This window comes from Lissotriton helveticus, chromosome 4_1, assembly GCF_964261635.1.
Source record: "Lissotriton helveticus chromosome 4_1, aLisHel1.1, whole genome shotgun sequence".
Classification (NCBI taxonomy): Eukaryota; Metazoa; Chordata; class Amphibia; order Caudata; family Salamandridae; genus Lissotriton; species Lissotriton helveticus.
The window spans coordinates 2,052,144,256-2,052,216,344 of record NC_136063.1 but is presented as its reverse complement, the minus strand read 5'-3'; positions in this window follow the sequence as shown (position 1 = coordinate 2,052,216,344).

Sequence of the window (72,089 nt, the reverse complement as noted above, 5' to 3'; positions counted from 1 at the left end):
GGTAGTTATAGGTAGGACCTAAACTGAAGAATGGGTGTTTAGAGGGATTGAGAGCGCTCATGTATAATTTACACAAAGTTTAACACGTACTCACAGTATCCTCCCATTCACTATGTATCGCCGTGCCTTCAGAAAAGGAGAGTATACACCCAATCCCTCCTAAAAGATCAATCTAAAAAGATTGAATACAAATTATAACAATTTTCGGAAGCACAGGCCACAAATAAACTGACAGTACAGAAAAATGTACACGTTGATCTTCAAATTATTATGCTTTCTCTTGTTTCTTTATTCCGTTTCACTTGATCAGCGTTCTTCCACTCCCTTATGCCAACGCGTTTCGTCGTTATGGGGTGTGAACCCACGACTTCCTCAGGGCTGGAAGTAATACATAAAATCACTCATTTGTATTTATAGATATTTATAACGCATGAATTGGGGTCAATCAAATACCATTGTGTGTTGCAAGTATTTGTTCGCAAGGGATTTCTCCATTTCTTACTACTTTATCAAATAGTATACAGTACATTATCTCTAGTTTTTCAACAATTCCTGTATACGATATGTTTTTCAGTGTGTTTTAAAAAAACTTAGATAATGTTCACAGGAGGTTAATTGACAGCAATGGTGCACTGATAAATTAATATGTGATGACACTTATTCACTTGGTGTACAATTGACTTGTAAACGCAATTATCAGAACGCAATTGATACTTAATATCGTATACAGGAATTGTTGAAAAACTAGAGATAATGTACTGTATACTATTTGATAAATGCTGTACATGTATGTATACTCCCCTTACGCACATAGAGGGTGCTTTGTATGGTATTGGTGATGGATGTTATCAATATCCTTAAATACAAATGAGTGATTTTATGTATTTCGCGGGTTCATACCCCATAACGACAAAACGTGTTGGCATAAGGGAGTGGAAGAACGCTGATCAAGTGAAACGGAATGAAGAAACAAGAGAAAGCATAATAATTTGAAGATCAACGTGTACATTTTTCTGTACTGTCAGTTTATTTGTGGCCTGTGCTTCGGAAAATTGTCATATATTATAGGTAGGACCTAGTTTCCATAGGAAATCCGCAACATTCTATTTGGAATAACTTTGGCGCCGGTTGACGAATCTTCGCAAAATTCTCCGAGAAGATGGGGCGCTTCGCTCCTATCCTGAAAGTTTCTGGGTGATTCGTCAAGCGGGGGCTGAGAAAAAAGGGGGATCCCAAAACGTGTTTTCGCAATGCTATTTTCCATAGGGACCTTTAGAAACGGCTACAGCCCGAACTGCTGAACGGAAGTACACCAAATTTGGCAAAAATGTAGAGTTTGGTTCACAGATCACGCGTCTTGTTAAATGGTGTAAATCCGTGCAGTAGTTCCTAAGAAAATCAAAACTAAAATCATAGATATATCTATGGACAAGTAGGGTACTTGTATCCTCCGAGGAGCATGCGCGTAGCTTTACGAGCTGCATGCTAATGGGCTGTCAACTGTCTGTCAACACTCCAAACCAGGAAGTGTTGGCAGCCATCTTGTGTCTCGGTAGAACCGAGGCACAAGAAAACTGAAAAACAAGTGCGCAAAAGACGCAAAGGGGGCAGGGTAGAAACACCCTGACCCCCTAGGCCTGCTCAGGGGGTCCCAGAAGGACCCCCAAGGCCCCAAAAATGTTTAAATCACGGTATGCGTGTAGAATACGCGTATCCCATGGGAAAAAAAAATGAAGCCAACTTATTTGTAATTAGCCCCTGGGGGGCCAAATCCCGGGGGCTTTGTAGTTCATTATAATGGAGGGCCCCCCAGCCCCGGGAACCGCCACCCTGGGGCTTTAACATTGCGTATGTGGGGGCTCACGGCCCCGGGGACCGCCACCCCCCAGGGCTTCTTTTTTTTCATAAAAATGGGGGGCCCAGAGGGGCTTTAACATTATGTATGCGGGAGGCTCAAAGACCCCCCGCGGCCCCCAGGGCTTCTTTTTTTTAAAAAAACCTGTGCGGAGGGGCTCAAGCACCCCCACACGCCCCGGGGACCGCCACATCCCCGGGGCACTAAATTTTTAAATTGGGTGGTCCGTGACGGACGACCCGCCCCGGGGACCACAACCCCCCGGGGCTTTTAAATGTTGGGAGGGGGAGCCACGCAGGCCCCCTCCTCGAGCCTTGTGGTGGCCCTGGGGACCGCCAGCCCCTACAGCCGGCTCCTGCAGTGTCCCGGGGTGCCCACCCCTGGGACACTGTAGTTTGCTATGGTAGGGCGAGAGGCGCCATAGCAAACTGCTTTTGTTTTTTGCTCTCTCTTCCAAAAACCAAAGACTATTGCTTTTCTACATGGGAATCAGCATGTTAGCTGCTCCCCATGTAGAAAAGTAATGTTGGCCCCCTGGCGCATACTAGAGGTACCTGGTGGGCTAGTTGTCAACCAGGGGACCTCAGGATTCAAGGGTGCCGAACTGCGAATTCCGATTTACTCACCTGTTATCAGGAGAGAACCCAGTGCAGCATCTTTTAGCCTAGCACTGATCCTGAAAAGTAATTCTAAGCATACTTACAGTAACTTGTATTCCCTTCCATAGGAATCCATTGTCTGTTTTTCACCAGAAAAGTTTCTAACACCCACATGCATCATCCCGGCCGTTTGCGAATTCTAAATTGCGAAAAATAGCGAATCGCAATTTAGAATTCGCAAAACGGGATGCATGAATATTTTCTAATAATATTAGCGATTCGGTAAAATTCGCATTTTTTACCGAATCGCTAATTTTATGCTAATTCTAATTTGCTAATTCGCATTTCCCATTGATTCCTATGGGCCAAAAGGCCCATAGGAATCAATGGGAATTGCGAATTCGCAAATTAGAATTCGCATAATCTTCATGCATTCCATGGGTGCAGGGGGGGGTCCAAAGGACCCCCCCCTGCACCCCTGAAATGTATTTTTAAGTGGATGTTTCACACACACATGTCCTATGGACATGTGTGTCTGTAACATGCAAGTTTTAAAAATGCATTTTTTTGCTTTTTTAACAATTTTCGCAAATTAACACGAGGGTCAACCTCGTGTTAATTTGCACTTCCAATTTTCAATTTCGCAATTTTAAAAAAAAATGATACATTGCATTTAGGAATCGCACAAATGCGATTCCTTAAATGCATTCGCATTTTTTAGAAATGCTAAAAATAGCGAATTATGCACAAAAGTTTGATGCATCCCAAAAACGGATTTTGCATTCGCAAACGGCCGATTTTTCCGATTCGCACCGTTTGCGAATGCAAAAAACGTTGATGCATGTGGGGGTAAGTGTCTATTTTTACTATCTAAAAATATTCCTTAAAAATCGCCTGTATGACTTAAACGCATTCTTTCAACTGTTTACAGGAGATGCACCAGCTCTGGATCCAGGATCCACCACTGAGTAAGAAAAAGTAACGATAACACTACTTACCTGCTAAGTGAATTTCCCTCCATAGGGTAACATTGAGTGGTTTCACTTGGAAATTCTTCTAAGTGTGGAGTTTTGGAACTTTAAAATATTCACCTAAAATCAGCCGAACAACGAATTCCGATTTACTCACCTGTTATCAGGAGAGACCTCAGTGCTGCATCTTTGAGCACAGTAATTCTAACAATACTTACTTACCAGTAACTTGAATTTCCTTCCATAGGCTACCATTGACTGGTTTCACTTGGAACTTCTTCTAAGTGTGGAGTTTTTTAACTTTATAACATTTCTATAAAATCAGCAGAAGTAAAAAATTCCCATTTACTCACCTGTTATCAGGAGTGACCTCAGTGCTGATTCTTTGAGCCCAGTACTGATCCTGAAAAGTAATTCTAACCCTACTTACCAGTAACTTGTACTTCCTTCCATAGGAATCTATTGTCTGGTTTTCCCCAGAAAAGTTTCTAAGTGTCTATTTCAGGAGTGACCTCAGTGCTGCTTCTTTGAGCCCAGTACTGATCCTGAAAAGTAATTCTAACAATACTTACCAGTAACTTGAATTTCCTTCCATAGGCTAACATTTACTGGTTTCACTTGGAAATTCTCATAAGTGTGGAGTTTTTGAACTTTATAAAAGTCCTATAAAATCAGCAGAAGTACGAATTCCGATTTAGTCACGTCTTATCAGGAGAGACCTCAGTGTTGCATCTTTGAGCCCAGTACTGATCCTGAAAGGTAATTCTAAGAATACTTACCAGTAACTTGAATTTCCTTCCATAATCTAACATTGACTGGTTTCACTTGGAAATTCTTCTAAGTGTGGAGTTTTTTAACTTTATAAAATTCCTATAAAATTAGCAGAAGTACAAATTCCGATTTACTCACCTGTTATCAGGAGTGACCTCAGTGCTGCTTCTTTGAGCCCAGTACTGATCCTGAAAAGTAATTCTAACCGTACTTATCAGTAACTTGTATTTCCTTCCATAGGAATCTATTGTCTGGTTTTCACCAGAAAAGTTTCTAAGTGTATATTTTCACAAACTAAAAATATTCTTTAAAAATCGCCTGTTTGACTTAAACACACTCTTTCAACTGTTTACAGGAGATGCACCCGTGCTGGATCCAGGAGCCACCACTGAGTAAGAAAAAGTAATGTTAACACTACTTACCTGCTAAGTGAATTTCCTCACATAGGCTAACATTGGTGATTCTATGTGAAAAGGTTTCCAAGTGTCAATTTTTAAAATACAATAATATTCCTTAAAAATCACTACTGTAACCAAAACACTTTTACTCAACTGTTTACAGGAGATGTCCCAGGACTGAATCTAGGATCCAGTCCTGTGGTTAGAAAAGTAATCGAAAAAGTAACTAATTGCCTTTAACTAGAAATTCACATTGACCTCAATGTTGCATTGTGTCTGAAATTGTGTTGCGCATTACAACAACTGTATATACTGTACTTAGAAGACTATTGCCTATTTGCAAAGTATTATGACTAAAGTAATTCATTCTGAGAAAGTATATTTTGTCATGTAATGTATAATGTAATTATAATGTAATTTAAAAAATAAAATATCTAAAACTAAATTGTAGAAAAACAGTATAAAAAAATAAAAATAACAATTCATACATTTAAAAATTGTCATTTACAAAACCTTTGAAATTCACTGAAAAAAACATAGGTTTCAGACATGTTATAGTTAGGAATTAGCATTTAAAAAACCTGGGAAATTCACTGAAAAAACTATAGGTTTCAGCCACTGTCTAGTTAGGAATTAGCATTTAAAAAACCTTAGAAATTCACTGAAAAAACCAAAGGTTTCAGGGGCATTATAGTTAGCTGGACATTTCACTCATACAAAACCATTGAAATTCCCCCGTTATAGTTAGTTCAGCTAACTATAACTCGCGCGCCCGCAATCCACTGCTGATGACGTCACATATTAAATTACTCATGACATGGTCAGTGACATCACTCATGACATCACTGATGACATCTCAAATGACATCACTGATGACATCATACAGTGAATATGTGTCTTTCTGAAAAACCAATATTTTTTATATATGTATATCTAAAGGTCGATGGAAGAATAAATGGGTAAATAAGTGTCTAAATGGATGGTTTTTTTGTAAAGAGGAAGATATGAAATTTAAAGATTGGTCTATCTTTTTGTGAAGACATAAACCTCCAGTTCCAGATATATGTTGTCACTTCATTTTAAAGGCATCAATATTAAAGGATATATGTCTATAAGCATTTCTACTTTATCGGTGAAGTACCCTAAGTATCCCAAGTACAGTCAGAGGATCAATATTGCACAATCTCGGTAAAGTACCTATTGCCTTTGTCCTCTAAGGATATTGCATTCTTTAAACTAGCTAGTGATACACATTCCAAATACCTCATGATAACAGAGCTTAAATCAATCATTATCCTCTTGATCTAAATGGTAGGCAGGTTGTAGAACAACTATAGGTTTTATAGTATACTCTTGCTGTGCCCCTTCATATTTGTTTGGATTGCGATCTAAAGTTATATGCATTTCCGTGATGTGGAAACAAACTGTCTTCCTAAAGTGCAGGTCTTGGCTAAAGACCACTCAAATACATTATGAACCAAAGTATATACAGTAGAAAATATCATTAACTAAGCATTTGTCAACAACATTTGTCCTGTTTTCCAAGTTTGTACGAAATGAACGGGGTTGTTCCTAAGAATGTTGATTTACAGACAATTATGCAGTTCTGCATCAGCATTGAGTCCCCATGATATTTCCGCTCCTTTCATGATAATCAATTAGGATTCGGCTTTCCTTAACAGCAATTCTCGATCTCCTCCTCTGATATTTAGGGGGGTGTGTTCTACTCCATAAAATCTGAGGTTTTCACAGTTTCCTTCATGTTCTTTCCAAACATGTTTAGCAATTGCATATGCAAAGTCTTTGTTCTTAATTGCCCTTAGATTGTGTAAAATGTGTAGCTTCAGTTTGCTCACAGTACTTCCTATATATTCATTTCTGCATTTGCATTTAAGGGCATAGACCACATGTGTGGTTTCACAGTTGATCCTCTCTCTGATGTTAATTTTCTCCATCAAAATGGTGTATGTTTCCTGTTGGTTTAAACCATATTTACATGCTTTGCATTTCGGACGTTTAAAAAACCCCATTGCTCTTAACCATTGGGTTTTGCTACCACTACAATCTGCTCTCTGATAGTGGCTGTGTGTGAGGATGTCTCCCAATAAAGGCGTTTTTTTATATGTTATGTTAAGGTGGTCAGGGGTGACTTTCTGTAAGTCGTCGTCCCTCCTCAGGATCTTCCAGTGATCTTGGAGCGTATCCCTTATTATTTTGCTCAAAGGAATTGAACTGTGTTATGTATCTTATTTTGTTTACCTCAGAGTTGTCATTCTGTCCAAAGTTGGTGCTTTTGAGATGTAGTAAGGATTCTCTCTTTTTTTTCAAAGCTCTTGTTTTTGCATTTTCCAATACTGTGGTGGGAAATCCTCTAATCAAGAACCTGCAGTACATTTGATCCAATTGTAATAAGAATTCCGATTCTTCTGAGCAATTCCTTCGCGCTAGTAGGAATTCTCCATACAGAACACTCCATTTCAGACATCTGGGGTGAGCGCTATTTGCTTAAAGGATGCTGTTACAAGCAGTAGACATTCGAAAAAGTGTTGTACACAATCTTTGTTCTTTTATATAGATGTGTATGTCCAGGTAGTCTATCTCTGTCTTATTGATCTTACATGTGAATTGAAGTTGGAAACTGTTGTTGTTTAGATTCTTTAGGAGGGTGTTTAGATCTTCTGTATTTCCCTCCCAAATTAAAAACAGATTGTCTATATAACGTACCCAGAGTACAATGTTCTCCATCATTTGCTTGTTTTTGTCAGAACAAATTTGATCTCCCTCCCACATGCCCATCGTGAGGTTGCCGTATGTGGGCACAAAGGAGGTCCCCATTGCAGTACCTTTGCTCTGCTTGTAAAATTACTTGTCAAAAATAAAGATGTTATTCGTGAGGCAGAAATACATAATTTCCAATATCATATTGGTCTGTTGGAGAACATTTATTGATCTTGACCGGAGATAACATTCACAGGCTTTAATCCCATCTTTATGCCTGATAGAAGTATACAATGATACCACATCAATGGTTACCATTGTGTATTACTCTTTCCAGGGTATGTAGTTGATTCTGTTTAAAAAATCCATTGGATCCCGGATGTACGATGGTAAATCTTGTACATACGGGAATAAAAAAAATCCAAGAATCTCAAAGTGTTTTCTAGTAGTGAACCACAGGAACTGACGATTGGGCGCCCAGGTGGATTGTCTAAATTTGTATGTACCTTTGGTAGGACATAAATTGGTGGTGTGATGGGATGTTTATTAAAAGATAATCTAGTTCATTCTCATCCAGTAGCTCGTCTTGGTGCCAATCTTGAAGCATTTTGTGGAACTTATGCATGATCGTAGGTGTTGGATCTTCCTTTAGTCTTTCATAATTAGTTATGTCGTTAAGTTGTCTTTTGATTTCCAAATAATATTTCTGAGCGTCCATAATCACAATATTTCCCCCTTTATCGGAGGGCTTTATGACAATCCTGTCATCTTTTCTTAAGTCATTCAAGGCAAATCTATCATCATTGGTCATGTTTTCAAATTTATGATGGTTCTTTTTCTTTTCTTTGATGTAGATGGTACACAGTTCCACTGCCATGTTAACCTGAAAAATGTGCACTCTATTCCCAGCCGGTAGTTGTGGACAGAATCTGGATCAAGTCTTACAGTGACTACTAACGGACATACTAGTTGTAATAGCCATTTCTTCACAGATTTGAGTGTTTGTCCTAGTCTCAGTTGCAGGGAGTATGTCCATGTTATTTTCAGATTCTAGGCTGTGTAGTATTGTCAATGGCGGGATATCATTGAGGGTGAGCGGGGTCAAAGTCTGTCGATTTTGAAGTCCCGTCATTCTTGTTGGCATTGTGGCAAAGCACTTTTGAAATTTTAGTTTACGACAGAATAGGTATAGGTCTACCCTCGACATTGTTAGATTCATATTGTTGTAGGGGCAAAATGTTAGAGCTTTATTTAATAGTTTCAGATGTTTTGTTGTTAATGTTTTTGGGGAGAGATTAATGACCAAGTTGTTTTCTTTCCGTTGGATATTTGGTCTGATGACGTGCTCTTAATTTTTTTGGGATGTCTAGCTGTTTGGGCTTGTTTTTTTGTGCCCCTGTTTGGTTCTTGTTGTTGGTGTTCCGTTTTATGGGGGACACCTCATCCTCTGCCTCGTGTTGTCATTCTCACGAGACACATCTCCCCGGAAAAATCAAATCCCGGTCTACCAGATAGTCCTTTGTCTCCTGAGCTCACTTCAGAGCTCTCGGCACTGGACATCCTAGCTGCCTCCATCCTTGTTGTGCCCGAGCCCAATGCCCGGTCCATTGATTGTTTTTTGTAGTTGGCATCGTATTTCCTTGTGAATGCCTATACTCTTCCTGTAGTGTAAACTATTTTATCACGCTGGAATTTTCGTACTTTTTTATTTTGTACTTCTTCATGTGTATCCAGTTTTTTCTCCAGATCCTCAAGCGCTTTGTTGCCCTCGGGTGTTTCACTGAATTTTTCTAATGATTTTTCCAGTTCTTTCACTTTCCCAATTGTTTGAGTTAATCTCCTTTCTGCATGTATAATCAGCGTGGAGGTCTGGGTCTAGATCGCACAGGGTGGGCAAAACAAAAATTCGTGGACCCCTGGTTACCCTTTTGCATTCAATGTTTTTATTTAGAGTGACGCTTTCCCACCATTTATTTATTTCAACTATCCTCGCCTGTTCCAATTCTTTCATCAGTTGTTTAGGTGTATTCATTGCGCCAGTTTTTTAAAGTACTTGATTGGCTGTGCGCCGCAGTAAGTTCTCCCTCGTCGTCAAACATATCTTTTAATAGCTGTTCACGTTTAGTCCAGCGTTCTGCCATGTTGTTCTGCAGATTTCTTGTTTTTTGTTAATATTAGTTTTATGCTTGTTTCAATATTTAGAGTTGTATTGAGTATTTCGATTTCGCACACAAATGTCCCATTATTTTTTTTAATTAATTTAGAGTTGTTCCTTAAATCCACAATTTGTCTCTGATGCGGTATTTGTTTGGAAATTGTGAGCGCTAAAACTATTTTGCCGTGTTACTGCAGTTACTCCAATGGTGAAGCACAACTAGTATTTCGGTCGGAAACCGCTTAACCTCTCAGCGGTTCCTCCGTGATTTCCCTGGAGACCGAACTACAAAACCCATCGGCCCATTCACTATTCTGTGCTGCTGGCGTACTCGATTGGAATCTCAGCACATACGTGTTTGGCAGTCAAACAGAAATTGCTGAGGTATAAGCTACTGGTGACCAACCCTACGGAGAAACCACCACATTACTAACAGCCCTCTCCTCTAACGCCTCCCACCTAGACGAACGCCAATGTTTCCAGTTACCTTACTCAAAGTCAGTTCTGTGGATTGCGGGTCTCGGAAGCAGGCACCATTTCAGGAGTCCACCACTTGTCCACCACTTGTATGTTGGATGACAGGTTCGCCGCTCCGTGCTCTGGTGCTCGTCCTTCGTCGTCCGACACCACATTTTACTGGAAAAGCGATTTCCTGCGTCTCCCCTTGATATATAGATATATATATATATATATATATTACCTACTGGCGGTCGCCAGTAGGTATATATAGTTAGAAATTCTTTGAATAGGGATTTCTGAAAATTCTATGTTGAATAACTTTGGCGTTGATGGACGGAATTGGCTGAAAGTTTCAGGAAAATGGCACATTTTGATTCTGAGCGTCCCCTGAAAGTTTGGGGGGGTTTCGTCAAGCGGGGCCGAGAAAAAAGGGGGGTCCCAAAACGTGTTTTTAACATTGAGTTTTCCATAGGGCGGTTGGACTCACTTTTAGCTCGAACGGCTGAATGGATTTCCACAAAACTTGGCAAAATTGTAGAGACTGGTAGCCCAATGTGCCTTTGCTATGTCTCAAGATATATGCTCCAGTGGTTTTTACGAAAATTAACTTTGAAAAATATATATTGGGCTACATTGGGCTATATATATGTTAGAGCCCAAATGTAGCCCAATGTAGCCCAATGTAGCCCAATGTGACTGTCAACATTCTAAACATTCAGACAACATCCAGTGACTGTATGTTTCTGTAAAGTTAAAATATGTCTTACATATTGAAGAATGAGTGGATGTATAAGTGTCTGGATGAAGGATTTAGTAGGTGCATGACTGACTGTATAGGTGAGTGATTAAATGTGTCTCACTGAGTGCATGGGTTAGTGACTAAACTGTCTTAATTTGTGCATCATTATGTCTGTTGTTCTGTAAACTGCTGCATGTGTTGATCAGTAGCTATATGAGTAACTATATGGGTTATTGATTGGTTGCCCAAGTATTTTTATGGGAGACTGAGTGAGTGTGTGGGTGGCTGGGAGGTGTATGGCTCTGTGCATAGATGTGTGAGCAGTTGATTCACTAGATGTATGGGTTCAAAAGTGCATGTGGAAACAGCTGTATGGGCGGTTGACTGTGTGCATGAGTGTATTGGTGAGTGAATGGATATCTCAGTGCTACATGTCAAAGTAAGTACATATGTAAAACACAGTACATGTGAGAATTGACATATATAAATAACTGTGCATAAGAGCCAGTGAATGTGTGAGTGGCTGTATGGATCATTGTGAACTTGTATCAGGGATTGTATAAGAGAGTAAATATGTGTTAGTATATGTTTGAATAAGTAAGGTGTGTATAACTGTATAGTTGAGGAAATGGAGGTGTGATTGATTCTTTGCATGACTGACTAGATGTGTGACCTTTGCACCTCACACCGGCTTAAATAAATTCGACCTATTTAGGGACTTACAGATTTTCCTCAGAAAGATAAGACTTAAGTTCTTTTTCTCAGGCCAAGAGAATGACACTGAAGAGTTAAATCGTTCTGGACTAAGACCGAAATCAGTCTTCACCCCCACACTTGACCAAATCCCACCACAGGTGGCAATTTTTGAACAAGTCATAAATGATAAGTTTACCAACCTCACAGCTTTTGTACCTAGAAACCCTTTTAACTTATCATCAAACCAATATAAGGCACTTGAGACCATCAAAACAAATAAAAATATCACAGTAAAAACATGTGATAAGGGGGGAGGTATTGTGGTGTATGATACACCTAAATATGTGAAGAAAATGGAGGAGATGTTGAGTGACTCCCGTTTTTATACTCGCATGACTAAAGATTCTACTTCTCAAACCCGAACAAAAATAAAAAAATTAACAGACAAAGCACTTAGAGAGGGGGAAATCTGCAATAAGGAATGGCAATATCTAAATATAGACAACCCCAAATTGGCAAGCATTTATGGTATACCAAAGGTGCACAAAGATATAAATGATCCACCATTGAGGCCAATAGTTACCACTATTGGCTCAATAACTGAACCTTTAGCTAAGTACATCAATGCCATTTTATGCCCTCACATTGCCCGAATCCCAGGATATGTGCAAGATACCAGACAAATCATCAATCTGGTTGAAAATGTTAAATTCTGCAATACCTCGCAAATACTAGTCACCATGGACATAGAGGCGCTTTATAGCAACATCCCTATTCAAGGTGCATTAGAAGCGACCTATTGGTTTATACAGAAGTACCAAATCCTTTGTCCAGCTATATTCATTTAGAATGTCTTAAGATCGTACTCACAGAAAACATCTTTGAATTTAATGGTAACATCTATAAACAACAGCAAGGGGTCAGTATGGGCGCATCTTGTGCCCCTACTATAGCTAATATATATATGTCCCGGTTCGAGGATAGATATATATTTAATGAAATAGCGCCATTCTTTGAGTCTGTGACTTCTTGGTCTAGGTACATAGACAACGTCTTTTTCATTTGGATAGAGAACGAAGATACTCTAGAGGACTTTTTCTCATGGATTAATGAATGCGATAAGAACATCAAATTCACCAAACATGCAGATAGGGCACAAGTGGAATATTTGGATGTAGTAATCAAACATCAGGCAGGGGCCCTTGCGGTTGACTTATACGTCAAGCCAACGGCAAGGAATACCCTTTTGCACTACGACAGTTACCATCCCACCGTGCAAAAAAACAGCGTACCTTTTGGGGAATTTTTGCGTCTGAGACGCAATTGTACAAACATCCTAGATTACGATGAAAAATCCATAATGATGAAGGCTAATTTTTTGTCACGTGGGTATCCAAGGAAAATCATAAGAGATTGGTACAAGCGGGCCCGCTTTTACGATCGACAATGTCTCCTTGAACACAAAACAACAAAATCGGTTCCAAATTTGATCTTTATAACCAAGCATTCAGTTTTAAACAACAGAATAAGACAAGCAATATATGCAAATTGGCATATATTAAATGTGAACCTCTCCAAAACAGATCAATTGCCTAAACCAATCTTTGCATATAAGAGAAATAAGTCCCTGAAAGACCACATTGTAAGATCAAGAATGTTAACTCCTAAGCCAAATATACAACAACCATCCTTGAATATGCAACCATTGACAGGAACTTACAGCTGTAGTAACTGTAAGTCTTGTGAAACAGTGATGCAAGGTTCCAGTATAAAATTCAATAAACAGGTGGTAAAGCCCAGAGACCTTAACAATTGCAGGACCACTAATGTGATTTACCTTATAATCTGCCCTTGCCAACTGGGCTATGTGGGACAAACGGGGAGAGCCCTGAATGTTAGACTGACAGAACACAGATCCGCGATACGTACAAGGAAACTCACAGCACCCATGGTCAGTCACTACATAGAATATAACCATACTCCAGATAATATGTCATGGTACATTCTAGAAAGGGTTCAAGTGAAAATTGGTTTGGATTTGGATAAAGTTCGCAAGATGCGAGAAGTATACTGGATGTTTTTGCTTGGAACAGCAACTAAGGGGTTAAATTCAGAAATCCCATGGGAACAAGCATTACTATAAAGGTGCGCATATTACACATTGTAGAGTCTATTTTATAAAAAGCACAATATGATTGTTTTGTGAAATTGTATATATGTCCCTTTTATGCATTTAAAGAAAAGTTTAATATGCAATGTTAGTAAAAATGTTTGAATTATATTTTCATTTCAGTCATGTTAACCCTTAAAACTGCTGGATTATACATCCATCCTATACGATCGCTCATGAATACCTGCAGATTATAGCTTAAGTCATACATTTAATAAGACTGTGATATATTGTCCCAGGTTACATGCAAGTTAACCTGGCTTGATAAGTTAATCACCATTCTAAGATGGCGGTGCCCTTAGGTCAAGAATTAGGGCTGTCTTACTCCATACAACAGGTCACATGGTTGGTGTGCTACTGGTTGGTAGCGTTCCAGGAACTAATAATATACCCTTATATAGAGGCATTTATACACTTGTAAGAACACTCGGATGACGTAGTATATATTAGAAAACACCTTAACAGTAATATAACACCTTCATTCCACGATATGTCATATACACACAAACCGGATAATTATTATCCTCATTCCGGAATGGTTATCCTCTGTTTTAAAAGACACACACTGCTCGTGTTTACTGCCTGAGATACGTACCTTTTTTCAGTAAATCTATAGCCATAACATCTCTCCAAGATGTCGTTTACTTTATATTCAGGATCACTATTTTCGATCCTGTTTTCTGTTGCACTAATTATCGCGAGACACGTCAATTAATCATTAGTTGCAGCGCGCCAAATCATGTTTAAATACTTGGTGCACACACAAGTTCAGTTACGGCGGTATTGGCCAGACGGGACCTCGCAGCGATGATATTTTAAGTAAGTAATGATAGCTCCAGCCAGAATCCTTTGATATGGGTCTTTGTAACTCTGCTTTCTTGCACCGATGTCGGGAATCACATCAGTCTGTAACCGGCAATCCACAGGTGCTTATTTAAACGTGCGCTTTTTGCATTTTTGACCCATCCATCACCTTCGCTATCAGTACTTGCGCAAATATAGACGTGGGCTACATTTCATGAGGAGGCTGGCTTTGCATTGTGACACATCGTCTATTTCTTTTTCTCTCTCTTTTTTTCCTTGTTATACAAACAGGAATTCATCATTCCTATCCACTACTGCATTTACAGCCAGAAAAACTACAGACATCTCGCCCAGCATCTAAAAAAGTGACAACTACTGGTTGCCGATTTTTTTCAGGTATAAATGGTCATATGTTTATGATAAATTAGAACGCTGGCCTCTTACATAAGTTGTTTAGTTTTGCAACAATATTTAATTTTTCTTTTGTTGCAGCAACCCCTGCAGCGCCAACGACCTATATATAGCCGCCATATTTTTAGCCTTGACCACGATCACCATATACACAGGTACACGTTATTTAAAATCAACCCATTGAAGAAATTAACAAGGTTTACAGCAACCTATCTTAATAGGAATTTTGCAATTCGATCTTTTGACAGCAACTACATCATTTTACAGAACCTAGCGTCAAGGGGGCACCTTCTCCACATTGAATCTACTGCTATGTGAATCTGAGCCACATAATCCATGGCAGACTATATAAACAGGTACCATAGTTTATTTTAGGATTTATAACCACAGTTAGCATATAGACAGATATATATAGTTACTGATATAAGTCCCATATTCCCTCACTACAGATTTTAACGTTATCCAGGACTTATTCACTGTTTATAGCCTGATATGGTGTCCACATTTTCATCAGACACTCAGGTATGACTTATAAAAATCTATATCATTTAGACAAGTGATCATAACTTTTCACCTTAAATCTGGCATCTATCTACAGACGTCTAAACCTATATTAAATAGGAATTAAGATAGGGAATGTTGACTGAAATGAAAATAAAGTGGAGATGTTGTAAATATATGTAATGTAGATTGTAAATATGTAGATAATGATATGTAAAAATTTGTATAGAGGAAGTCTGTGAGTTGCTGGGGTACAGAACTATCGGCACTAGGAGAGGGTGTTCATGAATAATGTAATTGTTTAGCTAAAAAATATAGATACAATAATTGTCACATGTTATTCAGTATAGATTGAGTTATGTATAAGAAGTATTAATTAAGTATTTTCTACCATTATAGTATTCAATCATCAATTGAAAATACAGAACTCCTGATGAAGGCCACTCGCCGAAACGCGCAGGATTCAGATTCGGTTTTGTATTTGGAGATAAAAATCAATTGTTGATATATGCATCAGGATATATATTATAAACTATTGTAATTAGGTGTATATTTATGTTTACAATTTTTTATGAATTACTGTTAAAAAAGAGTGTACAAATCGTCAAAAAAAGAAAAAAACAATACAATAATTGTGAGAAAAAAGAAAAAAAGACAATTAAAAAGAAGTTTTATAAATTCACATATCACTGTATTCTCCAATCTTTTGAACAACAATATGTGATAGTATTTGGGAAACACACACATAACCCGGTGTTTAGGCCAGTTTTCACAGAAATGTTATATCCCTACTAGGGTTTATCCGTTTAGGTAGGGGCCTCTTTCTTCCAAAATAATTATTCTCGCGGCAGGTCCGTGAGGGGTATATTTGTATCAAAATTAGTTGCACTATAGGGCATTTATTAGTATCAGTTTATAATATTGAGCCTCTCCCCTATTCACACCGATGGTTCAAGCCCTGGGAACCTCAAGCTTCAAATTAGATTTTAACCCTTGTTTCACTTCTTTTTGTAACCACTGTGACTCTTATTCAGATTTAGTGTGATAACGATTTCTTCCTTCAAATGGCCAAAATACCCACTTTTGGCTTTACAGATGAACAATATGCGAATATGGTGGGGAGCTCAGTCTCCTTCGGTGACTCATCGTCACACGCACAAGAAAAAAATGATGATGTGAATACTCTACTTGGCTTGAGAAAAAAACTTAAGAGAATAGAACAGCATGGCCAATTCATGCTTAAATACTTGAAAGCGGGAGTAATACCACAAGGTTTATGCGTACGTAACATACCTGGACTTTTTGTCCACATCAAGGAATTCCTGGAGCGCTGGGCACTTATTTCTAACCGGTGCTCCAGGGATTACATGATGTTAATCGTGGAAACCTCTAAAAATATATTACAAGACTTGGCGAAAGAAATAGCTGACCTAGAGGAAAAGATAAAAAATGCAGGAATAGTAGAAGACATTAAGAAAACCCTGGACGATATAGAAAAAGATCTTAACTCTTATTCAGATTATCTTATAAAAAAGAAAAACTGACAAACTTCAAAAGGATATTAAGTTCTTTACTAAGGATATGACATATCCCTATCTTTCTGAAAACTACTATAAGGAGAGTGAGGAATCCTTTGAGAATTGGGGCAATAAATCAAACAGAAATAACAGAGTGAAAACTTTCTCCCAATCATCTGGTTCTGACGATGAGGGCATGCATTATGATGGAGGTTATCAAGGAGGAAGACCAAATACCAGATACCAAAATAGGAGGCCTTTTTTAGGGCGACGTCCTTCAGGGAGAGGGAACTGGAGACCGCGATATCAGCCGCACTTCCAGAGTGCCCCACCCCAGAACTATCAATTCCAAACACATCAACCCATGATGCACGAACAATACCTAGAAACAAGGAACAATTGTTACTGGAGGAATTAGAGCAGTTACCTATTTTCAACTTATCTGACCAGAATCTATCGGATGATACCATCTCAGTCCTGTCTAAGGGCCTGACCTTTGCACCTCACACCGGCTTAAATAAATTCGACTTATTTAGGGACTTACAGATTTTCCTCAGAAAGATAAGACTTAAGTTCTTTTTCTCAGGTCAAGAGAATGACACTGAAGAGTTAAATCGTTCTGGACTAAGACCGAAATCAGTCTTCACCCCCACACTTGACCAAATCCCACCACAGGTGGCAATTTTTGAACAAGTCATAAATGATAAGTTTACCAACCTCACAGCTTTTGTACCTAGAACCCCTTTTAACTTATCATCAAACCAATATAAGGCACTTGAGACCATCAAAACAAATAAAAATATCACAGTAAAAACATGTGATAAGGGGGGAGGTATTGTGGTGTATGATACACCTAGATATGTGAAGAAAATGGAGGAGATGTTGAGTGACTCCCGTTTTTATACTCGCATAACTAAAGATTCTACTTCTCAAACCCGAACAAAAATAAAAAAATTAACAGACAAAGCACTTAGAGAGGGGGACATCTGCAATAAGGAATGGCAATATCTAAATATAGACAACCCCAAATTGGCAAGCATTTATGGTATACCATAGGTGCACAAAGATATAAATGATCCACCATTGAGGCCAATAGTTACCACTATTGGCTCAATAACTGAACCTTTAGCTAAGTACATCGATGCCATTTTATGCCCTCACATTGCCCGAATCCCAGGATATGTGCAAGATACCAGACAAATCATCAATCTGGTTGAAAATGTTAGATTCTGCAATACCTCGCAAATACTAGTCACCATGGACATAGAGGCGCTTTATAGCAACATCCCTATTCAAGGTGCATTAGAAGCGACCTATTGGTTTATACAGAAGTACCAAATCCTTTGTCCAGCTATATTCATTCTAAGAATGTCTTAAGATCGTACTCACAGAAAACATCTTTGAATTTAATGGTAACATCTATAAACAACAGCAAGGAGTCAGTATGGGCGCATCTTGCGCCCTACTATAGCTAATATATATATGTCACGGTTCGAGGATAGATATATATTTAATGAAATAGCGCCATTCTTTGAGTCTGTGACTTCTTGGTCTAGGTACATAGACGACGTCTTTTTCATTTGGATAGAGAACGAAGATACTCTAGAGGACTTTTTCTCATGGATTAATGAATGCGATAAGAACATCAAATTCACCAAACATGCAGATAGGGCACAAGTGGAATATTTGGATGTAGTAATCAAACATCAGGCAGGGGCCCTTGTGGTTGACTTATACGTCAAGCCAACGGCAAGGAATACCCTTTTGCACTACGACAGTTACCATGCCACCGTGCAAAAAAACAGCGTACCTTTTGGTGAATTTTTGCGTCTGAGACGCAATTTTACAAACATCCTAGATTACGATGAAAAATCCATAATGATGAAGGCTAATTTTTTGTCACGTGGGTATCCAAGGAAAATCATAAGAGATTCGTACAAGCGGGCCCGCTTTTACGATCGACAATGTCTCCTTGAACCCAAAACAACAAAATCGGTTCCAAATTTGATCTTTATAACCAAGCATTCAGTTTTAAACAACAGAATAAGACAAGCAATATATGCAAATTGGCATATATTAAATGTGAACCTCTCCAAAACAGATCAATTGCCTAAACCAATCTTTGCATATAAGAGAAATAAGTCCCTGAAAGACCACATTGTAAGATCAAGAATGTTAACTCCTAAGCCAAATATACAACAACCATCCTTGAATATGCAACCATTGACAGGAACTTACAGCTGTAGTAACTGTAAGTCTTGTGAAACAGTGATGCAAGGTTCCAGTATAACATTCAATAAACAGGTGGTAAAGCCCAGAGACCTTAACAATTGCAGGACCACTAATGTGATTTACCTTATAATCTGCCCTTGCCAACTGGGCTATGTGGGACAAACGGGGAGAGCCCTGAATGTTAGACTGACAGAACACAGATCCGCGATACGTACAAGGAAACTCACAGCACCCATGGTCAGTCACTACATGGAATATAACCATACTCCAGATAATATGTCATGGTACATTCTAGAAAGGGTTCAAGTGAAAATTGGTTTGGATTTGGATAAAGTTCGCAAGATGCGAGAAGTATACTGGATGTTTTTGCTTGGAACAGCAACTAAGGGGTTAAATTCAGAAATCCCATGGGAACAAGCATTACTATAAAGGTGCGCATATTACACATTGTAGAGTCTATTTTATAAAAAGCACAATATGATTGTTTTGTGAAATTGTATATATGTCCCTTTTATGCATTTAAAGAAAAGTTTAGTATGCAATGTTAGTAAAAATGTTTGAATTATATTTTCATTTCAGTCATGTTAACCCTTAAAACTGCTGAATTATACATCCATCTTATACGATCGCTCATGAATACCTGCAGATTATAGTTTAAGTCATACATTTAATAAGACTGTGATATATTGTCCCAGGTTACATGCAAGTTAACCTGGCTTGATAAGTTAATCACCATTCTAAGATGGCGGTGCCCTTAGGTCAAGAATTAGAGCTGTCTTACTCCATACAACAGGTCACATGGTTGGTGTGCTACTAGTTGGTAGCGTTCCAGGAACTAATAATATACCCTTATATAGAGGCATTTATACACTTGTAAGAAGACTCGGATGACGTAGTATATATTAGAAAACACCTTAACAGTAATATAACACCTTCATTCCACGATATGTCATATACACACAAACCGGATAATTATTATCCTCATTCCGGAATGGTTATCCTCTGTTTTAAAAGACACACACAGCTCGTGTTTACTGCCTGAGATACGTACCTTTTTTCAGTAAATCTATAGCCATAACATCTCTCCAAGATGTCGTTTACTTTATATTCAGGATCACTATTTTCGATCCTGTTTTCTGTTGCACTAATTATCGCGAGACACGTCAATTAATCATTAGTTGCAGCGCGCCAAATCATGTTTAAATACTTGGTGCACACACAAGTTCAGTTACGGCGGTATTGGCCAGACGGGACCTCGCAGCGATGATATTTTAAGTAAGTAATGATAGCTCCAGCCAGAATCCTTTGATATGGGTCTTTGTAACTCTGCTTTCTTGCACCGATGTCGGGAATCACATCAGTCTGTAACCGGCAATCCACAGGTGCTTATTTAAACGTGCGCTTTTTGCATTTTTGACCCATCCATCACCTTCGCTATCAGTACTTGCGCAAATATAGACGTGGGCTACATTTCATGAGGAGGCTGGCTTTGCATTGTGACACATCGTCTATTTCTTTTTCTCTCTCTTTTTTTCCTTTTTATACAAACAGGAATTCATCATTCCTATCCACTACTGCATTTACAGCCAGAAAAACTACAGACATCTCGCCCAGCATCTAAAAAAGTGACAACTACTGGTTGCCGATTTTTTTCAGGTATAAATGGTCATATGTTTATGATAAATTAGAACGCTGGCCTCTTACATAAGTTGTTTAGTTTTGCAACAATATTTAATTTTTCTTTTGTTGCAGCAACCCCTGCAGCGCCAACGACCTATATATAGCCGCCATATTTTTAGCCTTGACCACGATCACCATATACACAGGTACATGTTATTTAAAATCAACCCATTGAAGAAATTAACAAGGTTTACAGCAACCTATCTTAATAGGAATTTTGCAATTCGATCTTTTGACAGCAACTACATCATTTTACAGAACCTAGCGTCAAGGGGGCACCTTCTCCACATTGAATCTACTGCTATGTGAATCTGAGCCACATAATCCATGGCAGACTATATAAACAGGTACCGTAGTTTATTTTAGGATTTATAACCACAGTTAGCATATAGACAGATATATATAGTTACTGATATTAGTCCCATATTCCCTCACTACAGATTTTAACGTTATCCAGGACTTATTCACTGTTTATAGCCTGATATGGTGGCCACATTTTCACCAGACACTCAGGTATGACTTATAAAAATCTATATCATTTAGACAAGTGATCATAACTTTTCACCTTAAATCTGGCATCTATCTACAGACGTCTAAACCTATATTAAATAGGAATTAAGATAGGGAATGTTGACTGAAATGAAAATAAAGTGGAGATGTTGTAAATATATGTAATGTAGATTGTAAATATGTAGATAATGATATATAAAAATTTGTATAGAGGAAGTCTGTGAGTTGCTGGGGTACAGAACTTTCGGCACTAGGAGAGGGTGTTCATGAATAATGTAATTGTTTAGCTAAAAAATATAGATACAATAATTGTCACATGTTGTTCAGTATAGATTGAGTTATGTATAAGAAGTATTAATTAAGTATTTTCCTCCATTATAGTATTCAATCATCAATTGAAAATACAGAACTCCTGATGAAGGCCACTCGCCGAAACGCGTAGGATTCAGATTCGGTTTTGTATTGTATGATATATGCATCAGGATATATATTATAAACTATTGTAATTAGGTGTATATTTATGTTTACAATTTTTTATGAATTACTGTTAAAAAAGAGGGTACAAATTGTCAAAAAAAAGAAAAAAACAATACAATAATTGTGAGAAAAAGGAAAAAAAGACAATTAAAAAGAAGTTTTATAAATTCACATATCACTGTATTCTCCAATCTTTTGAACAACAATATGTGATAGTATTTGGGAAACACACACATAACCCGGTGTTTAGGCCAGTTTTCACAGAAATAGGTGTGTGTGTAACTCCATGGATGAGTGACAGTCTGTGAGTGTCTGTTTACACTGAGTGTATCTAAGGTTATATTAGAGTCTGAAGAGGTTCATCGTATTATCACATGAATGATGTCAACAGTGATGTGATCAGTAATGTCAAATGAGATGTCATCAGTGATGTGATCAGTAATGTCAAATGAGATGTCATCAGTGATGTCATCAGTGATGTCATTTGAGATGTCATCAGTGATGTCATCAGTGATGTCATTTGAGATGTCATCAGTGATGTCACTGACCATGTCATGAATGATGTAATATGTGACATGATCAGCAGTGGATTGCGGGTGCGCGATGTATAGTTAGTGCAACTAACTATATATGCGAATTTCAATGGTTTTGTGTGAGTAAAATAAGGTTTTGTAAATGCTAATTCCTAACTATATATGGTCTATAACCTATGGTTTTTTCAATGAGAATATATATATATATATGTATATATATATATAATTATTTGTGTTGCACAACCGACCTGTGTATTGGATATATGACTTTTGTGTTTCCTCACAATGTATGAATGTTAATATACCGTGCACAGTACAGCATTTGTGTCAGTTTCATTTATTTGTGATATTGTAGATGTTGTACACTTGGCTTGCATGTCCTAATTTATCAGGATCCAAATATTTCAGTTTAATAGAAATTGTATTTCCCTACATGACCAATTGTTGTCATATACTGTCAATTCCCCATGTTCTGCAGGACACGGGGACACCACATTAGTATTAATAATGCTATTTCACAGCATACCAAATAATGTTTAATTGAAATCTTTCACTATTAAGTTATCCACTTATTACTGTGCACACAATTAAGTGTAATTATACCTATCTATTCCATTTTAATTCAAAAACCTAAAGAGTCAATATTATGGGATGTGAATTCATAAATTAACAATTCTGCTGAACATGTTTATCCTTGACCTAGAAACTTTGCCCAGGAAGGAAATAGGGATTTATCATGTTTAATTTGTAACACAGTTGTAACACTTATATTCAAGCATAGGTGGGGTATAATTTAGGTTTTAGTATCCAATATTTAATATTGTGACCCTTAGAAAGGAACAGAAAAGCGTGTGCTTCAGTATCTGAAAATGGAATTATAGTTATTTTAATACTGTAGTAAGAAAGACCGGTTACACTATAACCACAAATTCTTTGGAAGCTGTTGAGATAATTTATTTACAGTGTATTTTATACACATTCATGTACCATGTAGACGGATCAATACAGTGGAATCAGTGATACCTTTGTGAGCAGCTGAGATAACTCAGTGGGTTGATTCAGAGTAAGAATCCTGCTCTGGAATGCAACCTTTGTTTCTTGCATTTATCTATCTTTATTTAATCTTTCCTACCTTTCTTCTTTCTTTCTTTAGACCCTCTATTCTTTTTGCTTATTTCTTTCTTTACTTTTTTCCTTCTTTCATTTTTTCATTTTTTCTTTCTCCCACTCTTTCTCCCCAGCCTTTTTTCTTTCCTACTTTCCTTCTTTCTTTCTTGCCTTCTTTTGTGCGTTTGTTCTTTCTTCTTCTTTTTTTCTCTTTCCTTCCTTTTTTCCTTCTTTTTCTTGCCTTCTTTCTTGCTTTTTTCTTTCTTTCTTCTTTTCTTATATTTCTTTCTTATTTGGCATCTTTCTTTCTTTCTTTTCTTTCTTTCTTTCTTCCCTTCCTTCCAAATTCTGGCCTTTTTTTCTTCCTTCCTTTTTCGTACCTTCTCACTTGCCTTCTTTTTTGACTTCTATATTTCTTGCCTTACTTTCCTTTGTTCCTTGTTTCGTTGTTACTTATTTCTTTCTTTTTTCTTTCTTTCTTTCTTTCTTTCTTCCTTTCTTTCTTTCTTTCTTTCTACCTTTCTATGTTTCTTTCTTTCTTTCTTTCTTTCTGTCCTTCTTTCTTTCTTTCTTTCTTTCCTTCTATCCATCTGTCTTGTCTACTTTATTTTGATCTTTTATTCCTACCTTTCTCTATTCCATCCTTCATTTTTCATTCTTTCTTTTTGCGTACTGACTTGACTTAATATATTAATTGCCTTCATTCTTGCCTTGTTTCTTGATTTCTTACTTTCTATCTTTTTTCTTTCCTTCATTATTTCCTTCTTTAAATTGTTCTTTCTTTCTTTCATTTCCTTTTGTCTTTCATGCCTTCTTTCTCAAAGGCAAGAGGTTGACAGCCAGTGCTAGACCTATTTTCTATTAAGGTCTGTGTTATCCAAGACCGTTTGATTTTACTACACTTATGTGTATACTATAGTACATTTTTGGCATTTTAAGCCAGACTTCATCCTTTAGTCTGTGGTTGTGTAATTCACATTTTTCTTCTGCCCACTCCAGCAAGCAAAAGGGATAATGTGTCAGCTCACTCAACTATTTTCTAACTTCACTTCGAGTCATGACATGCTTCCCTTTCACATCCACATAAAAAGTAGTTGCCTTTAGTGCCAGGGAGTAATATATGTAAACGTCTGTTTTTTTGTGACAAAAAATGATATTTGCCCATAGCCATATTTTTTTAGATTGACTAGGGAATTAAATCTTCCCAAACCATAAAGTTTTACAAAAACCATGACAAAGCAAAACAAGAATTGATAAATGTGTGATGCCTAAACCTATTGGCTTTCCCAATACTTGTTAAACATTAGTTCTTATATCATTTTAACACCGAACCACAATGTCACTCTAAAACACATGCACAGAAACACAAATATACACATACACACACATATTTACAAAGCAGCAGTACCCTTTGTCATAGCTGCCAACTTGAAGAACAATCTCACTGTGTGAGGAGGGGTGGGGCCCTGAAGGGGGCAGGGCCTCGTGCCAAGACATACTTAAGAGACACTTTTGAGTACCCTTTGTCATAGCTGCCAACTTGAAGAACAATCTCATTGTGTGAGGCGGGGCGGGGCCTTGAAGGGGGCAGGGCCTCATGCCAAGACATACTTAAGAGACCCTTTTGAACCCCACACCTGCTCCTCCCAAAAAAAGCTTGCTGTGGCTGGTACCCATGTCCTGGGGTGTTTTCACACTCCTTAGTGGACGTCGGCAGTTCAAAGCCTCAGAAAATGAGCTGTAAATCCAGTGTTTACAGTTGTTTTCAGTTTGTTTGACCTGCCGCTGTGTGATATCGGCTCCTCACAGGGGAACTGTGTGATGGAAGCCGATATTGTGTGTCACACAGTGGCACCATGTGAATTGACAGGTATGCACTGTGCAGTTATAGTTAGGACATAGTTTCCATATGGAGACCTTTTTTATTTCGCTAATAACTTTGCCACAGTTTCACAAATCTTCATGAAACTTTCCAAAAAAACATACATGCAAATTAGCTCTTTCTTTCAAACTTTCAAGGTGGTACATCAAGCGGGGACTAAGGAAAATGGAGGGTCCCAAAACGTGTTTTCCCATGTTTATTCCCATAGGAAATTTTGGGGAGCAATACTGAAAAAACGGTTGAATAGAATTACTCTGAATTAGGCATAAAGTGAGAACTTTACTCAGAAGACATGGGTTTCATCATTTGGTGTAAATCCATTCAGACTTGTGCCATGGGCATGAAAGGATTATAAAAATAAGTATATCTGGATGGTTGATGCCGAATGAGCCCCGAGGGACTCCTGTGATACCACACATTTTGAAAATAAGGGTTTCTGATTTGCCGGGAGATCTTTTTCTCCCATTGGCCTTTTTGGTCCTGTTGTACCAGTACTGAAGGCTATGCGCAGTTGGGATTAGGTGCCCTGAGACACTCTCCCATGCCAATGTGCCCAGCTGACAGTTACAGTTCAGTGCTTAATTAAAAAAAAACATAAGTGCACAGTCAGAAGGCCTCTGCAGCTTGCACCACACATTGCCCATAATGCTGCCAATGATAGTAACAATGCAACAATTACCATCACACTCTTACAAGTGTGACAATTTGGAGTATTTCAGGCCCCAAAAGATATCAGAATGGCTTAGGTGGCAGGGAACAGTAATGTTTATATACATATTGCATTAATAAGCAAATGTTGTGGTCAGCTCTAAATTAGTCAGGCAGCGCCACCTTATGGCAGACTGTCACAAGCACCGGCTTTGACAATTAAGTGCCAGTGCTGAGCACTGGAAACCACTGGCTCAAATTAAGCACTGCAGTATCTGACCTACAAATCCTGTGTGACCTGTGCCTGCTTGTCCTCCCCAATTGATATTGACCCATGTTAGATTTAGGGGTCTCTAGTTGGCACAGGTAGGTACTTGTGATAAATAGGGACCCTTGCCTTTAGTCAGGGTAAGGGGGTACACTCCTAAAATAACCCCTGCTCACCCCATTGATAGCTTGGCACGAACAGACAGGCTTATCTCAGAGGCAGTGTGTAAAGCATTTGTAACCACATACAGTAATCAAGTGCCAACACTACAGATGGGCTCTGCACAGGTTTAATATCAAAAATAAGTATTCTTAACCAGATTAAACACGAGACCATAAACGACTAAAATCCACAATACTGAACTTAAAATGATAGTTTTAGCTTAGTTCTGTTTAGTTCTTAAAATGCAACACTTTGAGTCAACGTACCTTACGATGCGTTACGCTTCCACAACAAAAGTGTTGCAGCGATGGAAATGCAGCAAAGTTCGGGTGCAAAGAAATAAGGACGTGAAGATCTTCCAGATGCGGCACGCTTCTCCGATGATGCAAGAAATCTCGATTCGATGTATCAGCTGCAGCGGTGACTCCCTTGTTCCAAGATGTGACAACTGCTTCGGCTGCGACACTCTTCTCTGATGTTGCGAGACACTTCCGCACAATGCGACAACCACAGTGGCAACATTCAAGATGCGACAGCAGCAGCTCCGACGGCGGCACGCTTCTCCATGGATGCAAGGTGCTTTTCGTGATGCGGTTTAATACGACAGGTACAGCGGCGACATCCACGATGCGACGGTAGCAGCAGCGACGGTGACACACTTCCTCTTAGTTGTGAGACGCTTCCCTCAATGAGGTGCAATACGACAGCTACCGCGGTGACATCCACAACGCGACGGCAGCAGCAGCGACACGCTTCTTCCTCTTCAGTCGCGCTTCCAGCTCCTTGCGACACGCAGTCCCTCAGAAGGCCCAAAATAGCAGCAGGCACTTCCAAAGAACTCTGGGGAGCTGGGGGTTAAAGTCTGTTGTCCCTGAGACTTCAGCAGAAGGCAAGGTCTGTTCCAAGCCCTTGGAGATCCTTATAAGTTGATAAAAGTACACAAAGTCCCTTTCTCATCTCTTTGGCAGTCTGGCAGCCACTGCAGGCCAATCCCCAAAGCAGCACTCCAGCTTAGGGATAGTCTCTCCTCAGTTTCTTCTTGTTCCACTCCTCAGCAAAGGTTTATTCTTATTTGTCCAAAAGTGATCTAATTTCTTGGGATCAGGGTCCCAATATTTATACCCCAAAATAATTTGTTCTCTGAGGGCAGAGGGGCCTTTGCCCAGTCCAAACCAGTTCTGGAGCACTCTGCTTACATGACTCCTTCTTTCCTTTCACAGTGCAGGGCAGAAACATCAGACGCCCCACAGGAGGTGGAGTCAGCATTGTGGAGGGATGGCACAGCCCTCCAGCACTCTGTTGACATGATTCCTTCTCTCCTTTCACAGTTCAGGGCATAGACATCAGGTGCACCACAGGGGGTGGAACCAGCACTGTGGGGGGCAGGCACAGTCCTATTCAGGTCCCAGGTGCAACCCCTCCCATCTAGATGTAGATCTCACTAGTTACCATTGGGCTGACTCATTCTGTCTCCTGGAATTCCCCAGCCCTGTCACTCAAATTCCAGACAAGGAATACACAGACTAGCAGAGGCAGGCCTGGATAGTTAGACAAGAAAATAACTACTTTCTAAAAGTGGTATTTTCAAACACAGAATGTTAAAACCAACTTCACTAAAAGATGTATTTTATCATTGTGCGTTCAGGCATACTAAACTTGAATTTCTACCATGTTCCCTAAGTCAGTCTGGATTATAAAAAGGTAATAATCTAACTGCCCATTCTGGCCTATGGAGAACAGGTAGCCCTGCAATAGTAAGAAATGAAAATGACTGTAATTCACTATTAGGACATGCCACACACACCAGGGCATGTCCTACCGTATACTTACAATGCACCCTGCTCTTGGGCCTACCATAGGGGTTCTCCATAGGCCTGAATGGGCAGTTTGATTATTACATCGTATAGTCCTAACTGACTCAGGAAACTAGGTAGAAATTCAAGTTTAGTATGCCTGAACCCAGATTGATAAAATACATCTTTTAGTGAAGTTGGTTTTAACATTCTGTGTTTGAAAATACCACTTTGGAAAGTAGGTATTTTCTTGTCTAACCATCCAAGCCTGTCTCTGCAAGGTTGTGTATTCCTTGTCTGGAGTTTGAGTGACAAGGGCTGGAGGATTCCAGGAGACAGGGTGAGTCAGCACAGGCTGAATAGAGAGATCTGCATCTAGATGGGAGGGAGGAGTTGCACCTGGGACCTGAATAGGGCTGTGCCTTCCCTCCGCAATGCTGGCTCCACCTCCTATGGTGCATCTGATGTCACTGCCCTGCACTGTGAAAGGAAAGTAGGAGTCATGTAAACAGAGGGCTCTAGGACTGACCAGAACTGGTTTGGACTAGGCAAAGGCCTCTCTGCCTTCAGAGAACAAAGAGAAACTGTGTATAAAAGAGGGGACACAGAACCCAGAACCTTAGATCACTTTTGGGAAACAAGAAGAAAACTTTGCTGAGGAGAGGAACCAGAGAGACTGAAGCTGAAGTGCTGCTTGGGGGATTGGCCTGCAGTGGTTACCTGACTGCCAAAGAAAAGAGAGAAGGACTTTGGGGCATATTACCAACCAATAGAGATAATTTTTGTCTCTAACTTGTTTAGAGACAAAAATTATCGCCGCACATCGGCGATTTTTATCGCAGATAAACCTTGCTATTATCAAGGTTTATCGCAAATGCGATAAAAAACGGCCGCAATGCATGAATATCGCTGGATAGTCAGCGATATTCATGCATTATCGAGCAAATGCTCTTAGCCATGTTATCCACCTCCCATTGGTTAACATGGCTAAGAACTGCTCAGGGCAGGTGTTAGCTTTTGGAGATATTCGCGCTTAGCGCGAATATCTCCAAAAGTTGGTAATAGGAGATAGCGATGTTAGCGACTGTTTCCAGTCGCTAACATCTTGGCACGCCCACTTTGCATGTCATTAGTGATAAATATCACTGACATGCAAAGCGGGGCCCAAGATGGTCGCTATCTCCTATTAGCTGTCGCTAACTGGTGTTAGCGACAGCTTGGTAATAGGGAGATAATTTTATCTCCGCTTTCTTGGCTTTTAAAGCCAAAAAAGCGGAAATAAACCCCATTGATAATATGCCCCTTTGTGTGTACTTTCATCAACTTGTAAGGATCTCCAAGGGCTTGAGAAAAAGAGCTTGCCTCCTGCTGAAGTCTCAGGGACAACAGACTTCACCCACCAGCTCCCCAAGAGTTCTTTGGAAGTGCCTGCCGTTGTGTTGGGCTTTCTGAGGAACTGCATGTCGCAAGGAGCTGGAAGCGCGACTCAGGAGCAAGAAGTGTGATGCCGAACTGCCGCTGTCCCTTCACAACACGAAAGCGCCTTGCATCAACATCGCAGCAGATGCCGCTGCATCACCGGGAAGCGTGTTGCAGGGCCTGTTGCGGCCCAGAAGAACCGTTGAGTCATCGCAGGGCCCCCAAAGCGCCTCGCATCGCTGTAGAAGAGGATCAACGTTGCAGCAGATGCTGCTGCATCACCGAGAAGCATGTCGCAGGGCCTGCCACAGCTCGCATCATTGTCGAAGCACCGTGGATCGCTGGAGAAGAGGATCGACGTCGCAGCAGACGCCGCCGCATCACCGGGGAGCGTGTCGCAGGGCCTGTCGCGGTCCGCATCATGTCTCGCCAAGAAGAAGATGCCATCTTTGTTTCTTTGCACCAAATCTTCGTTGCATCATGGCGTTGCGGGCCGCACCGCCACAGAAGCACAGTAAGAAACCAGCGCATCACCTACCCACGCAGAGAAGAACCGGCGCATCACCGTCCCCTACGCAGCAATAGGGAACCGATGCATTACCTTCTTGCGTGTAAGGAACTTACGCATCACCTTCCCTGCAACACTTTTGTTGTATAGCGTTACGCATCTTAAGGTACATTGAATCAAAGTGTTGTATTTTAAGATCTATAGAGAACTAAGCTAATTCTACCATTTTAAGTACAGTATTGTGGATTTTTGTCATTCGTGGTCTTGTGATAGGTCTATATAAAGAATACTTATTTTTGATTAAAAAAAACCCGTGTGCTGTCCATCTGTAGTGTTGTCACTTGATTACTGTATGTGTTCACAAATGCTTTACACACTGTCTCTGACATAAGCCTGTCTGCTCATGCCAAGCTACCAAGGGGGTGAGCAGGGGTTATTTTAGGAGTGTACCCCCTTACCCTGACTAGACGCAAGGGTCCCTTATTGTCACAGATACCTACCTATGACAACTAGAGACCCCGAAATCTAACAGAAGGGCTTAGTTCACTCTGTACAGTACACAAGAATGTTTGGTTTGTTAATCACACTGGCATTCATTATAAATTATACTTAGACATTACTTGGTGAAGAATGATGTCACTCGTAGATACAGACCTAATCATATTCAAATGTTATAGGTCAGTATTCCAAGTGTATCTTAATATCGCAGGGCCCCTTTCAACATCATGTGGTGACATTTCACGCTGCCCAGCTCTTGATGTGGCTCAATTAGAACAGAGCGTTAAAGTCTGCTAGTTTTAAATCAGTTTCTTCAGTTTCTCTCTGGAAAACCAGTTATTTGCATGTCACATAACTGTTGACAGGAAATTGCTCACATTAGCTGTAAAACCTCACGACCTGATGACACATCATAGGCCAAACATTTCCCTGTAACCAAAATACTGTCAACCACGTTAGATTCAGCTGAGCAACACCATTCAAAAAGGTCTAATATATGCAGGTAAAACAGGAACGCTGCTCTCTGAAGAGCCCACACAGATTTGCCGCAGCGCTCAACTAAAGGGCAAGAAGGCCATTGTTGACTCAAGCTTGCCATCTAGTGGCAAAACGTATTTACGCACCGTATTATTTAGAAATCAGAGAAAAAATTACATTGAAATGCTGGCGACGAAATGTGTGTACTATTTTACAAACTGAATAAAACGTATAGGATCACAGAGCAATTATCAAATCTACTGAAGTAATTGTGGTGCGTCCTGTAGCAAGTCATGTGTATGTTTTATGTTATTCTAAAACTCCTCAATACAGATGAGAATACAAGGCATTTATGAATCCTGTGTTCCATTTGTGAGGCATTATGCGGTAAAAATGAAACATCTTGGGATTGGTAATACTTTTTTGTTTCTTGAGTGGGGATGTCTAGTCATTTGTAAGCGTGGGCAGTCAAAGGAATAGGTAAGTTTGTTTGCATGCTGAACGCGTGCAGCTACCTTTACTCAGTTTGAAGTTCAACCTTCACGTTCTTTCTTAGACGGGCATTTTTATTCTAACTGACAATGTTGTGGGATCCTGGGGGTGACATCTCTTGGGATGTCCTCCCCTCTGGTATATCTCAGGTGAGTGGGACAGCCCAGGACTCTGAAAGTGCGGGATTGGCCAGTTTAGTGCGAGGGGAGGCTCTCTGGCTGGGCCAGACTGGCGGTAGCGGGCACGGGCAATTCCCCGGTGGGTCGTAGGGGTGGGGCGGAGGCTGGTTTTGTGACCGCCGGAGCCGCTTTTTTTTACTGGAGGCCGGTTTTGCACCACTGTAACTATCGCCCCCCTGTAAGAAAAGCGGGAGCATTGCTTTTTGCTAAGCACCCTCCTCCATCCCGCTCCCAGGGCTGGTCGAGCAACAACCTACCAGGGCTGTATGCTGTTCCCAGCCCGTCCCTGGGCTCTGGTGGCAGTTAAGGTCTTGGCAGGTAGCTGGGCACAATTCCAGAACAGTGTGGTCCTGTAGGTAGGCAGGTAAAGGGTTCTTTGGTTCAGGTAAATCTGACAGTTTTTGCTAGCGCGGACATATATTTTGTGAGATACTTGATAATTATGACTGAGGATGGGCAGCAGTGAGGGAGGCCTTGAGGATCTTATTTGGGGTGGACAGGAGGACGTTATTAGGCTGCGGGACTTGTCACAGTCTTGAGTCAGTCGCCCGACGCCGAGAAGGAATGCACCAAGTGGGGTGAGAGCCACAGTATTGGCTTGCTGACCTCTCGGTTTAAAAGCCAAAATGAAGCCAGTAAATGCTACAAAACATGAATAAGGAACTGAAGTGGTATTGCAGGGTTGTGGGGATGTCACTGGATGAGCATGGAACACAGTGACATCTGTGGAATGTATCAGAGGCGCAACTAGAGCCACATTTAGGGGGGGGGGGCTACTAAAAATTTCGGAGGGCTGATTCTTCCAGCAATCTGCAGAGTGGAGATGCAGGGGCTTTAAGAAAGGGATGAAAACACAACAAAGCCTCGTTAGCGAGTAAATGGTCTTTTAAAGACCTGTGAAGCACTCGGGTGGGGCTGTGTGTGTGCCCAGGAAGCTGTCTCAGTCAGGCTGACACACGTGACGATGAGGAGAACTTAGGGTAGTAAAAGTACTACAGGGACAGGAAATGCTTCAATTACTTACCGGTAATTGCATTACTCTGAGTCCTATTCCCCCGCTTCTATTCATTACACACTTGAAGCATTCCTGTGCCACCAGACACCCGTACCATGTGATTGAAAATCTGCAATAACAATCCCTCACCCCCTCCAACCTCCTGTTATACCACATAATCCAAAACCATATCAAGAAGGTTGGCCTGGACTACCAGGGAGGGAGGGACGGATGTAATGAATAGATGCCGCTCAACATTGGAACAGACTCCCACCCGAAATGCGTTCTGAGACTTCGGAACGCATTTTCCGGAAACAACTGAAAACCTACCTCTTCCCTCTGGCTAGAGAGTGAGGAGGCTTGCTTGGGAAGGGCCAGAGAGGATGATATGCTTGATTAACTGTTGCCGGCCACATCATAGCGCGGGGACACACTGGCCTCAGTGTAACCAGGCGCTCTATAAAACTTATTATTATTATTATTATTATGCGAGGGAATAGGACTCAGAGTAATGCAATTACCGGTAAGTAATTGAAGCATTACCTCCTCGTCCCTCTCTTACTTCCCTTAATTGCACACATGAGATGTACAAATCCAAACAGGACACAAAAATATGTTTATTTGATTTAACGCACACAACAAGGAAGCGCTGCTATTCAGGTACTATAGCTGAAAGAATCCTGGAACCAAAAACCTCAGACGGTCAACCTCCTGAGCAATCCGGTCATGAGAGGCAAAAGTCAAAGGGAAAGCCCAGGTGGCTGCTCCATAGATCTCAGAAATGGAAGTCCCTGGATCTCAGCAAAAGAGGTTGCCCTGGACATAGTGGAAAGACCCTGAACTTCCAAGGGAAACACCTGACCAGCAGACTTGCAGGCCAGGGAAATCTGAGTCCAAACCCACCAACTCAAGGAAGAAGTGGAAGGACACAAACCTTATTCACAGAACCAAAATTAACAAAAACATCAGAGCGACAAATGGAAGCCACTTGCTCCATATAGTTCAGGAGAGCCCTCCTGACATCCAAAGAGTGCAGCCGCACTTCAGACTCCAAAGAAGGAGACTAAAAAAATGAAAGCAGGATCAGTTCCTGGTCCCAATGGAACTGGGACTCAACCTTAGGACGAAAGGAAAGGACAGGCATAAAATGATCTTGTCATCAAAATCCATACATAAGGGAAGCTTGAAAGATAAAGCGCCAAGTTCACTCAAATGCTGAGCCAAGGAAATAGCCACCTAAAAGTAAGTCTTAAAAGAAAACAAACGCAAATTCACAGAAACCAGGGGCTCAAACGAGGAGACATCAAGTCCTTCAAAACCAAAGACAGATCCCACGAAGGGAAGTGCTTTCGAGGAGAAGGAAGTACATTATGTAACCCCTTGAACAGATGCCCAACCAAACTATCGGGATTCAACAGATTGTCCCGAGAACTCCGGAAAGCCTTAATCACAGCCCACTTAAGCATAATGGAGGCAACCTTCAACCTCAAAGAGCCCCTGTCCTGTAGAAATAGCATCATCTCAAACATCATCTCAAACAAAGTTGAAGACATAGGATCCAAACCCTTATCACAACACCACCTACGCCTATGCTGTAAATAAAACTTTTTGGTTGAGGAGCGCCTAACTGCCTGCAGAGTCGAGGTCAAACGTGTCAGAACCCCATTATGCGGCAGTCCTAAATGTTCAACTCCAAGCCACCAAACGCATCCTGGACAGAACATCCTGCTGCAACACATGGAACTTCATGGCCCGGGAATCAGGGGCAACAACCACTCCAATTCCAACTTCATCTCCACACGCAGAGGAAAACAAGAGGCCCAGGGCCAAGCCGGGGCAATTGGAATGACAGATGCCCGCCCCCAATGTCCGGACCCTGAGAAGGAACCGGAGAAGCAAGGGAAAGGGATGGAATGCATAAATAAGTCTTTGAAGCCACAGACAGGAAAGAGCGTCCACTGCCCAAGCCGAACCCTCCAGACTCCGAGAGCAAAACATGGGCACTTGGCATTGAGAACACTCACAAAAAGTTCCACCACCGGGACACCCCAGCATACCATCAGCTCCATAAACAACTCCTGATGGAGGCAAAAATCCACTGACAATGGAATGGCTCCGCTGTGAGCGGCTGCCAGTGTATTGGAGACCCCCTGAATATAAATCGCCGACAGCGCCAACAGATGAGACTCCGCCTTATAGAACAACTTCTCCGCCACCAGAGCTAGAGAGGTTAACCTGGTCTCCCCTGCCTGTTCGTATAAGTCATTGTCGTGATGTTGTCCATCGTGATCAGAACAACCGAAACCTTCAGCAACTGAGAGAAGGCCTTCAGGGCAAGTCACACAGCCTCCTACTCCCCGCAATTCGAAGCCTCGCGCTCGGAGATTGGGACCAGGCCCTCCAACCTGACAGGCTGGCAACTGTGGTGACAACTAAGGTGACAGAAGGGTGAGAGTCTTACCCCTGCAGCAGACGATCCCGAACCAGCCACCATACCAGATCCTTTCTGATCTGTGGGGAAACAGGTATTGGAGAAGGGAGGGAGAGACAATGGGAGACCAATGCACCAGAATGTGAGCCATCGGCATGTGCAAGGGTTTCACTAGGGGGGGGGGTGCAAATCTAATGTCCAAGTCATATTTATACAAAAGTTTAGTTGTTATAGTTGTGGATCCCCTTCACAAGTATCTTCATTCAGAAACGGCCCAGCTGTGAATCAACAATGTAGAAATTATGGTAGATGGGACATTTCTTTAGAGTATGCCGAGGAGCAAAAAGAACAGATGTATTTTAAATGAGCATGAAGACCAGGAGTATGACAAAGAAAATAACATAAGAGAGTATGAATTAGTAGTTAGAGACACAGAGTTACAGAAAAGCAAAACAATTGTGGATCCTGAATTTGAAGTCTTGATTGGAGATGCAAAGATCAAACTTTTTGTGGACACAGGTGCAAAAAATACTATTGCACCTCAAGACAAATTGAGTCAGCTGTGGAATGACAAGACACTGCTACTCAAGTGTGTTGACAGTATCTCAAGTTCAAATTAGCTTTATTCGGTTTTGAGAATACAAACTATAAAAGCAAGTGTTGACAGTAGCTTTTGAGGGAAGTAGAACACATCTTGTTGGGTATTTTAGGGCTTTCATTGGAGTTTTAGGTGTAGTCATTCAAGGAAACATTTATGTAGCAAAAAAGGGAATAAATGGTTACACCAAGCTGATTTCAATTGGGCCAATAAACCTGGATGGGACTAACCTGTCTTTAATGATAGAAAACAAGTAAATTCACTAGAAGACACTGGTGACATCGAGGGTTGGGAGAAGAACTTTGAGAATGCTCTCCAAGATCGTTTAGGGAAGATCCTAGACTTTACCAACACCATTATAGTAAACACCTGCTAAGCATAGATTGCATAATGCATGCTTGAGTGCCATTAAAGAATTAACTAACCTAATAAAAGACTTACGTGAACAAGGCATCATTAACGGTTTAGGCAACTCTATGGCTTTCTTCCATAGTTTTAGATAAAAGAAAACAGGATATTTAAGAATGTGTGTACATTTATGTACATTTATGAAGCTTGAATGAAGGGATCAGTATAAGTAATTTCCTGTTGCCAAGGATAGAAGATTTGGTAACAAAAATTGGGCACTCCATCTGGTTTACCAAATTAGATTTAAAGGAGGCATATCACCAAGTATAACTAGATATCCAGTCTCTCCATCTAACAGCATTTGACACTCCTGATGGAGAATTTCCGTTTTGAAGGTTACCTTTTGTTTTGACATAAGGGTCAGCCATTTTTCAGAGACTAATGCCAGAGATGTTTCAGGATAATCCCCAAGTAGTTGTATTTGATGGTGATATTTAGATTTTTTATAGTACTGAAATGGAACAAGATAATATTCTAGGTTGGGTTTTGAGTATTCTAGACAAAAGGGGTGTGACCATGAGAAAAATAAATGTGTGTTTAAAAGCAGTGAAATTGAAAATTAAGGCCACATTGTATAACAAGGGTTTAAACCCAGACCAAGTCTTGTAAAAAGGATTGTAGAGGCTCCTACTCCAGGGAATAGAAAACAATTGTTATTTTTCTTAGGTATGTGTGAATTTTGCACAAACATTTAAAGAGATGTTGCCAAGAACACTGAATGTTTAAGATCACTTATAAAAAAGGGAGCTACATTCAAGTGGTCTAATGAATATGACAACATGTTAAAATAAAATAAACAAGGAGATTATTAGTGCACCAGCTTTGCAAACATTTGTGGAAGGGAGGAAAACTATTGTAACATTAGATGTGTGTGAATAAGGCTTAGGTCAGAGGTCTTCAAACATTTGGATGCCGAGACCCCCCCTGTCAACATTTTCAGGCGTAAGTACCCCTCCTGACAAAAATTTCTAAACCTGTAGGCAGGGTTACTGGAATTATGAGGCAGGTGAGGACCAAATTATGTGACAGGCGTGACTAAATTGTGTGGGTAGAAAATGTAAATAATCTTCTCTGATGCCACGTATTTTGGGATTGCATTGCTTTATTATTTTGAATTTTTTTAAACACAGTAACACTGAGGAAAGATTTCACCCCAACAGTACCAGTTTTTAACCAAGATACAGCAATTAACATCAGAAAGATGTCTAGTCAACCTTTGTGAAGGTCCTCCCACTCCGCACGAATACTCGCTGCCACATTAGAAGCTCACCTGGCCCTGGCCGGGAGCAGCAAGTTAAGTAGTTTACCCATGCCCCTTTCCTCTCACCCAGTTCCTTCCATCCCTCTCTTCTCTCCTCTATCAACCCCTGATCCCTCTCTCACATTGCATGCCATTTTCTTTCACCCCTTTTTACAATTTCTGAACTCCCCAGATTCAACCTCTCACTTCACCTTTAATCACCTCTTGCCATTCTGTCTTTTCACTGCCCTCATCTCTAAACAGTCTTTCGCATTTATCTCATGGCCTCTCTGGCCCCGTCATCTCCCATGCACCTCAGCACTTCTCATTCACCTCAAGTCTCTCCGTTCAAATTTTTGTCTATTTGTATCTTACACCTCTCCAGTCCCCCTATTCATCTTTCACATCTCCCCTTTGTCTTCCACAACTTCTTGAACCAACGTCCCTCTCCCCTGTTACCTCAGCACCAGTGCCTAATTTGAGCTGGTGGGTTCCGGTGCTCCGCCCTGGCACCTAATTATGCACACTGGCACTATGACAGACTTCCAGATGGTGGCTCTGTCTGTGTAATTTAGAGCTGAGCAGAACAGCTGTTTATTAATTCAATATACACTAAAAAAGATAACCTCCTGACACCCATGGCATTCTTTATAGCTTTGGGGGCTTGAAATAGTCTGAATAGTCACACTTGTACGAGTGTTATGGTTGGTCGTTGCATAGGGATTGTCATTGGCCGCACAGGCCATGGTGGGTGGTTAAAGTTGCAGGGGCCTACTGGTGAGGGCCCCGGCATATGTTGTATTACAAATTAATCACTGCTCAGCACACTCCCTCTCTTCCCTTATCGCTGCTGTCCCTCACCTATGTCGCATCAAATTATCTTTTTGGGTCACAGATCATCTCTCTGCTATCTTATCTCATAGTTTAACAGTAGCCCTCATCTTTTGCTCACACTCACTTCATGCGTGTCCGCACTTTACTTCAGAACTTCACATTTCACCTCATCCCTGACCTCTTCATTCAAATTATCCCACTCCCTTGCTGTTCTCTCATCTCTCCTCATGGAGAATACGGGTCGGACCCGTATGCTCCTCTCACCCTGTGCCCCTCTGCTTATTGTTCCCTAATTCAGGAAGGCATGAATTGTCTGTCTCGCTGTTTTGGTGCAGGCCGGGCAGTTATGGAACTTGCACCCTCCTTTGCTTCGCTACACCAAGAATCTATCATCCTTTAGGAAGAGGTAAAAATCTAGCTCTGTGCTCTGTATGTCACCCCATTTGGCTGGTTCTCCTTCCCCTTCTGTTTGTTTCTCGTTTGCCTTCAGGCAGCAGATGTAAATAATAATAGGCAGAAGCTGGGGATCCACTAGACCCGAACTTCGGGGGGGGGGGGGCTAACACTCCCAGCCAGGGCTGGCCCTAACACTGGTCGCAATAGTCTTTCCACCTTCTCCATGAATTGCCTTAAATTACGATTTTGTTCTAAATTAGGATTTAGTCTTAAATTAGGACTTTGTCTTAAGTTAGGATTTTGTCCTAAATTAGGATTTTGTCCTAAATTAGGATGCTGTCCTAAATTAGGATTTTGTCTTAAGTTAGGATTTTGTCTTAAGTTAGTGTTTTGTCTTCAATTAAACTTAAGTTTAACTTAAGTTTGTCTTAAGACAAAATCCTAACTTAAGACAAAATCCTAATTTAGGACAATTTTCTAATTTAAGACAAAATCCTAATTTAGGACACAATCCTAATTTAGGACAAAATCCTAACTTAAGACAAAATCCTAACTTAAGACTACTAAATGCCTTCTGTGAATACCAAAAGTAGTAATTTTATGATTTTGTTGGAAGTTAGTTCTGTGAATCGTCCCCTTAGTCTTTTCTCCTGTATTCTGTATTTTGAATAGTTATACTTTGCAGGGTTCTGTTGTACCTTGCATGTAGTTTCTTGAATATTTATATTGTGTATGACTTTGACATTTTGTTTAAAAGGGGGGGGGAGCATGGTTATGTCACTTGAAGAGCATGGAATACAGTGGCATCTGTGGAATTTATGATGTAGGTGTGTTCTATGCCTCTCCTTGGCAGTTACTTTCTGTGACCCTTTTGTACAAAATGTGTTTACTGCCTGTGCCTAATAAATATTGTAATTTAAAGGGAGTTCTAAAGGAAGAACTGCTCTACCAGCATTTTGGTCGGTGGTACAGAGATACCCGACCCAAGGAGATGAGTGCATAGCAGGAATAAGCATCCCGCAAGCATGGGCGGATCAGCGAAGGGCAGTGTCCGTACACTATCCCAGTTGAGACCTATGTCAATCAGGCCTGCAGTAATTGCGGTAGTGTCAGGCGGCTAGTGCCGACGAAAGAGGGAGCCAGCAGGTGGTGCCAGAGTATGCTATCCTAGTTGACACCCAAATCAATCAGGCTTGTGGTAAATGCAGTAGTGTCAGGGGGCTAGCGCCCATGAACGAGGGAGCCAGCAGGTGGTGCCAGAGTACTGGTCATATTTTCAACATGGAACTTGCTGCGAAGGCAGTAACACTGACAGTAACGCCAGTTAAATGTTGTAACACAATGGCAGCAGGGATAAAAAGGTTGGCAAGTTATACAATGGCACAGCATCATGAAGTGCAGAAAGCAGAGATCACTGTTTTGAGCAAAAAAGGAAAAAGTATGTCAATATATGATCTCTTGTAGCAACAAGGGCAACCATTCCTCCATGGGAATCAGGGCATAGAATATTCTCAAAAAAGACAGCGGTTCTTATTAGCATCATAATATCTCAGAATTAATACAATATCAAAAGCAACAATGGCTGTAAACAATGTCTATGTTAATGGAGTTAATCACAGGAACAACAACAGCTCCAAACAATTTCAGAACAAGTATTGGCAATAATATGGCCATTACTCAAAGTCATTATTTTTGTAATCTTGTATATGGAGCAGTCCTCCTTCCTGTCAGAACCTTCAAAGGGGCATTAGTGTCTGCTTTTTTGTGGTCAGAGACCCAGTACTTATACCCAGTTGGGCCTCTGAAGTGGAGGTGACTCAAAAAAGTAGCTTTGAAGTGTCATGTACTGAAGTGGTTGGGTACAGGTGCCATAGCAGGGTGGCTGGAAGTCTTTGATGTCCCTGGGACTTCTAAATAGGAGGCAATCCAGCTAGCCCTTGGAGTCACACTGTGTCCAAGTGATGTATGTCTCCAGTCCTTCTCACCCAGGAAAGTAGAGCATCAGACAGCAGGCAGATTATCACATAAAGAAAGAAAGCAGTTTTTTCAGAGCAGCAGTCCAGCAAAGTGGCAGTCCTTCAGCAGTATAGCAGTCCCCCTTTCTGGTGGAATCTTAACAAGTTCAGTAGTGTCTGATTTTTTGTGGTCAGAGACCAAGTACTTATACTCATTTGGGCCTCTAAAGTGGAGGTGACTTAAAAGAGGAGCTTTGAAGTGTCATGTACTGAAATGGTTGGGTCAGAAGTCTAGTTCTTCTACCCAGTGCTGCCTTTGAAGTGGGGGATACTTCAAAGAAGGACTTGAAAGTGCACAGAGATCCTCCCTTCCGGCCCTGGTTCCAGACTTACTACAGGGCGTTAAGCAGTCCTTTGTGTCATGCACTCACTGTGGAGACTACACTGAAGCCGAAGCTGGACCTCCTATCCCTCCTAGAGCCGCACTAGATCAAGGGACCAAACTCCTTATATCACGTACAGCCACAGAGGAGAAGGGGTTCGGCCATAATACAAAAAGAGAGACGTGCATTACTGGATCTGCTCAGTGGCTGTATGATACTGCGTAACAGGATTTATCATTTCTGAGATCTTCTGTGTTTGTGAGACAGATGTGCACTGAACCAGAACATCTGGTTTAGGGAAGACCAAAAACACTGGAAAGAACAAGAGGAGACAGTTACTTTAAGTGAACTATCAGGCCTCAAAATACCATGATCATACTTTGAAATCAATAACAAACACAGGTTTCATCAGCAACACAGCCTCAGAGCAAAATAAACAAGATCATAGATTGTAGTTTCTAGCACTCCCAGAAATCAATTTAAAATACGGATTGGAGATACTGGCATGCCCAGGGATAAACTTGTAATACAGATTAGAGTTACTGGCCCTTCCAGGGATAAACTCGAAACACAGATTGGAGTTACTGGAACTCCCAGTTATAAACCTGCAATGCAAACCTTAGTATTAGTATCATACATATATTAAACGCTCTAAAGTTCTTTCTCTTGGCACTACTGTTCCTCAGAGAAACATGGAGCTAAAGTCTTTAGTTCTTGCCAATCACAGTTCAAGCGCCAAGGTTACAGTAAGGGTCTAGAGCATGAACACACAAGAAGTGCTGGAAGAAATCATGGAGAGGGCATGGAGGAAAAGTCTATATTCAGTCCTGCTACTACTATATGATGATCAGTGTGCACTAACCTGATACTAAGTATGTAGCCTTGTTCTTCCACTTGTCCGAAGTTCGAAGAGCATCTCTAGGCTTTGACTCTGGGAGTTGCGGGGAAACAGGAGTAGCTGTGCAGGAGCAATAGATGAAGGAGGCTCCATGGGAACCACCTGTTCAACTTGGACTTGAAGGAGACTAGAGCACTTCTCGGTTCTAGCTGGATTCTTCAGGTAAGTGGGGAGGATGGTGCTTGGTCCACAGGGAGCGAGGCCAAGCCACTACTTAGGGTTGGGAGTGATTTAAACGCCCCCTCAAAGATTCAATGGATGTAGCTAGTTTACGTGTGGCACGTGAAGCACAAGGCCGTCTGGAAGATTCTCAACAACCATTAAAGAAAACACGTGTTAGAACACTTCCTTTGACCTCATAAGAAGGGCGGATGCAATTTGATCGGTGAAACCTATTAACCAGGAAAATAATGTATTGTTTTTGCTCAAAAGTGCATAATGGAAATCAACACCAAGACCCTAGTAACAGTGGGGGCAAGGTACTCTACTGGTTCACAGGATTCTGTGGGAAGCTCGAAGAGATTCTCTGGAAAACCACACCACGGCCCAAGTAACAATGGGTGCAAGTTATTATATTGGTTCACAGGATACTGCGGGTTTGAATTACGGGCTTTTGGAACCATCAGTCATGGTATCATAGTGTGCCATTAAATGCCACAGGGATAATATAGCAGGAGCAAAGCATGCTAGGTCCACTACACATAGGTTGCATGAGGGGGTTGTGACACTTTGTGTGGGGACAGGACACAGCTTATCCAGGTGTAAGTGTGAGGCTGTGCCCAGCTCCTCCCTCCAATCCTGCTGAGGATGGCCAATCAGGATGTGGATGGCCCATCAAGTCACACCTAAGCTCCCATTGTGTGTGGCTGTCAAGAGGGAATTCAAAGCAAAACCAAAGGGGATGATGGACAGTGTGTTAAACATTGCAAGCACTCACCCCCAGTCAACTGATCTGGGTTTAATCCATCATCATTCTTTAGCTCACTCCACCACCCCAGTTCAGACATGGCCATATGCAAATCAGTCTGACCCTGTGGCTCATGGAAACAGTCCAGCCCGAACTGTCAAGCCATGTCTTCCATGGACCGGAAATAAGCATCCTGGGGCCGGTTTCTGGCTAATCAGCAGTCATCAGCCAGGCTAGCTTGAATCCAGTGGCAAAGTGAGCAAGGGACCCACATCTGGGTATACCCTGCCAACTTAAGGCAAACAAAGCAAAACCAAAGGGGATGAAGGATGGAGTGTTGAACATTGCAAACACTCACCCCCAGTCAACTGATCTGGGTTTAATCCATCATAATTCTTTAGCTCACTCCGCCACCCCAGTTCAGGCATGGCCATATGCAAATCAGTCTGACCCTGTGCCTCATGGGAACAGTCCAGCCCGAACTGCCAAGCCATGTGTTCCCTGGACTGGAAACAAGCATCCTAGGACCGGTTTCTGGCTACTCAGCCATCATCAGAAAGGATAGCTTGAATCCAGTGGCAAAGTGAGCAAGGGACCAGTCTGGGCATACCCTGCCAACTTAGGGCGAACAAAGCAAAACCAAAGGGGATGATGGATGGAGTATTGAACATTACAAGCACTCATGCCCAGTCAACTGATCTGGGTATAATCCATCATCATTCTTTAGCTCACTCCGCCACCCCAGTTCAGACATAGCCATATGCAGATCAGTTGACTCGGGGTGAGTGCTTCCAATATTCAACACTCCGTCCATCATCTCCTTTGGTTTTGCTATAAGCGGGAATTCAAGGCAGAGGTTAGCAAGCAGTACAGCAGCACAGCAGAAAAGTAGTTCTTCTGGAGCAGCAGTCCAGCAGAGTGGCAGTCCTTGAAGCACAGCAGTCCTTCCTCCTGGAAGAGTTTCTTCACAGGTCCAGTAGTGGCTGATATGTTGTGGCCAGTGCGTATACCTAGTTGTGCCTCTGAAGTGGTGGTGACTTAAAAGAGGGGCTTTGAAGTGCACAGTGGTCTCCCCTCCCAGCTATGGCTCCAAACTCACTACAGGGGGGTTATGCATCTCTTTTTGTGGAGACAGGACGCTGCCTATTCGGGTGTAAGTGTCATATCCTCCCTCCTATCCTGCCCAAGACAACTTATCAGGATGTGGATGGCCACTCTGTCACACCGAACCTTCCTTTGTATGTGGCTGTCCAGAGGCAATGCACAAAGTCTAGCGGTCACCCACCCCAAACGTGAATCGGAGACAGGCTGCAGGCCTGCAAGAGCAGAAAATGTACATCTTTCTGAAAATTGTATTTTTAAAATTGTAATGATAAATTCAACGTTGTCCTTAAAGAGGCTTTATCATTACAATCCCATAGGTGCTAAACATGACAGAACCTCCACCTTCCATTTGAGAATTACTACTTATTAGATGTAACAAAGAATCTCCAATGCTAACCCATGGGAGAGGTAGGCCCCACATTGTGAAAAACGAATTTGGGAGTTTTTCACTACCAGGACATGTAAAACTTAAGAGAACATATCCTACCTTTTAATTACACTGCATCCTGCCCTACGGGCTGCCTAGGGTTGCCTAGGGTCTACTTTAGGGGTGACTTACATGTAATAAAAGGGGAGTTTAACCCCTTGCATGCTACGGACGGCCCCCGGCCATCACACTTCACCGTGGGCGTGTGCGGAGGACGTCCAGGGGCCGTCCGAACCGTGCCCACTCTTTATTTCGCCCAGACAGTGTGAATATTCGGCCAGCGCGCAAGGGATTAAGGCTTGGCAAGCCAATTTGTCATGGCAGTGTATTCTGCACACACAGGGTCTGCAGTGGCAGACCAGAGACATGTTTAAAAGGCTACTTAAGTGGGTGGCACAACCAGTGCTGCAGACCCACTAGCAGCATGTAATTTACAAGCCCTAGGTTCATGTAGTGCACTTTACTAGGGACGTAGAAGTAAATTAAATAGGCCAATTGTGGATGAGCCAAACAAAACCATGTTTTAGAGAGAGTACAATCCCTTTAGCACTGGTTAGTAGTAGTAAAGTCCTAAAGCCAACAAAAACGAATTCAGCACAAAGGGGAGGAGAGATGCACAACGTTTGGGCTGACCCTGCAGAAAGGACCATTATCTCTTCAATGTCGTATTGAATTGAATATTTTCAGGAAAGGGTGAGCCCAAAACGATAACCAAATTTGAGTAAACAATGGTAAAAAAGTGTGATCTATATTTTTTTAAATGCTATTCAGGGACTACGATTTAATTACTTATTTAACATGATGTATAGTTAAGTTTTGCAAGTTGTTCACTTTCTTTTGCCGCCGGTGCAAAAGTCTTTCAGTAATATGGACTAGAGCAGAATAGTTTGTAATTTCTAGTACTATATAGTGACTGCAAGAGCAGGTTATTAGCTTTGTGCACGAGTCAACAAATCAATGTCTTTCCAGATGGCACTTTAATTCAAGTTTTGAAAGTGTACTTGATGTTCCCTTTATACCATGGCTTCTTAGATGCTGTCCTCCCAGCACACAATCTTGGCTTCTGAAGTATTTGAAATACTCTCTGACTGTAGATTACTGTTCAACTTTGGACGGAGCCCAAAGGAGAAGAAAATGGATTGAGACAGATGAATTTATTCGCTTCCAAAGCTGCCTTGAGGTCCTTATCATTGTGGAGGATCTAAGCCATAAATCTCCCACCGTGGATGCTGGTACAGCTGCCCAGACAGAGCCTGCGTGCAGCAGGCAGCCACACTAAATAACCCGAAGGGCTGACCTGCAATGAGGAAGCATCATTCCAGGCTGGCAGCAAGTGGGAACACTTGTGTGATCTGACTTTAGATTCTCTCTGCATAGCAGCAAGGGGCACTGGGACACAGAGTAAACATTGCAGTAGTATTTTATGGTCTGTGGATCAGAACAAGAACTTGCATAAAAAAGTATGCACTTGTAGGTACTGAACTGGTAGGATGAAGTTGAGAACAATATTTATTTCAGGTGCAATCAATGGCATAATTAAGGTATTGTGCAGCATAAGTACTGTGTTTTATTAGCTGACAGTAAATGGTTGTGCACTTTGCACAATCCTATGTCATAACAATGAAGTTCGTGAAACGTTAGAAAAGTTAATCTTTGGTGGCAAACATATAATGATGCATTAAATGGTTATCACACTGTAAGATGGCCCAGGGATTGGCCGAGACATTTATCAGAGGAAGGATACTGAACTGGCGTTGTCTTGGAAGGGCTTTTCCAGACAATGTCGGTTCCCCTCGGTAAGCCCAAGAGGATGGCAAAGCAGCGTGGCTTCTATCAGGGCTCTTTCTTGTTACGTATGTTGTTTATTCATTGTGTAAGCCTATGCGATGCCTGTACTCTGCTGACAAGAGACATCAGCTTATACATCTTTATAAGGAGGATCCTGCATCACCATGAGACTGCCAGTTGACTGCAGACATCCAGCTGGGTGGACCTCCATTTCCTTCATCTTAATCCTAATCACTACCAACCAAAAAATGAGCTGGGACAACGCTTTGTGTAACCTAACACGCGTGCTCCTCCACCACCTGTGGAAGAAGTAAAGTGCTTGTGTGTTATTTTGACCAGGACATATCCTTCATGGTGCAGATTAATATGTTCTGTTCTTTATCTTCTTGTAAAATCTTGCCCTACCGTCCAACGCACTCTCCTGCAACAGTGATAGCTTCCTACATAGGCTCATGCCTAGACTATTGTTATAGTCCACATCCGGGTCCCCCACCTATGTAGTTGCTATGCTGCAATGTGTTCAAAACTTTTCAGTATAGCTGTTCTGTTATAGAGGAAAATGTATCATTGTCAGAAGCATGCAGGGTCTTGGGCTAGTTAGACATTGATAACAAAGATGCAATTTAAATGCCCTCTCTCTGCATAAATCCTTATCTGGATATGAGCAGTGCTTAAAATGGGCCTTTACTGTCGATACACAGTACTGGCAGTTTTTTTATTTTGAGAGGGAGAGTACTGGCACTTCTCGAGAGGTAATACCGACACTTCTCAGAAACAAGCAGGTAGTCTGGTACAGAATACCTGAATTTCTGTGTTTCCATTTCAAGCACTGGATAATAGGCTTCAGTATTCCTAGCACCATATACCCATTAGAAGATGAAGGGAGCTAAGTGAACCTTCTTGTATTCTGGGTCCATGTGATAAACCTGCAGTGGTGTGGAGACAGTTTCTTCAGTTTTCTGAGCACAATGTTGCTGGACAAACTGCCAATGCGCTTAAGGAAAACTGAACATCCCCAGGCCTCTAGAAAGGAAACACCTAAATACCATCCACTTGTATGAGTCTGCTTGCAGGGATTGCCCCATACTCTATCTAGATGCCATTGTTTTCATCTGTGTGTCTAGTGCTATGAAGCCACTAGGTGGTCTCTGCAGGCTTTATAAATAAACAATAAATCAATGGAAATTCGCACCCTCCCACCAAATTAGTTAATTTGTTATGAGTAGGTAGCATTTACTGCTCACGACGGTAGGGTTAATAAACAGCTACAAAATGTACACACGGGAGTCCAATAGGCTCCAATCAGGTACTCCTCACAGAAGGATCAAAACAATTAAGAAAATGACAAAAGGTGGTTTAGTGAAATGGTGTGATGAGCAGGCACCCCCCCTCCGGTCTCAGGTGAGGGGGGGAGTACTTCAATGTTCTGTGGACTCTTTGAGGTGGTGCTTCAACCCAGTCAAGGTCCATAGTAGAGCGGCAAGCAGAACTTAAGTACGGCCTGAAGGATTATTGATGGCAGTAGGAAAACAGGCGGCACTCAGCTCTAAGTATACAAAAAACCTCTAAACTGACCTATCAAATTTATCAAATCGGTATGACTCACCATCTAATTTCCAAGGATACAGCACAGATATAGAATTTCAACAAAGCATGACTTTCATTTGAATTCACTTTTATTGATCAAAATAATGTATTCTTTTTTCTTTTTTTATAAGTCTGATTTTTTTTATTTTAAACTTTTTGTTAAAGGTAAAAAAATCATTGGTTTACAATTCATTACCTAAACATACACATAAGAAGTGAAGAAAGCATCAAAGGACCTTGAGGTGGTACGACCTCAGGAGCCCGACAAAAAAAATTGCTGAACACCACAAGCAGGCAAGCAAAACTGGTGGATGGAAGAACCCAGCAACCCCCCTTACTGACCTGGAGGAGCTGGTGGTGTCCACCACCGAACCTGAAAGCATCTGTAGACTGTGAGATGTAGACAGCTCAGCCAGAGCTGCCAGCAGAAAAGGTAAGACACTTGCACAGCAATCCCCCCCACCCTATCATCCTTCCCTTTACCCAATGTGGCTAAGTGAACCCCAGTCCAGTACAGCTAGCACTATACAGGAGCAATGAATTATGGGACATGTAGTCAGTAAATGAAAGACCATGTCATACAGCACAGCAACCATCAAGTCAGGGAAATAATTTCAGACATAATGAAGCACAAGCAAAATGTACATTGTTCAAGTGAAAAGTATTTAATTGTAGTGGCTGTGAGGCAGTAGCGCTTAGCTAATGTACGCTCATATGTCCAAAGGTGAGACATTTCGCAGGCGTTCCCGGGAGACAGAAGGCACGGCATCAGAGAGGGATGAGAGCCAGGAGCCAGGTCCAAGTGCACAGAATGTATCAGAGGTCACAGGTGCGTCAAGTACACAGCCACCATCCCAAAACTCAGAGGTGGCTCCAGAGCTGCAGGCATCCCCAGAACGTACACAATCCCCTCTGTTACTGTCATCACCAGAAATGCCTGCACACTGCCTGTGACAACACCTGCATAACAACAGAGCAGGAGGCATGTAGTTGCCCCACTAGTGGAAATGGAGTCATCAGCAGATGACATGGAGGGGGAAGACACACACACCTTGCCTGGGGAAGGTAGCTCTGCCACACTGCAGTCCAGTGCAGAGGTGGGCCTTACCGGTACCAGATGAAGCAGGCTCCAAGAAAGCAGTGTAGCAGCATGTGTGAAGGGTCCCAGTGTGTTCCGTGGCCTTGAGGGGAGCATGGTCAAAATCCAGAGGATGCAGGGGAAAGCCATCATGTGTGTCCAACGCCAAATGAGGAACCTAAACAACAATATGGAAGACATAGGGAAGGGCATCAGAGAACTAGTTGATGTCAATAAGGACAAGGCTGCAGGGATGCGTGATATGACTCAATCGGTGCAGCTACTGTGTACCAAACTAGATCAGGAAATGTCATCAAGGCGCAAGGAGAGGCAGCGTGCACAGTAACAAAATAAAGCCATCACCCGCCTGGCCACAGCCACTTCCCTGCTATGCAGGAGATGCATAAACATGCAAGAGGGACTCACGCAAAATAGTAAAGAGGTGCCCAGGGGCATTGCTAGGATAACCAATGCTGTTGAGGTGCTGATCAATGCACAAACAGCACAAACTGCTGCTCTGGATGTGCCAGAGAATGAAGGAAGCGCAAGTAGGAGCAGCATGGCAAACCCCCTTGTCGTTGAGACACGGAGGAGCAGCAGGCGCCATGGTGAGGCAACAGCCCAAACGCCAAGTGAAGACAGCCAGCCACTAACATCTGGCACTGGTAGGCGTGGACGCAAATGAGTGGTTCAATTAATGGGGAAGTGACCCAGGACTTCCATCATTGCATGGATATAATTAGTGTTGCACAATTGTGCTTTTGAAACCTGCGTAGTGACAAAATTAAACTACGTTGGGTGCATACTCCACCTGTCTGTGTCTCTTTACTTACTTAAAAGTAGTTGCGTGTGATCTCTGCCCGTCTGTGTCTGCCATCTGTTGGTGTCGCAACTCCGGCTGTGTTGGGTTCAGGCAGTGCATGTTCGTCATCATGGTCCTCATAGTCGCTCAATTCCACCTCCGTGCCATCCTTAGTAGCAAGGTTGTGCAACATTGCACAAGTTGCAATAATCTTACAGCAGGTTATTGGTGTATACTGGCGTGCCCCTCCACTTTTGTGGAGGCAGCAGAATCTGCGTTTCAGCAGACCAAAGGTGCGCTCCACAATGTTCCTAGTAAATTTGTCTGCCTTGTTGTATCGCCTCTGGCTGGGGGTGGAAGGGTTGAGGTAGGGTGTCAGGATGAAAGAGCAGACGGCACATGCACTATCCCCTATTTGAAAATGACAAAGACATTACTCACATGCACACATGCACATACATCTGCAATATCTATCAAGGGATTATCACGAGTGTTTTACCTAGCAGGTATCCTTCGCCAAATTCCCCCGCAGTCAGGCGTGTGTAGATCCCACTGTTTTGAAAGATGTAGGAGTCGTGGGTACTTCCTGGGAACTTGGCCACAATGTCCGTGATAATGTACTTTGCATCACAGATTACCTGTACATTTATGGTGTGGGTTGACTTTCTGTTTCGGTAAATGTACTCTGTGGCAGCAGGTGGTCATATTGGGATGTGGGTGCCATAAATACAGCCGATGACGTGTGGGAAATTTGCAATTTGATAAAAGTCAGTTTTGGTCTTCAGCAGTTCTGCGTGATTTTCAGGGAAGCTGATGTAATGCTCCATTCTCTGCATCATTGCCTCTAGGAACTATCTGAAAAAAACGCAACAGGCAGCTCTGAGACACCCCACCTGTCACAGTGATCACACTCTGGTAACCCCCAGAGGCAAGCAGGTGTAGGCTACACAGCACCTGCACATGGGGTGGGATGGCGTGCGCCATTGGTGTTGGGTGTTCTAAAAATGGGTGTAGGTCCCTGATCAACTCCAGGATGGTTTGGGGCGTAGCCTGTACCTTTATAGGATCTCTGGCTCAGTCATTTGGAATAGGGTGATCCTCTGCCTGTAGACCTGCTCCTCCCTTCTCCAGACCCTCTCTCCTTCTGCCTGTAGCCGTAGCCGCCTTGCAATCATGTAGAATGCCGCCATTCTGGTCACACTGCTGCATTTTGGGCCTTTTTTTATAGCCTGCACCTGGTTACCACCTGCTTTCAATCCATGGTAAATACAGACTCTTAAATACTGAATTTCATGCAAATTCGGTATTTTAGAGGTCATCTACATCTCAAAACACCAATTTTACCATTTCTAATTTACTGATTCGGTAAATTTACTGATTCGGTAAATTGACCAAATCGGACGATTTTTTGACCCCTACATCTCAATATCCAAATACCGGTCGGAAACGGACGAAAATCTGTATTTTCGGCCATTACCAACCGATATTTCGATACCTACATCTGGCCTGAAGTCTTTTGTCCTTGAGACTTCAGCAGGAGGCGAGCACAGTTCAAGCCCTTGGAGAATATTCTGAAGATGATGAATGTCCTTAAAAAGTTCCTTCTTTCCTTGGCAATGAAACAACCACTGCTTACAAGAATTTGCATCATGACTACATGAAGGAAATAAAACTAGCAAAACAAACATTCCTTGTAGATCGGATAAATAAGGCAGAACATTCCTCAAAAGAACTATGTCAAATTTTGAAGGAATTCACTACTCCTAGCAATCAGCCATTAATACCTGAGACTCAATTCTGGACTGATTGCCTATCCAAATTCTTTGAGGAAAAAATTACTATTCATTTCTCTATTCATTTCTCTCTCATATCTCAACACAATAGCACCAATCTTGAAGATCTATCCAGCCCATTACCTAACCCATCTCATCTTCTGAATGATTTTGCAAAATGTGACTGCAAGTCAGTCGACTCCGTCTTGCATAAGATAAAGTCGGGCTCCCCCACTGACCCTATCCCACCATATTTCTCTCCATCATTGCCCCGCCATTACTGGAAAGAATAACTGGCCTATTTTACAAGTCACTTTTGGAAGCGGACTTTCCTATAATATGGAAAGCAGCCAGAATAAGACCAATTTTGAAAAAACTGACGGCCGATCCCAAACTTCTTGTAAATTACCGTCCTATATTATTACTCCCCTACTTCGGGAAGGCGCTAGAATCTCTTGTTAACAAACAACTTGTTGACCATCTTGAAAGCCATGAACTCTTAGCCCCTTCACAGTCTGGGTTTAAGCAGGCACACAGTACTGAGTCAGCATTGATCGAGGTTAATGATAATAGACTGGCGTTAGACAAACGTCAATCAGTTATCCTCGTCCTGTTTGATCTGTTAGCATCCTTTGACACCATATCCCATAGCATTTTAAAACAGCGGCTCTGGGAGATAGGTGTCAGAGGAAATGCCCTGAAATGGTTTCACAGCTACTTGTCGGATCGTGTAACCATGGTGCAGAGCGGCAATTGCAGTGCTCGTGAAAGACCGGTCGAGATGGGAGTACCTCGGGGCTCTATTTCGAGCCCTACGCTGTTTAATCTGTACATGACCCCTTTGGCTAAGGTGATCAGATCCAACGGTTTTGGTGTCATATCCTATGTTGATGACACCCAGATTCTGATCACCTTGGGCCCAGACCCTAATGAAACCAAGCAGCGTTTTAAACACTGTATAACACATGTTGATAAGTGGATGAGGACTAACCATCTCCAATTGAATGGTAGCAAATCAGAGATCATGCTCTTTGGCAAGGCCACTGAGCATTGGACTCATGATTGGTGGCCATACGACCTTGGCCCCTGTCCCACACCCAAGAAAATGGTCCGCAATCTCGGAGTATACATGGATAACCAATTGTCCATGAAGAATCAAATAAATCATGTAACCGGCACCTGCTTTGGCAAAATGCGCAGTCTCCGGAAGGTTCTTAAATGGATCCCTATTGAAGCTCGAAAACCATTAATACAGGGACTTATCATAAACAGAACGGACTATGGTAATGCCCTATCGGTCTCAATCAATGAAAGCTTTTTAAACAGGCTTCAGGTCCTGCAGAACACCGCAGTTAGGTTGGTCCTTGACCTTCTGCAAAGATCTTCCTCTGCCCCAGTCTAAGAGCTCTCCACTGACTTCCAGTGAAAAAACAAATTCTTTTCAAAATGTTGTGCCTGACATAAGCAAATGTATGGAAATGGTCCCAAATACTGGTCGCAGAAGCTACGCTGGTATCAACCATGCAGACTGCTCAGATCCAGCAATTAGGCACTGCTCACTCCTCTTAGAATTCATGCTGCCAGAAAAGGGGGGTCAATCTTTCTCTTTTCTTGCCCCGGCATCTTGGAATGAGATGCCTTTACACCTGCGCACCACCCCCGAACACAGCTGTTTCCGTAAAAAGCTGAAGACAAGGCTTTTCGAAAATTTAGCCATTACCTCGTATCTTTGTCAGAGTTGTCTGCAAGCACCATGAGACTCTTGGGAGTGATGTGTGCGTGATACAAATGCCCCTGACTTGATTTGACTTGACTGCAGGCCAACCCAGCAATCAGCACACTGGCAGAGGGGCAGTAAAACTCCTGCAGCTTCCTTGGTTCTTCTCCTTTGCAAAAGGTTTCTTGTTAGAGAATGTTAGAATTGGGGGACTCTAGTTGGCAAAGGTAGGTACTTGTGACAAATAGGGACCCTCGCCTCTAGTCAGGATAAGGGGATTACACTCCTAAAATAACCCCTGCTCACCAGCTTGGTAGCTTGGCACGAGCAGCATGGCCTTATCTGAGAGGCGTTGTAAGTTAAGCATTTGTGACCAAATACAGTAACCCAGTGACAACACTACAAATGGACACCACACAAGGTTTGATATCAAGAATAAGTATATTTTATATAGAGTTACCACAAGACCAATAAATGACAAAAATAATCCACAGTACTATTAGATTACAAGAGTTCTGGTAAAAAGGCTTAGTTCAAGGTTCTGTGCGAGTCGGTAGCCTGGTCTGGCTACAGCGTTGTTGAAATAACACAGAGTCTAGCAAATCCAGCGGACCGTGTCGGTACGGGCCCACTGAAATGTCAACAGTACCTTTTACTTGAGGCGAACGGCACGGATGTGTGGGCTGGTTCCGGTGTTCGTCGCGTTGCAGAAAGGAAGCGTTGCAGGACGCGTTGACCCTCAATGCAGGCAGCAGCCCATTGACAGAGTCGGTGGATCCAAGGCCGGCGTTGCAGGGCAAGACGGTGCTTCGATGCGGTGCTTGCAGCTTGCGGTGTGGCGACAGAGCCTTAGTTCAGGAGCTGGCGTTGGTCAGTCCGGACAGTGGTGCGAGTCGGGCGGTGCATCGCAAAGCGTGCGAGGTGGTGCCCAACTCCGGTGTGTTCACAGGACTCGAAGTCAGCAGCAGTGACCGCGTCGGTCAGACCAGTACGAGTCGGTGTCGCAAGGCGTTGCACTCGCGGTGTCCACCAGTCGCAGTACAGGCAACGGCTCGGTGACGGCGTCAGGATGGAGTCGGTGAGCTCAGAGCTTGCGTTGTTCGAGGCGGACGTTGCTTTATGCGGTGCCTACAGGACACCGGGCCTGTCGTGAGAGTCGGTCACAGCTCCCTGCCTCTGTAGCCACTGAAACAGCGTTTCCAGCAGCAATTCACAAAGGCTGGTGAAGTCCACTGGTCCTGGGACTACGGTCAGGGGGCAAGCTCTCTTCCAAGCCCTTGGAGATCTTTTGAATAAGTTGAAAGTAAAGTCCACAAAGTTCTTTCTCCTCTCTTTGGCAGTCAGGCAACCACTGCAGGCCAATCCCCCAAACAGCACTGCAGCTTGGGAATAGTCTCTCCTCAGTTTCTTCAGGTTCCTCTCCTCAGCAGAGGTTTCGTTTTGTAAGACCAGAAGTGATCTAATTTCTTGGGATCAGGGTCCCAATATTTATACCCCACAATCCTTTGTTTTCTGAGGGGAGAGGGGCCTGTGCCCAGTCCAAACCAGTTCTGCAGCACTCTGTTTACCAGACTTCTCCTTTCCTTTCACAGTGCAGGGCAGGAACATCAGACGCCCCACAGGAGGTGGAGCCAGCATTGTGGAAGGCAAGTACAACCCTGGAGCACTTTGTTGACAGTCTTCCTTCTCTTCTTTCAGTGTGCCGGGCAGAGACATCAGATGCACCACAGGGGGTGGAGCCAGCACTGTGGGGGGGCGGGCACAGTCCTATTCAGGTCCCAGGAGCAACTCCTCCCTCCCATCTAGATGCAGATCTCTCTATTCACCACTGGGATGCCCCAGCCTGTCTCCTGGAATTCCCCAACCCTGTCACTCACAAACCCAGACAAAGGAATACACAACGTCACAGAGGCAGGCTGAAATGGTTAGGCAAGCAAATACCTACTTTCTAAAAGTGATATTTGCAAACACAGAATATTAAAATAAACTTCACTAAAAGATGTATTTTAATATTCTGAGTCCAGGCATACTAAACTCGAATTTCTACCATGTTCTCTGAGTCAGTTAGGATTATAAAATGTAATAATTCCAACAGCCCATTCTGGCCTATGGAGAACAGGTAGCCTTGCTTTAGTGAAAAACAAAAATGGCTGTAATTCACTATTAAGACATGCCACACACATCAGGGTTTGTCCTACCTTATACTTACAATGCACCCTGCCCTTGGGTCTAACATAGGGTTGTCTGATATGAAGAAAAGGGAAGGCTCAGGGACTGGCAAGTTGGTGCACTTGCCCTGTCAGCATGGCAGTACCAGACTGCACGCAGGCTCTGCAATGGCACACCTTAGACACATTTTACAAGGTTGCTTCAGTGGGTAGCACAACCAGTGCTGCAAGCCCACTAGTTAGCATTTGGATTTACACGCCCTGGGCACACTCAGTGCACTGTACTAGGGTCTGACAAGTAAACCAAATAGTCAATCATGGAATCACTAATGAATGCATTCATTTACAGTAGGGAGAGCATAGGCACTTTAGCATTGATCAGTAGTGGTAAAGTGCCCAGAGTCATAAAATAGCCAATAACAGGCCAGACAAAATATAGGAGGAAGGCAACAAGTTCAGGCATGACCCTGCAAAAAGGGCCATGTCCAACACAGAAGTGATCTAATTTCTTGGGATCAGGGTCCCAATATTTATACCCCAAAATCCTTTGCTCTCTGAAGGCAGAGAGGCCTCTGCCTAGTCCAAACCAGTTCCTGAGCACTTTGTTTACATGACTCTCTCCTTCCCTTCACTGTGCATGGCAGAGACATCAGACAAGCCACAGGAGGTGGAGCCAGCATTGTAGAGGGAAGGCCCAGCCCTATTCAGGTCCCAGGTGCAACTCCTCCCTCCCACCCAGATGCAGATCTCTCTATTCACCACTGGGCTGCCCCAGCCTGTCTCCAGGAATCCCCCAGCCCTTTCACTCACAAACCTATTCAAGGAATACACAACCTAGCAGAGGCAGGCCTGGACAGTTAGGCAAGAAAATACCTACTTTCTAAAAGTGGTATTTTCAAACACAGAATATTAAAACCAAGTTTACTAAAAGTATTATTTTATTATTCTGAGTTCAAGCATTCTAAATTTGAATTTCTACCATGTTCCCTGAGCCAGTTAGGATTATAAGTACGTAATAATCTAACTGCCTATTCTAACCTATGGAGAACAGGTAGCCTTCAATAGTGAAACACGAAAATGGCTGTAATTCACTATTAGGACATCCCTCACACACCAGAGCATTACCTACCTTATACCTACAATGTACCCTGCCTTGGGCCTACCATAGGGGTGTCTCACATGAAGCAAAGGGAAGGTTTAGGGACTAAGTCGACATGGCAGTACTAGCCTGCACACACTGGGCTGCCCCAGCCTGTCTCCAGGAATCCCCCAGCCCTTTCACTCACAAACCTATTCAAGGAATACACAACCTAGCAGAGGCAGGCCTGGACAGTTAGGCAAGAAAATACCTACTTTCTAAAAGTGATATTTTCAAACACAGAATATTAAAACCAAGTTTACTAAAAGTATTATTTTATTATTCTGAGTTCAAGCATTCTAAATTTGAATTTCTACCATGTTCCCTGAGCCAGTTAGGATTATAAGTACGTAATAATCTAACTGCCTATTCTAACCTATGGAGAACAGGTAGCCTTCAATAGTGAAACACGAAAATGGCTGTAATTCACTATTAGGACATCCCTCACACACCAGAGCATTACCTACCTTATACCTACAATGTACCCTGCCTTGGGCCTACCATAGGGGTGTCTCACATGAAGCAAAGGGAAGGTTTAGGGACTAAGTCGACATGGCAGTACTAGCCTGCACACAGGCCTTGCAATGATGCCAGGTCTAACATGTGTTTCCCAACAGCTGAAATGTGGGAAGAACTACCCTTCCCCTTAGGGAGTTCTCTTCATTAAGGCGGAAAAATCTGGGCAGACCTTCAGCGTTGGTGTGTTCTGTACCAGAGCGGTGTTCCACCGTAAAGTCCATATCCTGTAGGGAAATGGACCACCTCAACAACTTTGGGTTCTCCCCCCTCATCTGCATCGGCCATCTGTGGGGCCTTTGGGCGGTCTGAACCAGGAAGTGAGTCCCAGACAAGTATGCTCTCAACTTTTTCAGTGCCCAGACCACAGCAAATGCCTCACGCTCAATTGCACTCCACCTCTGTTCCCGTGGAAGTAACCTCCTACTGATGAAGGTTACAGGTTGGTCTAGGCCCTCCTCATTAATCTGTGATAGAATAGCCCCCACACCATGCTCTGAACCATCTGTCTGAACAAATAATTATTTTGAGAAGTTGGGCGCCTGAAGCACGGGTGCTGTGCACATGGCAGTCTTCAGGGCATCAAAAGCCTTCTGACAGGTGTCAGTCCAATTCACTTTCTTGGGCTGCTTCCTGGAAGTCAGCTCTGTCAAGGGTTCAACAATGTTGCCATACCCCTTGACAAACCTCCTGTAGTACCCTGTGAGTCCTAAAAAGGCTCTCACCTGTGTCTGAGTCTTTTGGGGTTCCCATGCCAGGATGGTATCAATCTTGGGTTGTAGGGGCGCCACCTGGCCGCTTCCTACCTGGTGACCCAAGTACACTACGGAACCCTGCCCGATCTGGCACTTACTCGCATTGATCGTGAGGCCTGCCTTGCGCAGAGCCATCAACACTTCCCAGATGCTGGTACAGATGTTCTTCCCAACTGGCGCTGAACACTGCAATGTCATCCAGGTAGGTGGCACGGAAATCCTCCAGTCCAGCCAACACCTGGTTGACCAACCTCTTAAAGGTGGCAGGGGCATTCTTCATCCTAAAGGGCATAACCCGGAATTGGTAGTGCCCATCTGGTGTGGAGAATGCTGACCTCTCCTTAGCCCCAATGGTCAAGGCGATTTGCCAGTACCCAGACGTCAAACGTGCTGAGGTACGGTGCAGCCCCTAATCGATCAATGAGCTCATCAGCTCTGGGGATGGGGTGTGCGTCAGTCCTGCTGACTGAATTGAGCCCTCTGCAGTCAACTCAGAACCTGAGTTCAGGTGTGGCACCCGGCGTGGCAGCCTTTGGGACCAAGACCACTGGGCTGGCACGAGGACTGTTTGAGGACTCAATTACCCCTAAAGCAAACATCTTGGAGATTTGCTCCTTAATGTAAGCCCTGGCCTTGTCAGTCACTCTGTAAGCCTTGTGCTTCACAGGAGGACTGTCTCCAGTGTCCACATCATGGACACACCACTCTGTGACACCAGGAACCAAGACAAATAGCTCAGAGAACTGCCCCAACAGTTGGTGACAATCTTGCTGCTGATCATGGGTCAGTGTGGCAGAGATGCTGACACCATCCCCTGACCCATCTTGCTCTGTTGCAGACAGGAGGTTAGGAAGAGGCTCGGTCTCCTCCTCCATTCCATCATCTGTCGCTAGGAGCATGCCCACTTCGGACCTTTCTAAGTGGGGCTTTAAGCGGTTAACATGCAGGACCCTCAAGGGGTTCCTGGGAGACTGCAAGTTCACCAGATGGGTGACATCACTCTTGCGCTCCACCACTTCACATGGACAAGGCTCCACAGGGGCCATGACCCAAACCTTCTGTCCAGGCTGAAGCTCAATCAGAGTGGCATTTTGATTGTACCATCGCATCATTTCCTTCTGGCTGGCTTCCAGAATCGCTTGAGCGAGATCTCTGAATTGCCGGGTCTCATTCCTGAAGGCCAGCATCTAACTATATACATCCTGGGTGATTACTCCCAGCCTTCCATGACCAGACTCAAAGGTCCTCTTACCAGGTTACCATACAAAAGTTCAAAGGGGCTGAACTCTAGGGACTTTTGTGGCACCTTTCGGTAGGCAAACAGAAGGCATGGCAAGAGGACGTCCCACTTACGCCTCATTAGTTCCTCAAGACCTATGATTATGCCTTTGAGGGTCCGGTTGAATCTTTCAACCAGCTTATTACCATGTGGGTGGTAAGGAGTGATGAACTTATAGGTAACACCACACTCATTCCAAAGGAACTTCATATAATTAGAAATGAAGTTTGTACCTCGGGCAGACACTACCTCTCTGGGGAACCCCACACGGGAGAAGATCCCCATCAGTGCACGTCCCACTGCGGGGGCCGTCACTGTCCTGAGCAGAATGGCTTCCGGGTACCGGGTAGCATGGTCCACCAACACCAGGATAAACCTGTTGCCCATGGTTAATGTCCACCCATTCAAAGTGGGGTACTGACTACAGGGAAAGGTTGGCGAGGGGCATTGTGCCTCCTTCCACTCTTCCCACTTGCCTGGCAAGTTTGACAGGTCCTACAATGAGTATCTGAACTCTTCCGCATCTGGGGCCAATAAAAGTGGGAGACAAGCCTTTCAAATGTCTTGTTCTGCCCCAGATGACCAGCTAAAGGAACATCATGAGCCAAACCCCATAGGAAGGCTCTGAATCACTGGGGTACCACCAGCACACGGGCTGACCCATGCTCAGCAACCTTATGCACGCTATACAGCGTAGATCCAATGTGATCCAGACTGATCACCTGCTGCTTGGTTTGTGGCCTGTTGCCTCAAACCCACAAGAGAAGGGCACTTCTGCTGCACTTCACAAAATTACTCCCTAGAGGGACCCCCTTCTTGCTACCAATGGGTCAGCTCAGGTAGGTTCCCCAGTTCAGAAACTTGCTCCCCTGTAGGTTCCAGGGCATCCCCCTCAAGGTCTGCCTCCTCCTGGACCGTGGGAACAATGGGCCTGGTTTCCCACGCCCCTACCTCTTCTCTTTAAGGCAGGCCCCTGGGCCATACTTTCAGGCTCCAGGGTCTCTTGAACACCCTTAGCTGCCATAGACCAAGTGGCCACACACGCTCACTCAGGCAGACCCAACATCTCCAAATGTGCCTTCTTCTCCACCTTAACCCAAGGGGAGCTTTCCAAATCATGGCCTAACAGACAATCAACAGGCATGGCTGGCCTCACAGCTACTTGAAGAGTATCAGAGATCCCCCACTCAAGGGAAACTTCAGCCACTTTGCAATGGCTCTCTGTGTTGTCAGCGGCAACAACTGAGAAGAATGGATTGGGGACCACCTGCTCTTCAGACACCAAGTGACACTTGACAGCTGTCACACTGGCTCCCATGTCTCTCAGAGCCTCCACTCTATGGCCATTGATGGTCACCCACTGGCTGTGTTTCTTAGTGTTATCAGGCAGCTGAGTTCTAGGGACCATCTCAAAGTCTCCTTTTGAGACAAGGGACATTTCTGCGGGACCCCACCCACCTTGGGCACCTATCTCCTCCCCACCCAGGGCTACACTGGCCATCTGACGGGGTGGTGCACGTGGTGACACATACTGACCCTTTTGGGGACACTGTGGATCATACCAACGGTGTCCCACTTGCTTACACTGTAAGCAGGTAACAGGCCCCCTATGAACAGGTTTACCTGTCGGGTTCCTTACTTCTTCTCAGGGGGAGGCTGAGAACCCTTACCTTTGTTCCCTTGGGAATTACTTTAGGGCCCTTTCTGGAATTCCCTCTGTTCACCCTTGTCCCCCCCACTCTTCTGCTGGGGACCCTGCCCACCTTTGGCTGAGACTCTCACAAGACCCTTGTGGACCATGGTACTGACCCAGCAGTCCGCCTCTTCAGCAAGCTTTCTAGGGTTAGTCAACTTGCTGTCAATAAGGTGCTGGCATAACTCTGGAAAAAATAGCAGACAAGTGCTCACTAGCAATCAAATCATAGAGCGCTTGAAAACTATCCACATTGCTACCCCTCACCCAACCATCCATAGCTCTGCAAAAGAAAGACACATATTCTACCCAAGTGGTTCCCTCCAACTTCTTACAATTCCTGAACCTCTGTCTGTAGAGTTCTGGAGTTAAACCATACCTTGTCATCAGTGCTTCTTTCATGTGGGCATAAGACATCCTATTATCACTGGGCAGGTCTAACAAATGATCCCTACCTTCAGTTAAAAAGCAGCCCCAGAACTCTGCCCCCCAATCCTTCGCGGGGACCCGGCGGGCCAACATTGCTATCTCATAGGCTGCAAATGACTGCCCAATAGCTTCACTTTTGTGGAAATCTTTGATGACATCATTGGGAATATGTACCCTGCCTTCTAAAGGCACGGATGGTGCGATGCCTCCAGAGGGATTGATTTCTAAGCACTTGGCCTTGATTTCTAACTCCCTCAAATCAACTCATGTTCCATTCTCATTCGCTCCCTTTCCAAAGACAACCTGTTATTCCCTCTGACTCTCCATCTTAAGCTTAGCCAACTCCAGCTTGAGTGACCTATTTCTCTCCCTGTCTTCCAACTCTCTGGGGGACAGGTCTTTGGAAAAGATACTGCTGCCAGGTGGAGAGAGTCCCCCTCCCCTGACTGCAAACAGTGGCCTCTCAATGCATCCCCAACTGGCTCCACCACAAGATCACGGGCATTTCTTGCTTCTACCCAGGCCCTCAGCGCCTTCTGGTAGTCATCCTTTTTAGAAATGCCTGGTGTAGCAACTTTCACTTTCCTGCACAGATGTTTGAGCTGTTTCACAGTGTAGGTTTCCAACCTCTCTTCCTCAAATTCAAGATCCATGGATGCAGCCTATGCTGGTTTACTCATGGTAGTACAAATTGGGTGTTTTCAGGAAAAACTAACAGTCCAAGGAAAACAATTCTAAAAAAAAGTATGTGGTCGCGTGTGGTCTGAACTCACTAGTAGTGTACACCAATCACTCTATATGAAACACAAATGCAAAGTCCAAATCCTCACCGCTGACCACCAATGTTAGATCTGGGGTTCTCTAGTTGGCAATGGTATTCACCTTTGTCCAAATAGGGACCCTTACTTCTAAGTCAGGATAAGGGAATTACACTCCTTAATAACCCCTGCTCATCCCCTTGGTAGCTTGGCATGAGCAGACAGGCTTATCTCAGAGGCAGTGTGTTAAGCATTTGTGAATATACACAGTAATACAGTGGAAACACTACAGATGGACACAACACAGGTTTTATAAAAATAAGTATTCTTTATATAGACTTAACACAAGACCAGAAACGACAAAAATCCACAATACTACACTTAAGATTGCCTTAAAGTTTATAAAAGTTACTTAGTTTAAGTTGATGATAAATGCGACAAAGTTCTCAACAAAGTACCTAAATGTGTAACGCAAAGTAAACAAAAAGCTCGCAAAAGGGGAGATGCGTTGGTTTCGTGATCCGGGGGAGATGATGCGTCGTGTCTCAATGCTTGCGCAGAGTAGGGGATGCGTCGTAATCCTTACCGGTGTGGAGGCGATGCGTAGATTCTCTGCCTGCGGGCCCGTTACAGTGCGCAAGATGGCGCCTTGATGCGATGTGACGATCCAGTTGCGATGCAAGAAGATGGTGCCCTTGATGCGGCGATGCGATGACGATGCGCAGACGCCCTAGCAGCCTTGCGACGACTCTGTACTTTGGAGCCGCGACAGGCCCTGCGAAACGCTTCTCCGGTGATGCGATGGCGACTCTCTCGATGGCGCCACGCTTCTCCGGTGATGCGACAGCTTCGATGAACGCACACTTCCAGGGAGATGCGGTGAAGGCTCGCTTCTCCGGCGATGCGACGATTTCAGCTGCGGCGGCAACACGCTTCCTAGCGATGTGTCGCACTTCCAGTTCCCAGCGACACACAAATGTCTGTAGTTGAGAATTCCCAGCAAGGAAATTCAGAGGGGAGGTGGAGATGAAGTCTTTTGTCCCTGAGACTTCAGCAGGAGGCAAGCACAGTTCAAGCCCTTGGAGAATATTCTGAATATGATGAAAGTCCTTAAAAAGTTCCTTCTTTCCTTGGCAATGAAGCAACCATTGCAGGCCAACCCAGCAAACAGAACACTGGCAGAGGGGCAGTATTACTCCTGCAGCTTCCTTTGTTCTTCTCCTTGGCAAAAGGTTTCTTGTTCCAGAAGTGATCTAATTTCTTGGGATCAGGGTCCCAATATTTATACCCCAAATCCTTTGTTCTCTAAAAGCAGAGAGGCCTCTACCTAGTTCAAACAAGTTCCTGAGCACTTTGTTGACATGACTCTCTCCTTCGCAACACTGTGTAGGGCAGAGACATTAGCCGCCCCACAGGAGGTGGAGCCAGCACAGGGGAGGGAAGGCACAGCTCTGGAGCACTTTGTTGACAAGATTCTTTCACTCCTTTCACAGTGCAGGGCAGAGACTTCAGACAAGCCACAGGAGGTGGAGCCAGCATTGTGGAGGGAAGGCCCAGCCCTATTCATGTCCCAGGTGCTACTCCTCCCTCCCATCTAGATGCAGATCTCTCTATTCACCACTGGGCTGCCCCAGCCTGTCTCCTGGAATCCCCCCATCCCTGCCACTCACAAACCCAGACAAGGAATACACAACCTAGCAGAGGCAGGCCTGGACAGTTAGGCAAGAAAATACCTACTTTCTAAAAGTGATATTTTCAAACACAGAATATTAAAACCAACTTTACTAAAAGATGTATTTTATTATTCTGAGTTCAGGCATGCTAATTTCGAATTACTACCATGTTCCCTGAGTCAGTTAGGATTATAGGAATGTAATAATCTAACTGCCCATTCTGGCCTACCATAGGGGTGTCTCACATGAAGCAAAGGGAAGGTTTAGGGACTGTCAAGTGGGCCCACTTGCCAAGTCGACATTGCAGTACTAGACTGCACACAGGCCTTGCAATGGCAGGCCTGAGACACACTTTGCTTCTGTGAGTGGCACAACCAGTGCTGCAAGCCCACCAGAAGCATTTGATTTACAAGCCCAGGGCACACATGGTGCACTGTACTAGGGGCTGACAGGTAAATCAAATAACCCAATCATGGAATCACCAATTAGTACATCAATTTTACATAGGAGGCACTTGCACTGTGGCACTGAATGGCAGTTGCACAGTGCCCAAAACAAATAACCAGCAAAAGCATATCAAAACAGAGGAGGCAATCTGTCAAAATGGAAGGGAGACTCACGCCAATGATACCAGGTCTAGCAATAGTTATAGCACTTAATGCTACTCACAGTGGACTCTTGAATAATACAAGTAATACCGAAGGAAAAAGAAACAAAGAGCCCACCCAATAAGGCTGGGGCACAGTCCCTACTCTCAGTGAGCAGTCAGAGATGGTCCTCGCCCCAGAATACACTGTGCTGGCCTGTCCCTACATTAAGATGGCCAGATACATCTTCCAAGCGGCTGCACAAGCAGAACATCTCTTATATTCCCTCCAGACAGCCCAGGGAACGAAAACCAGCAGAGGCAGAAGAAGGAATGACGTTGTAGTCTGCAGCCAACATTCATCTGTGAGGATGGACCCTTGCCTTCGGCAGACTGCTTATTCTCGTCATGTAGAGTGCTCAGTCGTGGTGCTTACAGTATTACTTTGATACTGTCTGTCACCCCCATTATGTCTTATATGTGAAAGTGTAATTGTGCTGTCAATGCTAATCTTTCATCGTTTCTTAAAAATCAATAAAGGGGGGGCGTGGCTAGCAGCCGATCATGGCGGCAGCATAAGGGACAAGCTCCGCGGCTGAAGCAGTCTCTCCATCGATCCGACACACAATCCGTCCTTTCTATAAGCCCTTCAGGCAGGTACCGGAACCCAGGACCGGGCGGGGAGCGCTGAGACAAGCGGCGGCGAGATCCGACGTCGGCTGCCCGAGATTCGCCGGGGCCGCGGACCGGCCTTTCACCGTCTCCTGAGCCGGGACCTCTCCTGGTTGTGGACCCAGCAGGAAGTGTGAGCTGGCCCGGGGACCAAGACCGGAAGTGCCCGCGAGGTGCTGGAGCCGGCGACTGGCAGACAAATGACCGTTCGGAGGTGAGGACCCGTGCGGACCAGAGGAGCGGTAATTGGAGAAGCGCTATCTGGCGCTCTGACCGTCTTCGAGGGAGTTATTAGAGGCACCGGGACCTGGAGAGCCGGGGACAGAGAGGACGTCCGCCCTCTTCTGCCTTGCGGGAGTGGGAGAGCGCCCCGCGCTACATGGCCGCCTCTGGCCCTCCGGACTGCTACGCTAAGGCCTGATCACTGCGGGGGTTGAACTGGAAAGGGGTCCCCACCACTCCACGCATCCTGGGGCGCAGGGGCACGAGAAGCGCGACACTTCACGGCATGGCGGGGAGAGGCGCTAAGGGTGGTTCCACGCAGACCCGCATTGAGCGCTATGCCTCAGACAAGCACGCCGTCTCCCCCATGGGAAAGGAGCAGGGTGGAAAGTCACCCGACACGGGCAAAAAAGCGACTTTGGATGATGTCATGCTCGCCCTGGCCCAGCTACAAACTACCGTAGGCGCCATTTCCACGGACGTCTTCCTCCTGAGGGCAGACCTCCACAAGATGTCAGACAAAGTGAAGGACATAGAGGTGGTTACCAAGTCTCTTGTGGAGGACGTTTCGGAACTTCAGCGGGAAATGGGAAGGATGGCGCAGGACAATAGAATGCTCCGGGAGAAGCTGGATGAGCAAGAGGGACGCTCAAGGCGCAACAACATCCGCCTTATAGGTGTGCCGGAGACGGAAGGTATACAGGCCATGGATCTTTTTGTGGAGAACCTGATAACGGAGGAACTTAAGCCGAAGGGACTGTCGAAATTCTTTTCAGTGGAGCGGGCACATCGGGTCCCGGGAGGTCAGCCAAAACCAGGGGCTTCCCCACGACCTATAGTGGCACGTTTGTTCAATTTCCGAGACCGGGACGCGGTCTTGCAGGCGGCCAGAACCTCCCCTCCTCTGAAGCTTCAAAACGCTACCGTCGCCATCTTCCCCGACTACACTGCGGAGGTCGCCCGTCGGCGGCGAACATTCTTTGAAGTGAAGAAAGAACTGAGATCTAGGGAACTGCCATATTCGATGCTCTTTCCTGCGAGACTACGGGTGGTGGCGGAGAACAAAACGTGGTTCTTCGACAACCCTGAATCCGTGCTGGAGTGGCTGGAGGGATGGAGACCGGGACAGAACCAACGACGGGCGAATCGTCCAAAGAAAGACCGAGCTGAAGAACACCGCCAGGACTCCCGGGCCTCGGGAGATGGACCGGTCACCGGTGATTCAGGAGGTGCTGAGGGTGGCAGGGAAGAAATCGAGGAACCCTGACCACCTGTTATTCAATTTGCACCGGTGAACTTATTGCTACGCAAGCGCTTTCCGCCACTGGACACTGGGTGAAGGGCCTCCGAGGGTGTGACTGAGAGACTGCCGGCGACGGAGAGTCCCTCACCCCAACGCGCAAGTACACTGGTTTGGGATGGGGATATGCACTCTGCTCAGTTGGGGGGGCGGGCAGTTCCGAGTCCGTGCAGCAGGGGGGCAGGGTGGGGGGTGGACCGGGAGTTGGGTAAGTTTGAGGCATGGGTCCTGTTGGTCCTGCAGGTTTTTGTTATAAGCACACATAGGTCTATGGACATGTTTCCCGCACCTGAGGCATTCTGGTCTAGTAGGGACACTGGGAGTGTGATTTATTGGACATGGTCCCGCCGGCCTTGCACTGGCCTCCACGGGACGCCTTGCCAGCGGCGGGGGGGTCCGGGGGATGTTCACTGTTTTTCTTATGGCTGTAATGGATAGACGCACCACACCGAACCCGTTGCTTGTCATGTCATGGAACGTCAGAGGTCTAGGAGATAGGATTAAGAGGGGATTGGTGCTGCAGGGGATTAGAAGACAGGGACCTGCTCTCATTCTCCTGCAGGAAACACACTTGACTGGGGCGGCCACGAAGGCCCTGGATAGGAGAGGTTACCGCATGATAGTACACGCTGAATTTACTTCGGGATCCCGCGGCACGGGTATCCTGCAGAAAAAATCGTCCCAATTTATTGTAAAGTCCACAGCCACCGATACTCATGGCCGCTTTGCTGCAGTTCATGGTCAGTGGGAGGGTAAACTGATAAACGTAGTTTCTGTATACATACCACCAGCGCTGCACTCTGAGGCACTGCCAGATCTTGGGAACTTTTTACTGACACTCCCTGACGGGGACCTTCTCGTGGGAGGGGACTTTAACATGGCACTCACGGACACCTTGGACCGATTCCCCGCGCGCGCGCACGCAGAAGGGCCTAGTAGGCTACAGACCTATTTGGATGCTCAGGGGTTGGTGGACATTTGGCGCACGCTACACCCTAACCAGCGACAATATTCCTACTATTCGGCCACACACAACAGCCTTTCAAGGATAGATTATTTCTTTACATTGTCCAACGGGCATCTCACAGTAGGCGAGGCGACTATTCACTCACGGGGCATATCGGATCACTCACCACTCACCTTGACAATCACCACCACGCACACGAAACAACATAGGGTATTCCCAATCTTCCCTGGCTATCTTAAAGTTCCCCGAATCACTAAAGACCTGAAGAAGGCTACGCGGCTCTACTTTGAGGAAAACCGTTCCTCGGTGGACTCCCCCTCTACGTTATGGGAAGCGTACAAGACCGTCTTTAGGGGTCAGGCCATTGCCGTGATTGCGAACCATAAACAGGCGCACAGACGCGAGGCCCTCGCTTTAGAGTTGGACCTTGAGAGGGCCAATACCGCTCATGCGGCGAACCCTTCGGAGGACACGCTCCATGAGCTCCAGGTCCATCAGCGCCGCCTCACTGACCACTTAAGGAAGATTACGGTGTCGGACATTGCGGCTACGCAACACAGGGTCTACGATATCGGAGACAAAGCCAGCAAGCTTCTGGCGTGGTTAGATAAGAGGCATGGGGGAGGCAGTAACATCCTTCAACTTACTGACCCGCGTGGTAACGTTCATACGCGCCCAGACGAGATCGTGGAAGTCCTTGCGGACTATTTTGAAGGGGTGTACACTCCTGAGACTGTGGTGGGGGAGGACGAGGTCAGGATTGCCCTCGAGCACGTCCCCCTGCGGGAGTTGACGGCGGAGACGTCGAAAGACATAGATGCGCCACTGACGATAGAAGAGGTCCAGCTGGCTATTGGCGCCCTCCACCCGGGTAAGGCAATGGGCCCCAACGGGATCCCCATTGAATGGTTTAAGACTGAGTCCGAGTTCCTGAGCACGCCCCTACTTCACATGTACGAAGAATCTAGAGTGAAAGGTGGGCTGCCACCGGATCAACGGATGGCGTCCATCGTTGTCATACCGAAACCAGGTAAACCCCCCGGCGATTGCTCGTCATACAGACCGATTTCCTTGCTGAACCCAGAGGCCAAGGTTATTGCTAAGATATTGGCGAGCAGGCTCCTGCCGTGCCTACCCCAACTGATTCACCCAGACCAATCCGGCTTCATGCCACATCGTAGTACTGCTTTGAATCTCCGCAGGGTACATGGGGTGGTGGCACGCATCCCTCTGCTACAACGTCCGGCCGCGATCCTTTCACTGGACGCCAAGATGGCGTTCGACATGGTGGAGTGGAACTATCTTTTTGCGGTGCTCGCGCGCATGGGTTTTGGCCCGGTTTTTATCTCCTGGATACGCATGCTATACAGGGACCCCATGGCAAGAGTGGTGGCGAATGGCCACACTTCTAGGATTATCTCTCTGGGCCGTGGCACTAGGCAGGGGTGTCCGCTTTCGCCCCTCCTTTTCGCTTTGGTTTTGGAACCGTTGGCAGTTACGATTCGCACCACACAACTCCTGAAAGGTATTCAGTGGGCTCCGCACTGGGAAGATAGAGTGTCCCTTTACGCGGACGATATGCTCATTTACCTCACGGACCTGGGAGAAAGTCTTCCTAACCTCCTGGCCCTCTGTACTGCCCATGGACGGATCCCGGGTTACACCATCAACTGGGCGAAGTCCATAATTTTTGAGCTGAGGGGACCGCTCCCGCCGCTCCCGGACTCCTGTCCGCTAGCCCTGGCGCACACGTCCTTTAAGTATCTGGGGATTCATATCACCCGGGATGAGGCGGAGTTCACACGACTAAACTTGCAGCCTCCTTTAATCCGCCTCCGTGGTGATGTACAGTATTGGAAAGAACTCCCCCTGACGTTACTAGGAAGAGCAGCACTCTTCAAAATGATGGCCCTGCCGCGCTTCCTCTATGTCCTAGAAAATGCTCCATATTTGGTGCCAGATAGCTTCCTCCAGAAAATAACGGCGCAGATCTCAGGCTTGCTCTGGGGCAGCCAACCAGCTAGGATCGCTCACACAAAATTGAACAGGGGATGGTACGACGGTGGTATTGCGCTACCCAACATACAACTATACTATTGGGCGGCCCAGCTGAAAATTATTAACCAGTGGATACACGCCCCGCAGGAAGACCCGGCGTTTAGGGCAGACAGGGAACAATTGGGAACGAACAGTTTGCTGACCCCACTGTACCACCGTGGTGTCGCGGCGAAGCTGACGGGGCCTACGAAACACACAGTGCATCTCTGGTACAAGGCACAGGTGAAGTTGAAATGGGACGGAATCATCACTAAACTTACCCCTTTATGGGACGCGAAGGCGTTGGGCCATTTGCGGCGCTATAAGGGCTTTGAACAGTGGGATAATATCGGTATTTCGACAGTGGGGGATATGTGGGAGGGAGATGGTGTGATATCATTTGCAACCCTACAGGCACAATATGAGTTGAGAGAAACAGAACTGTACAGGTACATTCAGATCAGACATGCACTGCGAGCGGCGATCCCGCCTGACACATCCCCACCTGAATCCTCCCCCCTGGAAGACCGTTTGCTCACGGACTACTTGCAGGAGGGGGCGACTTCGATAACATACCGTAAATTACTCAACAACATACCTGACCCACTGGGGAGACTGAAGGACAAGTGGGTGTTGGAGGTGGGGGATCTGGACGACACTGAATGGAACGCAGCATTGGCGTCCCCGCGCGAAGCAGGCATTTCTTCTAAATTCCGCCTTGTACAGTTGAAAATCCTACACCGGATTTACTATACTCGCACGACACTGCACAAGCTACACAGGGCTGAGCATCCTTATTGCCTTAGGGGCTGCGGGGCAGAAGGTTCGTTTCTACATACGATTTGGAGCTGTCCGCGGCTGGTTAGTTACTGGCAAAGAGTGTTGCGCACCATGGCCCAGGCACTACACACCACCCTTGCTATGGACCCGCGGTTGTGCCTGTTGAATGTCTGGGGGCCGACTGACCTCACCTTTTATGCAAGAACATGGGTGACGGTGGGGTTGGTGACGGCAAAACGAGACATAGCGCAGAAATGGGGATCGGCTGACCTGCCCACGCTGGCCCAGTGGACCAGAAACATGGATATACTCATGCTGACTGAGAGGGCAGTGTACAAGCTGAGGAGTAACCCGCGCAAATGGAATGGGGTGTGGCAAACGTGGAACTCCTACAGAGGGGACATATGCGAACCACTGGAAGAGGATGATCTCGAAGGATCTGAGAGCGAGGAGGACCTCTGATTGAATGTGAGGATGACTGTTGGGTGCTTTACATGGGTGAGAGTTGGACTTGCATGAGGGGGGGTGGGGTGCGGAGAGGGGGTGGGACAGGGGACATGGGATCGCTTGATAAGTTCCTCGCAGTGGACTGGGATGCAGGATACAGGAGATACTACCTCACCAACATGCAGAGCTATGTGTGCAGTTTTTCTTGTTTAAGTTGTTTATATGCAAACCACATCGAAAAACCTGAAAATGCAACCGGTATCTTTTATAATGTGTGTATACTGCCTTTCACCATGTCACTTGATTTGCCACAGTTCCACACGGCACTAGAGGGCCGGTACATATTCTGACTCAGCGTCTAACGTGCCTCATGGGCGCCTCATGATTGTATGTGTTCAAGTGACTGATGGTGTTTACTTATACTAAATGTGTTTTGCAACAAAAATAAAACTTTAAAAAAAAAAATCAATAAAGTTGATTATCAAAAAAAACCTGCAGCCAACAGTCATCCTCATATATTGGAATGGTCATTCTTACAAAAATAAATATTTGTACATAGCGGCAGGTAATCCCAGCAATAGGTGCACCAATAGCCAATGTGATAGATTTTGCAAGCAATTTTTCTCAAAATGTTCAGAATTACCTCAAGGACGTTTATCAAGGCAGACGGGATATCCGTCACATTTATGATGGAGTAATCTTCCTCCGAATTCTAAAACAGGGCTTAACTCAAAGATCTAAAATATTTTTGGCCAAACACTTTAAAATGTACATATACGTTTATATTCTTGAAAAATGCTGTATGTCTGTTGTGCCATCTTTTTAAAGGACTATCATAGGTATCAAAATAGAACTCAGGCTCATATTGTTGTTATTTTTCTTTAAAATAGTGTTGACACTTGTGTTCAGCACATGGTTTATACTAATATGCCAATGCCAGCATTCACCTTTCTACATATCTGACCTCACACTTGCATCACTATATGGACCCACGTTTAAAAAATAGTGTGAGTCTTTCCCTACACCAGCTTATTAACACTAGTGTGTTATACACTTGCCCAGGATCTGGATAATTTTTTTAACTTTCTTTATTAATTTAATGTTTCAAGGTGATACATTTAATTACAAAGAGCAGAGATTGTTACATATGCATTTCACTGTGTATGTATTGCACTGTCTATGGATTGCACTGTGTATGGATTGCACTGCGTATGGATTGCACTGCGTTTGGATTGCACTGCGTATGCATTGCACTGCTTATGGATTGCACTGTGTATGGACTGCCGTCAATTTTAAGATACATTGCGCAATTCTTAGGGATTGTCAAACCGTGCATTCAGCATCCAAGGCATGCATCTCCAGTTGCAATGTGAGGCATCTGCTCCTGCCCAGGACCTGGATGTCTTTTACAAAATACAGCCTAAAGCACTGGCCAAGGGATAATATCCACGTCACTTAGCCTATATGAAAACATGGCTGTGTTTAACCCCTAACCTCTTGGCCGCGGCGGTAATTCCGCCGCGCCGCTAGGGGGCAGGGGGGCCACGCGACGCCGCCATGCTCGTGATGGAACCATTCCGTCACGAGCCGCGGTGGCGCTGTGCTTGTGACGGAATGGTTCCGTCACGGCCCGCCCGCTCAATAGAACGCACCGCACAGGCATGAAATCAGCGCCGCGCAGCGGCCGGGCCGTGACAGAACAATTCCGTCACCAGCACAGC